The sequence below is a fragment of the Clinocottus analis genome, unplaced genomic scaffold (genome assembly GCF_023055335.1).
Source record: "Clinocottus analis isolate CAN_PGR_092001 unplaced genomic scaffold, fCliAna1.0.p SCAF_23, whole genome shotgun sequence".
NCBI lineage: Eukaryota > Metazoa > Chordata > Actinopteri > Perciformes > Cottidae > Clinocottus > Clinocottus analis.
The window spans coordinates 5,868,849-5,940,937 of NW_027175965.1; the positions used below are offsets into that span (position 1 = coordinate 5,868,849).

At 41.7% G+C, this 72,089-nt stretch overlaps 4 protein-coding genes across 4 annotated transcripts; 1 reads left to right on the forward strand and 3 right to left on the reverse strand.

Annotated features, from left to right (window-relative positions):
* Window positions 1-2,225: 2,225 nt before the first annotated feature.
* LOC137793604 (transmembrane protein 125) lies at window positions 2,226-9,676 on the reverse strand. The gene is made up of 2 exons (XM_068589870.1): window positions 8,935-9,676; window positions 2,226-5,154 (listed from the first exon to the last, which is right to left on the reverse strand). The coding sequence occupies exon 2, from the start codon at window positions 4,706-4,708 to the stop codon at window positions 4,010-4,012; it is 699 nt and encodes a 232-aa protein (XP_068445971.1). The 5' UTR covers window positions 4,709-5,154; window positions 8,935-9,676; the 3' UTR covers window positions 2,226-4,009.
* Window positions 9,677-30,210: 20,534 nt separating this feature from the next.
* Window positions 30,211-33,685, forward strand: ebna1bp2 (EBNA1 binding protein 2). The gene is made up of 9 exons (XM_068589477.1): window positions 30,211-30,399; window positions 30,827-30,910; window positions 31,041-31,213; window positions 31,477-31,600; window positions 31,830-31,919; window positions 32,045-32,120; window positions 32,362-32,461; window positions 32,580-32,754; window positions 32,862-33,685. The coding sequence occupies exons 1-9, from the start codon at window positions 30,304-30,306 to the stop codon at window positions 32,907-32,909; spliced, it is 966 nt and encodes a 321-aa protein (XP_068445578.1). The 5' UTR covers window positions 30,211-30,303; the 3' UTR covers window positions 32,910-33,685.
* Window positions 33,686-33,689: 4 nt separating this feature from the next.
* cfap144 (cilia and flagella associated protein 144) lies at window positions 33,690-34,705 on the reverse strand. Its single transcript, XM_068589478.1, has 4 exons — window positions 34,487-34,705; window positions 34,297-34,356; window positions 33,960-34,063; window positions 33,690-33,821 (listed from the first exon to the last, which is right to left on the reverse strand). Exons 1-4 carry the CDS (start codon window positions 34,605-34,607, stop codon window positions 33,726-33,728), a joined length of 381 nt encoding a protein of 126 aa, XP_068445579.1. The 5' UTR covers window positions 34,608-34,705; the 3' UTR covers window positions 33,690-33,725.
* Window positions 34,706-61,847: 27,142 nt separating this feature from the next.
* On the reverse strand, window positions 61,848-65,665 carry dmrt2b (doublesex and mab-3 related transcription factor 2b). The gene is made up of 3 exons (XM_068589915.1): window positions 65,098-65,665; window positions 64,275-64,377; window positions 61,848-63,126 (listed from the first exon to the last, which is right to left on the reverse strand). The coding sequence occupies exons 1-3, from the start codon at window positions 65,470-65,472 to the stop codon at window positions 62,270-62,272; spliced, it is 1,335 nt and encodes a 444-aa protein (XP_068446016.1). The 5' UTR covers window positions 65,473-65,665; the 3' UTR covers window positions 61,848-62,269.
* Between the last annotated feature and the right edge of the window lie 6,424 nt (window positions 65,666-72,089).

The window sequence follows — 72,089 nt, forward strand, 5'->3', positions numbered from 1 at the left end:
TCCTGCTGCAGCAAAGCCTCTCTGGACTGACCACGCGCACACACTTTATAAAAATGGACAAAGCAGGCTCTTTCTGCTGAGGAGACTGAGGTCTGTTGGGGTGCAGGGGGCACTCCTAAAGACCTTTTGACTCTGTGGTGGCATCAGCCATTCTTTTACGGAGCGGTCTTCTGGTGCAGCAGCATCTCGGCGGCTGACAGGTGGAGACTGGACAGACTGGTGAGGAAGGCCAGCAGCGTGCCGGGGCGTCCTCTGGATACTGTGGAGGTGGTGGGGGACAGGAGGATGATGACTCTGGCCACACTGCAGGCTGATTCATCCCCCGGTGTCTGAGGGAGAGGTCCAAGTCCTTTCCCCCCGCTGCTGTCAGGCTGCACAAGAAGCTGAGCTCACACTAGCCCACGAATCACCTTTTGAACACTCGCGAATACTTTAATTCATCACCTGGTGCAATCCGTGCAATATCTAATACGTTTATGTACTTTTATACACATTTTTATTCCATCTGTATATTTAATATTCTTCTTACTGTTTAATTTTTTATTTTGTTTTATTACCATTCTACTGTTTATTTATATTTCTTGATTTTTTTTTCTTCTTTTTTTTACTTGTGAGCAATGCTGCTGTACGCCTGTAATTTCCCAATTGAGAGACTAATAAAGGATTATCTTATTTTATCTTATATCGATAGGAACATTAGTAGAATATTTACTTTTATCAGCCACGTAAAAAAACATCCAGTAGGCATCCAGTCTGTTTCATAATACGGGCAAAAAACAATATGTTGTGCATGTAAACAAAGTCATTTTGGTCAACACCAGCATTCAGCGGTCAACGGTTTATGCATTTACCAAGACTATATACCTTCAGCAGATTAATGACGGCCAAACTAAAACTGAGCTTTAACACGTGAAAGCAGAAATACCAAATGTGTCATATGTTTGTGATACGAGTAAAAATACATAAATTGTTTGTGTTTTCACTGCCTCTCCTCCCACTCAGTCCTTTCTCCTCAGTAGAGCTGCCTCCCCTCACCTCTTATTGCTGCCGTGCATGGACACACAACCTGCCATTGCTAACTGTGGGTCCAAAGACACATTTGTGTAATTAAATATTGCAGTTTTTCTGCGTGTGTTGTAAAAAAGCAGCATGAACCTTGCTTTTGTCTGAGAGAGAGAGAGAGAGAGAGAGAGGGGGGTGCTGGTCCATACCAGCCCCTACAGGCCTCTGCCTTGTGCATTGTGCCTTCAGTTTGCTGTCCGTCATCACTCCAACAATGTTTAACTGTGTGACCCCTTTTGTCTCAAGGCAATAGGCTGTGCATATGTGGAGACAGATAAAGAGGCGTGACTGACACACACACACACACACACACACACACACACACACACACACACACACATACACACACACACACTATGAGACACAATGCAGGACCTTTTCTGAGGCTCTTCTGTAAGGCGATGTGAGGATGTCAAAAGCTTTGGAAACATTTTACAAGCACAAATGACCTTCACTGTGCACAGATTTTCTTGATGGTGGTATATCTTTGCTTTGAAAGTGGACGTTTCAACAATTCTGCAAACAAATGACTCAATAATAACAATGCAGCATTGTCAGCATACTGTAAATTCACATCATTTAGTGAAAGATGATGAAGCATATTGACAACCCAGTTCAAACTTTGCAAGTGCATTGAAATTCTAGGACCGGCCTTGTGAATGTAATGGATTTACTTTCACAGACCGTTCCTGCAGCCAACAGATATTTCTCCTTTTCTGTTTGTTTTTTTTTCAGAATTAATATAATTATCTGAGCCAATAACACATCTGATGTATCAAAATTGCCAGGTCTACAATTGATACCCCCAACGACAGGCTCATGCGTCATATTTAGAGAGATGTGTACTGAGAGACTTAATCCTTATCAAAAGAATGTACAACCTTTCTTTTACAGAAGTGCTTTAGGGATGTAACTATATTGATGTTCCTCTCGCTAAAAACACACCAACTTAACTCAGTCAAAGTAATTGTGCTGCTGACTCATCCTCTTCCTCTTTCTGTAAACGTTGCCTCGGTTTCACATTTCACATTTTCTCAAAATGAGAAAACATTATCATGGGAGGGTTGCAACTATCATTCAATTAGCATTCTTGCTAGCTTGCTTAAAGCTAATGACTTTTGCATCAGAGCATATACGATCAAGCTGACGAACCATATCACCGTTTTAATCTCTTGTGGCAAATGTGTTAGCAAACACAGCACCGGCATAGATTCATTAGTTCAGTTTTATAAATCGTATTTATTTGATGTTCACTTAAAATCTGTCCCATAATGCACCAGGACTATCTCCAACATCACAAAAAAAAGCCTCACGTTGAGATCTTGAAAACCTGTAGCCTCCTGTAGCTCACACACATTAGCTCACTTGCTAGCTTATACAATATATACCATTGGACAAGGTCAGATTTTGACCTACTCACACTATAGCGTAGAAGTTCAGTCGGAAGACTCGTCATTTATTTCTCTTACATCTGCCAATCACAACTCACGCATGTTGATTTATTATTTACTTGCTGTCATTTTTCAGCGCTGTCAATCATGACATCAGCCAAAGACCGGAACACCAAAGACTCTGTCAAGACTTATTATCACATCTGTTAATGAATAAACTTTTTTTTTTCTTTATCTGATGGGTCTCTACGGATTGAAATACTCTTTGCCTTTCAAAAATGACAACTCCTTGAAGAAATAATGACACACTCTAGGAAGAACACCTAATTCCTTTCTTGAATGACTGCTGCCTGTGTGTGCTCACTGGAGCCGCCATGTGCATCTGCAACTCTTTTTAAAGTAGCAAGAATTTACAGTGACAAGTCCAAACTGTCTTTATGGACCTCATTTTCGATTTAAACATTCAGCAGACTCATTGGCATGTGGAGTTTGGTATATAAATGTAAGTCTAGTAGCTAATCATTGTGCTTTTTCCAATCATGTTGTCTTGTATCGTGTGTTCAGGTAAGCACATGTTACAGTGAAGCTTCAACCACGTCTGTCACAAACAACACAGTGCATGAATCATCACGATTTGAAAAAAAGATCTTTTTATGTATATTTTTGTTGTCTCATCTATCACTCGTTGACATTTTACATGTTAGCCTTTCAGATGGTGATCTTATCCGTATTGCCTGACAACAACTGAGCAGGTCGTGGTCAGCTGTGTGGCCCGAGGACACTTTCACAGGATACGTGTTATAACAGATCATAAATGTGTGACAGTCCAATTTGAAGATGATCCCTCGAATCGTTCTCGTGTTCAACTTTGATAACGCTTCGGTCTCGCTATCTGTGGCGTCTCACAACTTTTTGTATGAACACCATTTGTGTAGACGAGCTTTATACAATCCAAACAATCATTTTATTGTATGCTACGCTCAAACCACAGGCCTTTCTTTTCAATTTCAGCCGGCTGCACCAATCTGATAACGATACAATATTTCACTTCTGTTTGTAATCCAACACTTCTCCCTTTTCAATTCTGAATATCCTTCAATACCACTTCAGTGAGCTTTCACATGCAACAACATGTTGGCATTTGTCCAATGTGAATGGAAAGAGCCTGATAATAAATAAGATTTACAGAACTTAAATAAAAGGACATTCATGTGACCGAGAAATGCTGCATCTGAATTTATATCTGGTCAAATGTTGAGAACTAAATCTTAATTAAGACTATTTCCTTTTTCATTTTAAACAATGACATGTTCATTGCTCAACTCCTCAATCCTTTCATCCTGGCTGTGAAAGCGCTTTATGCAAGAAACAATTTCAAAACCAGATCATTTTGCCACACAGAGTCTAATCAGCTTGTGACAAAGCTGAAGCATGAATAGGATGAATCTTGTTTTCTTTAATACATTTGTTCTTGTAATATTTCAGCATAAAGCCTGCTATGATTTAGTGGAGGCTAAATGTTCTCACATGAAGCACAGTCTTAGAGTGGTTACATCTCATATGAGGTTAGCCAGACTGGAGGTCGTCTCTCTGCGACCCTGACGGTCCATGTGTCCAGAAACAGTGAAGATATTCAAAACCCGGTCCACCAACCTTCGGCCGTGCCTTGTCCTCTCGAGCAGGACGACCGCAACAGAGTACATTCCAACACCCACAACTGCAGTCCCCCCTCCAGCTAGCAAAACCACTCCAGAGATGTACATGTCATTAAGGGCTTGGCCAGGCTTTGGCATGTGGTTAGCCAGTGCCAGGCGTAGTAGAACCCCTCCACAAATCAACAACGACAGCCCTGTAATCAAAACCACGAGCAGGTCAGATAAACCGCCGCTTTTTAACATATTGATCCGCTGTCGGCTTCGAACGCAGTTCATGTCCTGCACAGCCGAGCTGAGCAGTTGTTTGAGCAGGACCCCTAAAGCCAGCAGGCAGAGGGTCGTGCCTACGCCCAGCCGCCATTCGCTTGAGACGCTGGTGGTGGTGGAGAGGAGGCCGACCCCGCCCAGCCCGCAGCCCAGGATCAGAAGTACAGCCACGCAGTAGCAGAGCAGAGACTTCCCAGGATCTCGGAACCACCACAGCTCCACATGTTCCTCCAGGATGCTGTGCTGAATCCGTCGTGGGTCCGCCGGACTACTTGGGCCCAGCTCGGGGCCTCCTTGACTTCTCAAGGGCGCAAAGTTATCCAGTTCAGGCATCCTGATGCCACTCCCGGCCTGCTGAATGAGGTCGCCAGAACCACCACAGAGAAGATAGAATCCCTCGAACAATCCTCTCAGTTCTTATTTCATTCACCAACAGCCACCAGGAATGCGTCAGGACCAGCAGAGAATGACACACGTTCTTCAGCTCTGTGTTTTATCCTGATAAAGGTGGCTTTAAATGTGTAGACAAAATAAATGTAATGCACCACACTTGACTGAGCTCAGTGTATTGTAGTTTTCGATCTGCCCTGGTCTGCATTCAGAGGTTCCACAACACCAGTTTAGGTCTCATAGTCCTGTGTGAATGAAAAGCCTTTCAGCTCACACTAAATGGGCACAGAAGTGGATCCAAATCCTCCTGACAGCTTCAACATCCAAGGCAAAGAATCCAATCATCCGCAGAATTTTCCAGTATGGTTTGGCCGGGCGGCAGCAGTCACCTGAGGAAGACAGATGTATCAGGGTTAGTGCACTGTGTGATTCCATTCCCCATATACACAGTTCACAGCTGTTTGATTTGCTCAATGGTGCCCGCTCTGCCACTGGTAGCTGTGCCTCTTTGCTAATTCATAAGTGATATACTTAAGTTAGGTTGATTAGCGCAGCACTACATAGAACATCTATTTACAGTTTACTATGAAATGTAACAGCAGGCTGTAATACATCTACTTAGTTACTGTATGACTGACCGTACAAATATTCAACAATAAATAACAGCACAAAAATGAATGCTGGTTTCCCATCCTTCATCCATAAACTCAGCATTACCCACAGTTTAAGGGTTGTTTAACTAGCCGGTTCCAGTCGCTGAGCTGAGTTACGTCAGGGTGCACAGAGACTGGTTTTACATAAGCACTAAAATGTGGACTTTAAACCCTCTGTGTTCGGACGATTCATGAAAAAAAAGGAATGCAGGTTAAACATCTGTTCTGAACAAGCCAGGTTAAAATCTTACTTCAAGAGCTAAACATCCTGCGTGTGCTAACGTCCAGTGGTTTAAGTTAACCTGTTGTGGTGAAGTGCATCCACAGGGTTTGCATGACTTGGTGTGGTTACAGGTGGGTGCTATCAGCATCCGTCTGACCTCAACCAACAGGGATGCTGAGCGTGGGGAGACATGCGAAAGACGTCACTGACACAGTACCATTCAGCTTGGCGTCAATGCACTCTTTCAAACTATTTTTTGTGTCTCTTTTCAGTATGTAAAATGGATATAAATCCATCACACCAAAGATGCACACACACACACAAACAAACACATGTCCACAGAGTGCCTCTGAAGATTCAAACATGCGGTTTTGACAGTGTAAACAAACAAAGTGTGCGCACACCGGCAACCTGTTCTATCTCTCATTACTGCTATGCTAATGAGTTGCAACTGCAGAGGTGGCGGAATAAAACAAGGATCAGCTGCTGGAAGAACAAACACTGCCCATCCACACACACACACACACACACACACACTTACACAGAATCAAACAGCTCATGCAAAATGTAAATTTGGGTTCTCTCATCTTCCCAAACACACACCCACACTCGCTCACCCAATGCATCCTCCCATTTGTATCTTAAGCCGAGTTCATCTTCTCTCTCTAATGTGTGCACGTTCTCTACTGAACTGTAATATTTGTTTGTATAAGTATCGGTTCAAGGCTCATTAGACATGCAAACCTTATTTTCGGATATATTCTTTTCTATTCCTCCTTGTCTCCTCCTTCCGCCTCACCTCAGCATATTTAATCTCTACTGTAGTTCGTAACCTCATCACGACCCCATAACACAATCATGTAAACATATACAGTACACCCACACACACACACACACACACACACACACACACACACACACACACACACACACACACACACACACATACAAACATCCTCAAGGTTATGGCTTTCGACAGCTTGTCTTTTCAAACCTGTCAGCGGCTTTATTTCTATTAAATTCAAGAGTGCGCGGCCCGGGCCCACGTGCACCAACACTGGCTGACAGGAGGTACAGCTTGTCCTCACCCACTGTGGATATTGCTAACACTGATCTACTAAATAAAATGAATATGTCAATCTGAACAAGCAGATCATTATCTCCCATTTAAACTAAAATATCGTGTTTTTCTTTCTTTCTTTTTCTGTTGTTGCTTTGGCCTCTACAGCAAGCAGTTAGAATGTGGTGACAACAACACATTTCCATCAGATTTAAGCAGCCTGTTTCGAAAAGACTATAAAGTAAAAGCAACATAACATTTCTTATTAGCATGGCGAGGTGTTGCCTTGTGCTGAGTCAGAGCGGTAACACCGTGACACAGGGAGACATGAGGCGCATATACAAGGTGTGAAATGAGGAGTGAGGTAATTACAGCAGAGAAGGAGGGGTGTTTATTGGCAACATGCTGTTCTGGAAGCTTTTCACATCCTGTATCTGATGGATGAGTTTGTGTGTGAGTGTGTGTGTGTGTGTGCAAGAGGGAATAGTTGTTAATGAATAGTAAAATGTGAAGTGCATGTGTGTGTTGGCATGTGTATTCATTCCCTTATGATGTGCTAGTCCATATTTCACACAGAAAGAAGAAAGACAGAGATGAAGGTGTGTGTGTGTGTGTGTGTGTGTGTGTGTGTGTGTGTGTGTGTGTGTGTGTGTGTGTGTGTGTGTGTGTGAGAGTCACTAATTAATCCCAGCTGGTTTGAGCTCAGTGTCACTGACAGGTAGCACCACAGAAATAGCACAGTAATTGAGGTGTGTGTCTGTGTTTTTTTGTGTTTGAGGTTGAGTTGCCAAAAGGTGTTAAGGTGACAAAAACACTGTATGTGATACTCTACCACCATCCACATCGTTGTCTTATTAAAGGTTTGAAAATACCAATACCCTTTATACTGATTATGAAAGATTCATTTCCCTTTCATTCACGATGGTGATGGAGTGGGAGGCGATGACATGCAACAAAGATCATGAGATGAAATCGAACCCTTAACGACATGAGTACATCTTACTCCATGTAGTGCTTCTCACTCACACACAAAACTGCTGGACTGTGTCTGCCTTTTCTTTTTTTTTTTATCACTTATATGACCTCTAGACTCATCCATGTAATAAATGCCTCATAAATATCTTCACAGCAGCACTGACAAACTGCTTTACAGTACAAAAACAGCTAAGGAGACACAAACAACTTTCACGACCCCTCGTGACTTAGTTTTTTCCGAGATATCGCAGCATTCTGGTCAACTGGAATTAAAGTCGCTGAAGGCCCCTTTACATTGTGGGATTTTCAGAGGAGAAACTGGTTGCGAATCCAAAATGGCAGCCCCAGAGAAATGTAAAAGATCACAAAAAAGAGGACTTAATAAGAAAGGGAGTTGGTGGTTTTCTGGCCAAGGTGGGAACCTTGTGGAGCTGTAACCGGCTCAGAGGGATGACACGCCTCTGCTCTCTTATATATTATTCTTAATTTACATCATAGCATGACAATTCCCCACCAATCATGACTTTTATACTGTGTGCCTTCTTATATCCATCTCCCACTAAACCTACATGCTGCTGCACACATCCTGCTGCACACAGGCGCCTTTAGTCCAGAGGAAACATTTCAGTCCGCTACACCTGTGCTTCCAAAAACCTCCTGTGCATCCGTCGATGAATCTTTACACCTCAGCTGTGAATTTTCACACAACTCCCACAATGCTCTTTGCATATCCATGAATACGGATCCACTGATATGCTACTGTTGCACAGGTTACTGTGTATGACTAAAAATAAAATAAAAAGGGGGAAAAACAGCATTACTTATGCTTTTTATGTTTTCTTTTGGGAATATAATTTGGGAGTTTTGGATTGACAACCCAGACTGCTGCTAAATCAAAAGGGAAAACTCCAATGCATTTGACAGTTACTCGCTTATGAAAAAACAGTAGTTACAGCACATTGCACTAAAGTATCTCACAGACGTTGTGTTTGAAACGGAGGCTCCTTCTGAAGAAAGGCCTCCTTCTTTTAATTGACAGGAACAACGTGTGTGCTGGTCCTGAGCCCTGCATTTAAACTAAAATGACTGACGACACGTATACGGTCCAAACATTCGCTGTGATGCCAACGTCCTGAGAAGAATGAGGAAAAATCCCAATTAATTCTCGTTTTGTTTCTGCCTCCTTTAGTTCTTCAGACTGCAAGGTCACCAGAGGAGCTGTGTTTATAGTAAATACACTTTACTGCACTCCAATTACCTGGGAAGCACTGGGACTCCGGTATTCCCCCCTCTGTTATGTTGGCCTGCTGAAATCATTCCACTGGCCTTTAGTGTCTCATTTTATTGCTGATGCGTGCTTTCTTTTTCAAATGTATTGTCTGCCGTCATACGCTAATCCGAATGACGGTCAGCAGAACAGGTTAGAAGACGGCAAACGACGTCCAGCTTTAGATGAGTTGCCAAAATCTTGCTTCTCGTCAGGGAGAATGAAAGTGAAAACGCCTTGACACAAAGTCAATGGCGGGACGAGTCGGCAGAGGTGTAACGCACAAGGTTACAGCCGAGATGAAGGTATGCAGACGCTCTGACTGGAGTCCCACACGCGTCTCCTCGTCGCTCTCGTGGAAATCCTTCTTCGGCTTTATTCAAGCAGAACAAATCCAGTAAAAAGTGTCACAAGGAAAAGAACGTGTGTGGTTCAGAGTGAAACTCAAGCAACAATGTAGACTGAGGAGGAGGCTTTCCTTCACTGTTTTTTAGATGAGTCTTGTGGTTTCCTGTTTTTTTTTAATTATGTTTGCTATATTTAGAAATTTGCCAATGTTCACATCTTCTCTCCACACGAACATAGAGCAGGTTATCTCGGCCAAATAATCAAAACAACAGTATGTCAGGCACAATTTGGGGGCTTTTTGAAATGCCCGCTGTGAGCCTAAGGGAAGTCCACGGGAGCCTGGATGATATGTTGCCGTGGTGACGAAGCAATGCGCTCGTCCTCTCTTCTTCCTTTCTCCCCCCGCACACACACCACACCCTCCCCCCCCCCTGTCCTCAAGTCAGGCGTTGATCCTGTTGGCGTCCCCGCGGGCCAGGAGAGGGGTCAGGGTTGGCTCCATCTGTCTATGTGATGGGCATTGCCAAGCGCCACGGGGGCTGGAGGCGGAGGAAAGAAGACTGGTGCGGAGTGGGAGGGTAACGGATGTCTCTGAGCTGTCATCTGGGACTCGGAATGGGGCGAAGACTGAGGCTGAAGCTGGGAGCTGGAGAGAAGGAAGGGGGCTGAGGGAGTGTGATAGGGAGAAGGGGTTTCGAGGCGAGGGAGAGGCTTGGGGCCACGGATAGTGCTGATACTTCACTCCTGTTCTTGGGTTTGGAGATGGGGCTGGCAAAGAGAAATTATGCTGAATGGGATCCTTTTTTTCCCAGACTTCTCTTCTCAACAGTCACAATGGACAGCAAGAGGCACCCGCTGAGGCTCCCTCTGTCCGGAAACAGTGAGAAGACAATGGCCGAGTCAGTGTCACTGTCCTCGCTCTGTCAGGGATCACAAGGGGAAACCTAAGAGAAAGAGAGAGAGAAAGACCTTTTCATCAGCTGCACATTCTGTACTGTAAACTCACCGATGGCCACTATGAGGTTGACTTTTTGTTTTTGTTTTCGAGAGATAATTGACGATTGATGGATTATGATCCTGTTGGTTGTCCTCCGACTGACTTTATTAAGTGCCATCATCGAGTGACAATTATTTTTGTAACACTTTATGAGCAAATTCAAACTAATGTCCTCCGTTGTACTTTGTGATTGGTGGCAACAAGCGGATGATAGCATGCTAACAAGCTGAACTAAAATGGTGAACAGGATCAGCGTTATACCTGCACCAGCATTGTCACTGTGAGCATGTTGGCATGCTGCACACTAGCTTGGCTGTACATTTCTAATCCTAACGGTCGTTGACATTTCTGAAGACCCCTCCTGTTTCAATTCTCCCTCTGACTTCTGGTTCCTCTCAGATGGTTTAATTCCACCCTTTCTGAGCGAGCTCATTTCTCAGTTTATGGCACAGCATCACTCCAGACGGTAGGACTAGTCAGGACTTGCCCCCCCTACTGACATCTTATCCACACAGAAACAGGCCCACGCTCACCTCTATCTGTCCCCCCCCCCAAACCTTCCTTATCTCAGCAGCCTTTTACACCTTCTTTACTTTGTTCTACCGCTCTCCTCTCCTCCTCTGCCTCGCTGCCAATTCTCCTTTATCCGCTAACTTATTATCTCTACGCTGTCTGCTCTGGCATTTTGGTGTCGGAGAGAGAGATGTGTGTATGTAGGGTCAGGGGGGATTACTGGTCTTTGCCACAGATCCCCCTCTGGCTCCAGGTAATTCTGCCTGAGTCAAAGCCGCTGTGGCATCCAAGCACACACATACACAGTGCGCTGCACCTGTTTTCATGCTGTAGTATTTATAAGGTTTTCTCAGAGAAACTGTGGCGTCATTACGCTCCTCATCCCCTCTTGTGTCTACTCCCCATCATTCCCAGCAATATAAATCTGCATATTCATCTACCTATAAAGATATTCAGACTTGTTAAACACAAAACACAAACTGTTTATAAGAAGGACAACTCTCAAACTGAGCAACGATGTGGTCGGGACCCGTCAATCACAAAGCAGCCCCGCCTTCCACCGCTTTATTGTCTATTTTACTCCAGGTGGAAGCACAAAAGGCCATGCAGTATGTAGAAAACCATGTTTATACCATTTTAATGGAGGTGATAAATAAAGAAGAGTAATTTTCTTTTACTTTTTGTTTTGTTTTTTGCAGCCAGAGAAGTCGTCCCTGTACTGCCAAATAATAAGACAAATAATACTTTAACTTTATAGCTATGTACTCAAAGACGCTTAATAGAAAGAAAGTATTTCTGCATTGACTTCACTTTTCAGACCCGGAGGTTGCCGCCTGCTGCCAACACAAACACACATTAACAATATAGACCGAGATAATCAAAACATTATTCATGAAAGTATGCAGAACGCATTTTCAATAGATTCTCTAATATGACAGTTCCCCTTTTTTTTTAAACTGATCTTCCTCATTTCTGTAGTGGTGCACACTGCTGTTGACGAAAGTGTAGCCCAGCCCAGTCTATTCCAGATTAGCATGCAGGCTTTGAGTCACATTCGGCCTCTTTACAATGGCAGGAGCCAAATGAGGCTGTTCTGTGCTGAGCCCAACTCAAAATGGCTTGAATTTCTGCTCCGGTCAAATAATCTCCATTACCAAACTACGGCAAAGAAATGCTGAATTTTTTTTCTTTAGGAAGTTGGAGGAAATGAACTGAATGGTGTGCATTACGGCTTTCCCTGCAACGGAGGAGTGACCGTTGACTATGAAAAAAAGAACAGGAAAACCTGTGAGCGGCCAGTTGTTCTCGTTTGTCGTGCACAGCTGCAATATTAAAACACTAATCAAATCACCAATTAGCATGCTGGTCCCCTTCTGCTTCACTCCTGCTGACGATGCCGTCTTTTTTTTTTTCTTCAGTCTTGTTTTTTTTTTAGCCCGCGTGGGTTCAGAGGTGATATTCAGCATATTCTAATTCGATATTGGCTGTCTATGGATAATGATTGTAATGAATGAGATGGCTGGCTCAATGTCTGGCTGGCTTTCTTATTTGTTGACTGCATGAAGTGTGCGTCTCTTTACTGCAGCAAAGTAGTGGTTTGGTACTTTTAACCACACGGATTGCCCTGAAATACGAGCATTCAGGTTCCTTGTAGAATGAAGCCTGCCGACTTTGAGGATCTCGCTTCAATCTTTTCTCTCGAGCGCTAACATGACATTTGTGGTGGTAATGGAAAAATGTATTAAAAAAATTCTTAATTGAATGGATTGCCACGAATTTGTATTATTTATGTTACTTTAAAAGATCATTTGCCATCATTTTGGTGAACTTTTGGGAAGGAGAAGATCCTCTCATGTCCGTACCATGTCTGCCTGCAGCTGTTTAGCATGACGACAGGAAACAAGGGGAACAGCTCGGCTCAGTCCATAAGGTGACCGAATCTGCCTGCCAGCACATCTAAAGCTCACCAATTAACACTTTGGGTGCAGAATAAATTCCCTGTTTTACAGGGGGTTTATGTGCCAGGTTATTACTTGACCTAGACCCGTAATGTCTGGGTTGCCTAGCAACTAGTCTTGGCTAAGGGTCCAGCCAAATACCTGCAAATCTCTCTTTGTGATTAGTAGCTAATTAGCAAACGTTAGGATGCTCGCAAACTAAACTATGTTGGTCACATCTATGGTCAAACACGGCCATCTTCACATGTTAAACATCAGCATTGCATTGTCCGCGCATGCTAGCATGCTAATGTTAGCAGTTAGCGCATTACCGCTTCGCAAAGAGTGTCTTGTCTTGAAGCATTTCAGCTTGAAGCACTCCGAGAGAGAAAAGCAGCTCTTCTCCACATGGACATGTCGAGGCCAATGTCCGTCTTCACCAACCGTCATTGTATTGTATTGAATCGGTTTCATTTAATTGATTATTGTATAGGTGGATACATTGTATGCCGAGGGACAGAGGTGCACAATCGGTGCACAGCTGCTATTAAAAACACACTACATGCCTGCCTCTGTATCTGCTGACTGAAACAAAACGCCTCTCGGGATATTTAAGATTCTGTCCTACTGTCTACTCCACTCTTTGTCTGGCTGCCGTGTCACACACACACTCGCACACAAACACACACACACACACCTCACCGGTACAGAGCTCTCATATAACTCCTTCACTTTGCACCGTCACACACACACTCTCCCCAATTCACTTTGTTTTCCTCCTCCTGTTCTTTTATCCAGCGCTCTGTGTTTCCAGGCTCTTTTCTAATGAGGTCTATCACATGTTGTTTTTAGCCCGGCTTGTTTTTAAGGGTTCAATCTGGAATGGAGTATATTTGGGGGAGAGAGTGACAGCGTATAAGCCACTTCAGATGCCCTGCCATGATCTATTATTGGTCTTTAGATTAGTTACAACATATCAATATGAGCAAATTGGCACAGGAGGTCAAGCGTGGAGGGTGTATTGATCCCCTTCAATGGCAATAACTTAAATAGAGCATTGACACCACGTCCTCTCTTTGTGGGTTATGTGTATAGTGGTGTATGCCATTTGATGTTCAACGGTACACACTTTATATCTGCGAGTCATCCTGCTGGTGCAAAGGTTAGGGTGTGACACAATGTCAACATGTTTTACTTCCGTGTTTTTAATGTTGGTACAATTGTCGACTCATTCGTTGGGGAAAGTCCAGAACACAGAAATGTTAATTTGCTGCGGGGGGGGGTAAAGTTTCACCCATAGCCCGGATAGTATGACTATGTCCTAATTAAGAATAGATGTGTTTGGAGGTTAATGCTTCTGAATATACATTAGTGTCTGCTAATGCACTCATTAATTATGGTTTATTGTTCAGTTGCAGGTTAGAACAGTGATTGGTGAATAAAATATGGATTTTGTGACAATTTTATCAATCTCTTTTGGAGACTTCCAGCAAGTCCTCACAAGCAAAGGAGATTGTATTCATCTCAAAACTTTACATGAATTTGAAAGATGTGTGAAGTTTGACGTGGTAAGATGTTGATAAAAAAAAAAAAGTAAAGTAACAAGAACAACAATAACACAACATGGCAAAATAAATACAACTAAATCAATCAATTGCAGATTTAAAAGATAGAAAAACATCAAATGAACCAACGTTGTTATCCTTTGCCTTTGATTAAAAAAGACAAGAAAAAAGAGACTGTAACGACAACACATACTGTGCTCTAGATAAACACATGTATGGTTTTGGTCAACTTAAGTTGGGTTATAATGCCAAACATTAGAAGATTATAATTCCGAATAGCAAAAAATGTCATAATGTATATTATTGTCGTTTTTCTTCGCACTTAAAATGTTACCCAAAGATAAGTTTAAAACGAAAATAAAGAAAACTAATGGATGAAATGAGAAGATGTTTGATTAGAAAAAGTTGTACCCGGGCAGTTCCGGTCTTTCTGCATCTTACCTGCGCACAGCTGCTCACACTCGATCTCTTCAATCGCGCCGATCAATTTCCTTTCAAATCCTAATTTCCCAGCCTGTGTCCCTCCGCGGTTGCAAAGTCCCGGTTCCCACCAGTCGTCGCATGCCTGCGTGCCTTCAGATCAAAGTGTCCAGACGCATATTCATGCGATGGCAAAGCAGATGAGGGTGCTCCGCTTTCCTGCCTCCGCTCCTCTGAAGCCTCTCGGCGTCTCTCTGTCTCTCCACCGGACGGACTCTCCCGGCGCGTAACGCAGGTGTGGCCGCGCGCGGCGACACGGGACGTCGATGGGAGGGAACAGAGAGTCGGTGGTTCGACCTCCGCGCCGCCGAGGGTCTCCGTGGGGAACCGCAGCACATGACACGCCGGGGTGTGACAGCTCTTATAAATAAAAGCCACACTGTGATGGTGATATCAGCCGATGAGCTGCAGGCGTTGTCTGTTTTTTTTTGTTTTGTTTTTTTAATTTATTGAGGTTTAACCCATCCAGTCTCTCTGAGGAGGACACACATATCATCATAACGCCTATCGGTATTGATTAATTGATGATTTTTTGAATAATGCCATAATTGGTTTCTGCTATTTGTCACTTCACAGGCAAACTTTATTTTGGATTTTAAGATTGGAAGTTTTTTCTTGACCTTGAAAACATCATGAGCTGTTCTGGAGTTCTGGATTATAGCATGATCATCTTCAGCAGACGGAGTTTGTCCTGTTAACATGACATTGTTAAAGATGTAAAATATAAATTTCCTCATGACTCGAAGCGTCTTCAAACCTTTGTGTTTCCAAAACTGACCAGCCCTTTAAGAAATACAGATACAAGACTCAAATTCATCATTAATGGCAACTTTATTCCAGATCCAACCAAGCTGTTTGACATTATGGGCTTCTTTTTATGATAATTTTGTAGAAATGTTCGCCACTTTGCTTCGCAAGCCCATTTTTGGATATTAATGGACACGAGTTGCAGAATGTATATAGCTGCAATTCATTTGATTTGAATGTGGATCTCTTTAAGTTCATTTAAAACACTTCTTCGTCCAGACTTGCACAAACCCGTGTTAAGTGTTTTAAATGGTTTGAGCAGACATGCATATATTTACAGAGAGAGAGAGAGAGAGAGAGAGAGAGAGAGAGAGAGAGAGAGAGAGAATGGCCCTCCCCCCCTCAGCAGCCTCCTCCTCCACCACCTCTTCAGGTTCGATATTTTCATGCTCACCATGGGCCGCGATCCAAAATTAGATCAAGTGCTTCATTCACAGTTTGTCACTCGCACGTTGTGGTGCGACCACAGAACGGCATGTGCAAACAGAACGGTTTTATTTATTTATAGACCAAAGCTTACAAGAAGTGATCGGTGTCGTTGTGTTGGATATTGTGTACGTGCAGCGTGAATGTGGGATTGTAAGATGGAGGCCATAACTCTGTTTTTAGTCGTTCGATATAAATAATGAACAGATCACTTTGTGGACTGCATATAGTATGTAAACCATTTCTACTTTAGAGAAGAAATGCCTTCACAGTTCATTGTTGGTTCTCATAAATAGCCTCCCTGTGGCGTAACACATTGATCATGGCATCGCTGACACAATGGCTGTTATTGATTCATTTGGTTTGGCTGTACCAAGAGCACCTCACATCTATTTGCCTGCCCAGTTTATGCATCCGTCTAAACCCGTAAAGTAGATACAGATATGTTTTTATTTTTCCCAAAGTGAAAAGGAGCCAGGCTCCAACATGATGAAGGGTATCAGTCCCATAGATAGCAAATGATGTGTTTAGATCTACTATATGAGTGCAGTATTTTAATTTAATCCTCTAGCAACCTACTTTTCCTTTATACATAATTCTCTCTCTTTGATGCTGTGGACAATGTTTCATTTGTAAAAAAAAACAAACAACAACAACAACTGTTAAATAAAACATTTGAAAGAACACCCATAGGCTAAAGGTTTATCCTGTCTGACAGCGAGGGCGGTTTTGTGACTTTTGCGAAAAGCTCATCCTACACAGCGTGTCCAGTGAGGTGGTGGAAAGCGACAGCTCCACCGGGTGCTCTATACTTCTACAGAACTGCTTGTTGAATGATAGAACATCTTAAGTCACTCACAGCTTTCCTCCATCAGGAGGAACAATCTGACATCCACACCCACCGCTGGTGATGTGACATAGTTTAGGGGTTTACCTCACAAGCTTCCTTTTTTTTTAATTCTTGCACACACTATACACTCCATTTTTGTTTGTGCAACACTTCTGTTTTCCAGATGAAAGTGCCTGAAAATGTGCGTCTTCCTCCTCTCTACGACGGCAAGGAGTCAGCTTATCGATGTGGCCTCGAGCAGCCGCTTCAAACACGGTTGCCTTCTGATGTGGTCGGCAAAAAGACATTCTTCAAACCAGTTATTTAACAACAAAAAAAATGCCTGTAGTGTCCCAGTCTGTGTTTCAGATAACACTTCATTGGCTGTGATTAAATGTCTGGTTTTGAGAAAGTATTGGAGAGCAGCTTCCTCTGAATTAGCAGCCGAGCATGGAGGTTGTGTGAACTTGTGGAGTTTTCAGGCAAGCTGAGCAAAACCTGTACTATATTTGAAATGCGTTGTTGTAACAAAAACATTGTCAGATGCACCTTATTCCTTTCAGTCGGGCTTGAGAGTCAACAGATGAAGAGGCACATTCCAAAAACCATATATATGTGAACTCATTCTCCAGCGCGGCTGAAAGGAATGAGCCGCAGCAGTGTTTCTGTCAATCCAGCCAGCAAACTCAACCCAGGGAGGTGCAAGAGACGCGGTGACGGACAAGAAAACAAACACAGTCTGTCATTTGGTAACATTAGCAGCTGACATTTGTTTATTTTTCTCTTTTTCTACATATTTTCATGGTTGAATTATGTGGACCCCTACAGAACTAGTCAACAATGAATGAATTTAAAGTGGCTGCCATCAATTGGCCCCAAAGAGGGAAGCTGAAACCTCAGCGGGAAGTAAAAGGTTTATACTGATGTATTCTCACAGCAGTATATATTATTCAAAGTGAAAATTATTTGCAAAAAAAGGTCATGTTTTCTTTATAATAATTCACACACAGCGAGCAGCGGACTACACACAAGCATCCTCAATTCGGCGCATTACATAAATGATTGCGTGTTACATTTTAGTCCAGTTCACTCGTTCATTCTGTGAACACATCATGTCAAGACACATCATTTTGTGTGTGTGTGTGTGTGTGTGTGTGTGTCCCTGCTGATTTGATTCATGAAAACCTAAAAAAAAAAGACCTTCATTCAAATATTGTCTCTATTTTTTGAATATATCCTTGATCATTAATAAAGCAGAGGGATGTTTAATAAGAAAGATATTTGAAGCACGAGGATTTTTTTTTTTTTTTAAATGGTACAACAACTGATTCATTTATCAAGAATAACTTTTCACTGTCACGTTGCCAAGAGGCTGACATTCTGTAATTCTCCACTTGTTTTTCATCATGTTCTTCTTCAGAGCCACCATGTTTCTCTCCAGGTGCTCCCTGTGGCAGCAAAACTCCATCTGTGTTTCATATACGTCTCATCCATCTGGGAGAAAAGGGGGATGATCACGTGAATAGATGTACTGCAATCTGTTTCTAGTGGTGACACGGCTGTGAGAAAACATACATCGTCTCCTATGTAAGGGGGGAAAATGATGACGTTGCCGATGTAGATGGTAATCTTGAACTTCAGGGAAGTTGAAAGAATGTCCTGCGCTGGAGGGTCATTTGGTTTATATGAACTTTGTTTAGGTGATAGATGGGAGAGGAAAAATTGGGAAATGACCTATGTTGCCACTGATGTATGGGAGCGGTTAGCGATGCTCTCCGGAACAAACACAGTCACTTCGACAACTCTTCATTTCACACGCGGATGCACAGATTCACGCCGACACACCTTCACACGCACCGTACCATTTTTGTGTTACACAAACAGACAGACAATGCGCTCACCTGCAGGAGCAGTGAGCTGCGGCGAAGAGCCCCGAGAGCTTCCTGTGGTTCAGCGTCTCGCTCGAGGAAACTTCAACCAGCAAACTGCAGGAGCCGGGGGTCCAAACCTGCAGACAACGGATGACCCGCTCTATCCACCGAGCCCACGTAGCCTGCCGCTTTGATATTAATATGTATTCATCACTCGAATGTTTCTTTCCTTCTATTGTATTCGTTTCCTTCTTTTGTTTTAATTTCCTCTGTGCGGGCTGTAAAGCACCTTGGATCAACGGTGTTGTGTGTCAAGTCATTTTGTTGAGTTGATTAAGTTACAATACAGATAGTTTTGTTTCATTTGGACTTGAGAAAAACTTTAAAGTGTCCAACACAATGACTCCACTGTCTGAAACTGTGAAGTAATGCACCTGGCAAAGGAGTTTTCATATGTGAATGCATTGTATCTCTTGAGCTCTTCTTCTTGTTCTTCAACTTTTTCTTTAGGCCTATTTGGATCAACCTTGAAAAGCACCAGCTCCCTCTTCTTTTACAATGAATAATCACTCCTCTCATGGAAGCAGGAATCAGCTTTAAACATATCCATCCTTTGAAAATTCGCGTGTGTTTTTGGTTCTCCTTCGACAACGATCATAATGCTTTGATATGCCATGAAAGAGAATGAAGATCACTTCCATTTACCAACACGGCTCTCGGCACGTCCAAATCCAGTGATGTGATCAAATGAGACCTAGTTGAAATGTAAGCAGGGTGTTCAAATGTATTATAATTAGAAAGGGCGACAAACCAATGTGACAACAGAGCATGTGAACAGCAGCTGCTGCACTCAAAGCAAATCTTTATTCATGAATATGCAGTGAATGTACTCTCTCTAACACACACCGACACAGCAACAGAAACGCTTCCTTTTCCTATTCAAAACAGAAAGTCAAATGAATTGTTTCAACCAATTAGTTTTCAGATACGGAGCCTCACTGTTAGTCTAATCTTTCAGTTCTTCAGCATCTGTGACATTTAAAACATAAAAAAACAACAACTGATCAATGACGTATACAGCTGTGCTAATGAAATATGGACTTGCTCTTTGCAGGGAGCGCAAATGGCAGACTATCATACGTTCTGCTAAGACTGACAGCAGTGAGCTGTGTTACTGAGTATCTGACTGCTTCAAAGCCTGTGACTGATGAATAGGTAAAGTTTTGGGACAATATTAATGAACTGTATTGAACAAGGAGACTGAACGAGTCTCATTGCTCAAAGAGTTTGATCAAAGTGACGTCCTGATGCCAGAATCAATTTGAACCCTTTCTGTCTTCATTTTCCCTCTCTCCCTTTTTTCTAATGATTTCCCTGAACTCAGATATCCTTTCTGTTTTTGGAATATATTCTGTCACTTGTGTTTATACTATTTCTCTTAAGTTTTGGCTTGCAAAGCTTCATACATATAGAGGAAGATAGGATATACATGAGTTTGCAATACATCTGAACTTGGTAAAGTGCAGCAAAAATAACACAAATTGTGCATTTGTGGGTCGAGGCGCTAATTGACATTCTGGCCCCAGAACAAGGTGAGTGTTTCCCACCAATCTGTCCCTTTTCTGAATTAATTTATAATGAAAATGTATTCATTAATGTCAAGGAAAACACTAATAAATACAATGAAGCAGAGCTTTCATTCATTTTGAAATGTTTCATTCATCCATATCCTAAAATAGATCTCTTTTTCATGTCATACATGTCAACACACACACTGCTTTTATTGTCCCTCCTCTTTTGTGTCTTTTATTTGGGAAAGTATTTAAATGTGCATGTGGCACTTATTCGCCACGATGATATTCTAATACATGTTCATCAATGCGTATTAGCTCATCTGTGTTTCAGCAAGATTTCTGCTCATGTTCAAGGCTTTCTGTACAATCAAAACATATCCCACAAGTATGTAGATTACGCTGTGGTATTTAAGAAAAAAAAGTTGTAATTTTACAAAATAAAGGTGTTATTTGGTGAGAATAAAGTCGCAATGAAATCATTTGTGTTAGACCTGCCGTATAGTCTGCTGTGTATGAAGTTATTCAGACTGGGAACTCTTTCTGCATGAGACAAGGTTTAGTGAAACAGTGACAGAGCTACCGGTAAGAGGAAAGAAGCTACGCTGCAGACAACACTTTTTACAAGTCAAAATAACTGAAGCACACTGACAAGCTCTCGTCTCCTCTGTGTCTGGCACCAAGTATAAAATTTGCATATTTTTGTCTCGAAACTGTATTGCACTTTCAGTTAATGACAGCATAACGGAACATTTTTTTGGTTGCTACAATTTTACTCATCTGAAAATGTATGAAACTGGAGATGTGCTCGCCTACGTATGCCCTTGTCTATCCGTATGTCTTTGTATTTGGGTCCTGATTGAGTGTGATCATTTACGACCCAGACTGCAGCTCAGTCACCTTGCCTGCTGTGATGCATGAGACTGTGGCTCATTCAGCACAAACAAGGAGGAGATTGTATATAGTATTTAGATAGGCTTGGGCAAATATAATTGATGCGGAGATGAACCGATGAGATGGAATGAGATAGTTCTTTCCAGTCATTTTAACATGAAATGACAACTTGCATTTCAAGCAGCTTCATCTGACAGACAATAGGTAGAAAATGCCACCATGATTACCATAATGTTTGATTACTAATCTTCGTCGAGGCAAAAGGCAAACACAAAGTAAATCATCATCAGACACTCGTCAACCTCCAACTGTCTCTCTGTGCATTAGACATGTATATTATGGCAATTCATAGACACCGTCACAGCACTTTTAGAGGTGTACATGCAGGTGTCCAGGTAAGAACTCATAAACTTTAATGAAAACGTCTCATCTGTCTCAGGGATATATAGTCTGGAAGTGTCTCTCCAGAGACCGTCTGATATTTTGCTGTTCAGCCTTCATCTTGTCAGTTTTCACATTTCAATCCTGTCCTTCGTCAGGCTGCTGAACTGCAGCGTGGACAAAGCTCACGTCAGCATGATTCAGCCCTTTATGTATGGCCTTACAAAACATATGATTTCAGGTCAAAGTAAGACCAGTGGCTCTCAAAAAGGGCTCACTCAAACTGCTGGGCTGAAAATAACATAATTTCCCCATCATTTCATTCACTTAATTTCATCAAAATGTGATACTAACCTTTTCCGCCAACTCGTATTTTAGGTCATATGTCTAGAACAAAGCTATTTTGGGAGTGCATTGATGTAAGCAGCAGTCATGGTGTCCATGGTAAGATATCTTCATTAGCGCCACAGCTGGCACTGCAGCCTGACATTTATCTGGAACTGATAATTACTGATATAAATTTAACAAGTAGATTCATGTTAATTTACACTGAGCTACGTGTCTAAGTTTTCACGTCTCAGAGGACCAAATGCAACCCGCCTCAAGTAAAAGGATGTGAAATATGATTTCATTTTTCTCTCTGGCATGTTTTGTAGCTGCATATTTTCTTGTGTGCTCATTTTTACAATAAATACACCATACATAAGCCTTTTTTTCCAAAAGCACCAACATGTTCACAGGGTTTATTCAGCAACTTTGGCAACAGAATCGGGAAGATTCATCATTCTGTCTGCTTGTTTGGCGGAAAGGTCTCATCATATTTATTTAATTGTAAATTATATTGACGAAACTCTTTGTAAAAGGTTAGACGGACAGAAAAAGAGAAAACTCTACATTATTGACCAAAATCAAGCAACAATGGATCACTTGAAAGCTCATTTACAGTTTCAAATGTTGCCAAAATTAGATTGATAGACAGTTGGACTTAAGCGCCCCTGAGTAAATGTATAGCTAAATTACTATGATCGCAATCACGAATGCAATGATTATTTTTCGCTAAACTTCTACGTGAGTGTCGTTTCAAATGGCCCGCACACCCACACAGCTGTGTTCAATCAGGCTGCTTAATTACACCTCTGCTCAGGTTGAAGATGGGAGGAGTCCTGATGAAGATGTCACTCAAACACAGTCCTGGGAAGAAGTCTAATCAGGCAGCACAAGTGAAAACACCTGTGTGAGTGTGTCGCGGCCTCAATAGTCCAAGAAAAATGACAACAATCCCTTTTGTTCATATTCACATAAGCACAGCAATCGTATATAGCAAGTGGGAACAATTTGCGAACTGCGTAAAAACAATGTTAGTTAGTAATAGTGTAATTAGTGAGTGGTTCGTACTCGTTTAGTTCAGATTATACACAGAAAACATCTGATTATGTCTAAACTTAATTAGATGCACCATATCAGTAGGAGTATGTAACTCAACAGATAATCTGAAAGTGGTTTAATTTGTCAACTGTATGAAATACAGATGGAGATTTTACCGCTATGTACAAGCACTGCATTTGTGATCCAACGTTAAAGCTGGAAACTTGAAGATTTATTTGAGATGCAGCTTAGCAATGTATGTCAAGTTGCTCTAGTCATGAATCTGAAATAAAAAAAAAAATATTAATGAATGAATGATCTTGGGTAATGTTGAAACAATTTCCGTTCAAATGCATTGAAGTGAGAGGTCCAAGAAATTATTAGCATTATTTAGCCTCCTTCTCGACAAGCTCCATGGTACCAATGCATGCATTAGGTTGTCTAGTATCATATGGTACCAGTATCTTCACCCTCGCTTGAAAATGTTGCCGGGTTAAAAAAGCTAAATTAACTATTAAATGAAAGTTTCTTATAGGCCACAACAGCACAATGATAGACAATACATATTGTCAGAGGGTATAGTTTATAATTAGACAAAAAAATACAGATAATATGCAGCAGCCTTTATCGATAACATGAAAGAATAATGTGAAGCCATACTGTGAAACAGCAGCAGAAGGAGTAAGACGTTGTAAGGAGGCACAAAAGGATAGAAAAACTGATTTGCAGAGTTGGAATCAGAATATGGGGAGACAAGAGATAAATGAGAGAACAATGAGTCAGTGAGGAAGGCAATTATTTGGGGGTGATGAACACACTGAAGGGAGGAGAGTGGGATGGGAGAGGACCACAGAGGGGAAGAGAGAGAATGAAAACAAAGGGAAAAAAAGATAGAGAGACGGACAGATGCAAAGAAAGGTGGGAGCGACAAGAGGGAAAGGGTGTTGCCATGAGAGGAAAATATAATCGAAAAAATATACTGTATATTTAGTTCTAATCTGCAATAAACACAACATACACACACACATACACATATACAGATGGTAGAAATGCCAAATGAAGGAGGATGAAATGGGAGAAAAAATAAAACACACACACAGCCCAGAATTTGTGCAGCGCAGCGGGGCGTCAAAAACACGTGTGTATTGAATTTGCCACCAGAACATGCGTTTAAAATCCTGAAAAATCCACATGAATGAAAAGCAATCAATTAGCTGTTGTGAGAGAGTTAGCCGAGCACAGAAGCCCTAAGTATGGCCAGATGGACTAACTGGCTGGCTGGCAGGAAGTAACAGACTGTACGCTTCTCTTTGATTGGCTCTAATTATGATCCACTGCCGTGCCGCCCAGAGAACCGCTGACATGGTGATGTGTGTTGGACGTGCCGACGACCGCACACACACACACACACACGTCTGTGGTGAATCCAGATTTTTTTTTTGGGAGGGAAAACAGGACAGGCTAAGGTGATTCAAAAGACTTTGTGTTGACGAGAAGACTTTCCATGTGCCAACAGGACTATCTGCTCTAGAATATTTGTTCTGTACGCTGCTGTGGTTTCTCATTGTAAAACAGCTAACGTTTTCAGATGCACAATTTTCCTAAGCTGAACAATTACGACAGCTTCTTCCCAGGCTGGCTTTGTGTTGCTGTGTTCAAGCGTGGTCTATAAACTACTGTGGAAAAAATAGTCTATCGACTGGAGATTCAAAAGTTCTTCTTCGACCTTGAAAACAGCAGTAGAAGAATGTAAATATTAGTTACGTCACTTCCGTGGTTATTTTAACCCAAACAATCTTCTTTTTCTGCACTTAACTAAACTAAACGTCTTGTTGTACGTATTTCACGACATATTCTTAAACAGTGCGGTGTATATACTTCCTGGTCTATGACTATATAGATTACTTCAACATTGATTTTGATGTCAACAAACTACAGCGCATTCATTTTTGTATGAGAAGAGCCAGCTTCTTTTTTTAGCCTCCATTCTCCTCATCTCTCCTTCTTCATATCATGTCGCTCTCTTCCTTTCTTTCCTCCACTTCTTCATACAAGGAATCTCCCCTTGCCTTTTGTAATGTAAATTAACCGTATTAATCTCCTTTTAGATGAAACAAATGCAATGTGAAACACTTAAACGTCTTTGAGCATTTATTAAACAGAAACTTGGAATAATTCAATTGAATGGGCAGAGCTCTTCACCACAGATGGTTCGGAGGTCTGACCCAGAAAAATAATTCAATGTGAGTTTTATACATCGGCCATGGTGCCTGTCTGGAACATGTTGTTTGGCCCTTGAGAGGCAAGAGTGAGAGGCACAGAGGAGAAAACAAAACAAAAGGAAACCCAAACAATAAAGAGATACATTTGGTTCTTGTCCCACTCGGATGACGCCGATCAGACGATGAACTGAACTCAGAGTTCAGTGAAACACATTTAAGAATAAAGCACTTATTATAAATTTCCACCACAGCCTTCTCTTTTCATCCAACCTTTAATCAGATCAATTCATTATTTCATTCCCAGGGATATAATAAGGTGATTATGCATGGGCCCCATGCTGCCCCTCCCCACACTTGGACTTTCTCTCACACACACTGCCCCTTTAGCGCTGATGGAAGTTGACGTTGCATTTCCCCTCAAAATTCAGTGGATGTCCTCCGTCGGAGAAAGCTGGCAACCTGGCGCTCCCCCCATTAATTTGTCTCTTCACTTCTATTCAGTGTCAGGATAGAGGACGCAGAAGGGAGAGGAGGAAGAGGAGGAGAGAGGAAAGCAGGGAAGGAAGGCGCCTCTAAACGTTTAATTAAAGTCCACCAGGAGACCTCTTACGATAAAATCTCAAAAGCTCCCCACAAATATGAATTTAAACAGGAATGACTTCCGTTGCTTCAGCTCATATGATATGATTCTTTACCCACATGCAATGCCTTCAGGGAATACACCAAGTTTTGGAAGACAACCAAGTAATTGCTTCAATCTCATGTGTTTGTTTACTGCTCCTTCATCATTTTCATTTGAATAAACCACAGAACACATCGTGAAAAGACAGTCTTGTTGTGTGGGCAAGTTGTTTGCAACTCACTAGCTTTTGTCAGCTTTTACCAACGCCTTTTCGTTAAATTTTACCATTATTGATTTAAGGATCTCTTATCACGTCCACCTTCAGACGAGGAGGACACCTCGTGCATACAATGAGAAGACACCCAGAACCTCTCACAGGCCTTTCATACCAAACAGCACTATGCTAATTGTTTAATTAAAGTAACCTTTAAATGCAGTTTATAATTGAAATGGGAGGAAGTAGGTCACATCTTTGCTTTTTCAGTTGTCCTTCCAATCTATCAAACAACGGGAGTCCTTCACACTGGGAAATCTTCAGGAAAAATCCATCTCAAGAGGAGAGGAGAGGAGAGGAGAGGGGAGGAATAGTGTTGAAATACAACAAAAGGCACAAACACTTTCCTTTTTACAAGTCTTGGGTGCTGGTTTTTAATAAGAAGAGTTTTTCCATCTGTAGCCTTAGACTATATTTTCTATAAAGCACCAACAGATTTTCAGCCAGGGAATCTGTAAAGGGAGGAAGCAAAAAAAAAGGATACAATCTGGAAAACCGCTGATAAATTTTAAAAAAAATGCTGTCTCTTGTGATTTAAGTCAATGCATAAATTACTTTTTAGATAAGAAGTATACAAAGCATGTGTTTTGACTAATGACTTACCATCCTGCCCTCCATGCAGTTTGTCTAATTACCAGTCAGACGGGAGGAAGACATTGGGATGCATGCCCATACCGGGACTACTTGCCCTTACTTTGACGGTGGCTCTTCGGACACGATTTCCACAAAGCACTTAATTATTGGGCAATCCTTCACCTGATGGTATATCTTGAATTATGAAGCCTTTTGACACCTCGCCAAGGTATATTATGTGGTCACTATGAGGATACTTGGAAATGGGATTTGGTGCTTCAATGACTCAGTATCTTTGCACAGATGCGCTCGGTACGTCCTCACTCCAATCCAAATGTATTTACTGGCTTAATGGAAGGTTTGAGAATAACACGATAGCATTTCAGATTTTTAGTCCAGCATTTTGCTCTGATTCTGAACAAGCCATAAAAGCTTAAGTGTTTTTTTTATACATAAGCCACTTGAGTCTTAATGCAATGCCTAATTACCTCTGACCTTTGAACAAGGAGACGGCGCTTTTCTATTCTGTTGCTTTGCAGAACGTATAGAGAGAGAACAACCAATACCATACAAGAACCTGGTTGGTAATCACTCTGAAATATAGCCTTTCACAGATAATATTCAAATAATTTCCCATAAACAACTGATAACAGGCCTTGTGTGCCATTTGTATTCATCATTGTGCTTGGCAGAGGTGGACATTGGATGCTCAATGGCTCTGTCAGGTCGATGACAGCGCATTATGAGAGGGAATGAACATCCACTTGAGATTGGACAGATGAGTACAAATTATTATTATTAGTATTCGTTTATTCCAGAATATTGTTAATCACACATTGCCAAAGCTCCTCAGGCAGATTGAGTGTCATAGGAGCTAAACCACTGCCCCAACATTCATGACTATGTTCTTTTTGTACCAACCGTCTGCAGCCAGGAATAACTCTAAGAGAGAGAGGAGCCTGGCAGAGTGAATCCAACTTCTTTTCAATCTGCTGTCAGGAAGCAGCCTTTCGCGCTGAGATGAAAAGTGACAGAGAAAAGTGGACTCAATGGGCTGCATTACTGTCTGGCTCAAGTGATTATGGTGACAGAAATGAAAATTATGGTATTTTTTTCCCTCTGAAGACATCTTAGAGTGGGGATCTGACCACGCAGAGAATGGAGGAATTAAGTGTGGTGAAGTACAAATCGTAAATATTGATTGCCATCAGAATAGAGAGAAAGTCACTCTCAGGGGGATCAGTCAGTTTCTGCTTTGAGGACCGGGAGGATAAGCCACTGAAAGAGACTGATGACATCTCAAATAGTGAAACTCATCAGAGAGGTTCTTCAGTGATGAAGTGAAGTTTATCCTGCATCTGTTTGGTATTAGTGTTTAAGTTGAATGAAATGTGCACGTTTCAATGCCAAACTAAATGTCTCTGACATAAAAAGAGATGAAATGATACGTTTGTGTTTGGTAGTTAGGCAAACCCTGTATGTTATAATCGCTGACTGTTAATCTTTAGAAAATAAAAGTATTTCTCAGTATTAGGTCTGTCATATCCAATGAATGTCAGTGTAACCAATAAAAGCCACTGTCCTTTGTGAAAATTCCATGGGGAACACCTTCTTTCAGAGCTCTGTCATGGTGCACTTAAAGCAGAATTGAGCCTGTCATTACGAAGACAGCTGCACACCTTCTTTCAGGTCAAGGTGCTCCTGTCCTATCCAGAACACCACCATCAAAGAGAGGATGACCCAAACTGTCAATAACACTGATATAGTAGCGGCTGAGTGTGGAGCAGAAAGGATTTATTGAAAATAATAATACAACACATTTATTTGCACTGTACAGCATCTTTTGAAGTTGGTTCATTCAGGAACTCTAGATGGTGTGTCCTGTTCTCTACTTGCATACATTCTGACAAATAGTAAGAATACCATAAAACACTAGTAAGCACAATAAACTTTACATAAGGCTAAATTGAAGACCAGATCGCAAACATCTATTATATTTTTGTCAGTCTCACATGCATTTTGACAGGGTCTTTGTTTATTTGAAAACCATAAATGTGTTTCATTGGACTGCTGCCAAGACAAACATTGTAAACAAATTGAACAATGTAAATTGTGTAATTATTTTTATGACACCAACTGCAGCGGACTTCCTGTTATAATCAGTGATGATCTGTCAATAAATGGTTCAAATGAGGTCCTGCAGATGCTTTGCATGCTGGGCTTTAAACCTGTTCTCTGGCATTGCAGATAAGATAACAGACACAGATAACCTAAATGACCTCTGAGACACAGCATTGCTGTGCATTTTTGATCCCGTGTCACATGATATTTCTTTCAATAAATGTCAGAACATATTGGTTGTACTAGCGGCAATAATCAATGATAAGGATTTGCAATATGTCTGGTGGATTGATGGACACTATCATGGTTGATCACTTTTAATACAGCCCTTCACAGAATTGAGATCCTAACTCAACCACTTAATTTCATGGTCACTGGCGCACGCAAAGAATTAGCATTCAGCATGTGTCTCTGACTGCAGATCCTCCACACTCTTCTTCGATTTAAGTACAAAAAATGAATACAACCGTCCGTATATGCAACATAAAAATGAATGATTTTAATACTTTTTTTTCTAGCGACAGAGTATTGGTAATCGTGAGCAAGGATAAAGTCGGTTGTATCCTATAACTATGTTTGATGAGATAATCAATTAGCAGCCACTGATTAAACACAGAATATACGGAAAATAAACCCTGTGGAATCTGTTCTGTCTCTGTGTTCAAATGAACAAAGGTAGAGGATTACAAAAATTGGTTTTAGTCATTAGCCTCTCCTGTCTTGATCGCTCATACAGTGACAGTTGGCCAGCACTGCAGACATGTGTCAAAGTGACAGAAATCGACTTGAGAAGAGAGCTTTGGAAAAGTGATGTTGAAAGTTTCTTTCTTGATGAGGTGCCAAGTGTAACTGATGAGGCCTCATTTACACAATTCGACTAAAACAGTTTTAAAGTGGATTCATTTAAATATCTGTCTGACATCTATCTATCTATCTATCTATCTATCTATCTATCTATGTATCTATCTATCTATCTATCTATCTATCTGTCTATCTGTCTATCTGTCTGTCTGTCTGTCTGTCTGTCTGTCTGTCTGTCTATTTAAATCATGCCAATAACCTTTATTGTCATGATTATTAATGTAGGTTTAACTATTGATGCAGCTGCATTATTATTGACTAATAGTGGATATAGTGGACCATAAATATTACTATATTTTAAGCTTAGGCTATATAATATGCATACGTGACTGCATACATTATTATTTTCACTACACTATACTATACTTCCCTAAAAGTTAGTTCCAAAGTTTTAAAAAAAATTGGATTTTTTTTTGTATACAATATGAGTTTTATGTGTGAAATAAGTGTCAGAGACTAAGTAAAACAATTGACGCCACCACTTGTCCTCTATCAGACTTCTTTCCCGCAGGATGGAGGAACCTTTGACTTCAAACCTCGTTTCCGCCGGCGGACTGTTGGCACAACACTGAACATCGCGGCGGCTTCCGTCACTTCCTCCCCACGTGAAAAGCGCAGTACATGTGAGCAGCAGCAGCGCTCACGTTAATTTACAGCAGGTTTCTTCACGTTTACGGGCCACTAGATCACATATTGTCATCTTATGATAATCGACAGCAGGACTATGGAGTCAGATGACGAGGAGTCGCTGCTCGGACAAGAGTCCGAGGATGAGAACAGTGAATTATCAGACGATGAGGTGAGCGAGCTGTTGACATGCTAACATTAGCGAGCTAAAGCTAACAGTCGTGAAACCACTGTGCCGGATAGTTGTTGATACAAAGTTGGAGATGAGACGAACTTTACACTTGTTTACAGTAACGTAAAGTGAAGGCACGGGGACCGGGTATTTTGTTTAATATGCACATAACCATGTACTTAAGACATAGTTGTTAAACTCTTACGGTAAGCTTTTCCACATTTCCTGTGCCAAACTGCAGAGGTCTTTCATTTTTCTTTAAACGGATTTAGTGTGCATATTGTTTTCTTAAGTTCAACAGATTTGTTTTGTTTTATTCTATTGCATATATTTAATGCGTATGTTTCTTAAATTGTACAGCCGTGCCTTCACGTTGGCAGTAAAACAAGATAAGAGAACATACCTTAACGCATTTTGTTTTCTTTAGCTCCAAGAAGCCTTTGCAAAAGGGTTGTTGAAACCGGGGATGAACGTTTTGGTGGACCAACCCAAAAAGTTTGTCAACAATGTGGTGAGTATTTACAATAACAAGTTCAACCCTGAAATGTTAATATTCCTGTCAAGATTTTTTCTATTTCTATGAGTTGTTAGTTGTGGCATTAATGCGCTCTCTGGTGTGTTTTGCCTGTGTTGGGATGCAGGAGGGGTTGAAGCATTGCCTCGCTGACCTCCGTAAAGACCTCCCCTGGGTGGAGAGGTTAGATATGACCAACCTGCCGGCTGAGGACGTTCTTTTCAAAGCTCAAGGGAAACCACCAACTATGAAAGATGGAGATGTCAATGCAGATGATGATTTCCAGAGAGAGATGTTTTTGTGAGTGACCGTTACGTGATGAACTACATTTGTGTCCAAACTCTTGGCTGGCACTATTATTGATATGTTCACATCACTGTGGACTGAATAATTTAGTGGCTTTTAGACTTATCTGTGCTTTTATTTATACTACGTATTGTGTTTTTGCCATTAATCAAAAATAATTACTGGTGCATATGTCAATGTTGTGTGATACTTGATAACTCTGCCAGAGAGTGCATGTTTTTCCAATTTATGATACGTCGGTGTTTGTTCATTCATAGCTATCGTCAAGCTCAAGCCACAGTTCTAGATGCATTGCCTCTCCTGAGCAAGCATGGCATAGCCACCAAGAGGCCAGACGATTACTTCGCAGAGATGGCAAAGTCCGATCAGCAGATGCAGAAGGTGAGCTAGTTATTGATTGTTACACTTAAAATACACTTTTATATTGTGACAATTAATAGCAAAGCTGCAAGACCAGAAGCTTTTTCAAACCTGGAATAAATAATATAACTAACATGTAGCCTGACATGTACCATAACACCGCCACTGTCATGTTCTAATTATCGTAAGTACGTTAGACTTTAATCTAAATATTGGCACAAACAAAGATATTTTCTGTTCCTCTGTCCAGATCAGGACGAAGCTGATCTCAAAGCAGTTGATACTGGAGAAGTCGGAGAAGGCCAAGAAACTGCGTGAGCAAAGGAAGTTTGGCAAAAAGGTTGGTCTTCATTTAAGAATATCATTAACTTTTGACTTGACACTACTTTGCCAGACGCTAATACAGTAGATACCAAATTTTCTGTTCTGATGTTTAGAATAACTTGATTCTGTAATGTGTGCTAGGTCCAAGTAGAAGTAATTCAGAAGAGGCAGAAAGAGAAGAAGGCTATGATGACTGCTGTAAAGAAATACCAGAAAGGTGAGTGTTTTGGAATTGTTTTTTTATTCATATGTTTCACTTTATGCTTGAAAAGTAAAAAAATATTCGTAAAATTTAGTCCATTAAGGAAAAAAAAAAACTCTGTAAAATGTTGATTGTTATTAAATCATATCCAGTTAACATAAATTAACTGGATATGATTTTCCTCAAAGTATTAACCTCTGAGAATTTTTTTCCCCGATTGAGATTTAACTTTTCTGTTCACCCTCCTCACTCAAAGGAATGACAGACAAGCTGGATTTCCTTGATGGAGACAAGACGAAGGGTAAAGACTCTTCTCAGGGCCCCCAGGCCTCCAAGAAAACGGCGGCAAAGAAGGGGTAAGGTTTTATATGTCAGCTGTTTACTTTCCAATCCTTAATAAATATCAAGCGTAATGGCTTTGAACTCATTGTGTCATTTTCACAAAAAGCTAAACACTTTATGTCATTTTAATAGCCCCAATTCAAAGAAGAAATATAAGGACCAGAGGTTTGGCTTCGGAGGCAAGAAGAGTGGAAAGAAGTGGAACACCAAGGAGAGCCACAATGACGTGTCCAGTTTCCGTGCTAAAGTGGCTAATGCAAAGGGAGGGAAGGGAGGGAAGAAAGGCGCCAAAGGAGGAAACCAAAATGTGAGTATCACACACGCCTAAAACGCTGCTGACCGGTCTAATACATATCGAAACGTTGACAAAGGAAATTATGGAGAAGCTAAACATGTTTCCACTCTTTCTTTCAGAAACGTCCCGGCAAGTCTGTGCGCAAGAAGATGAAGTCTCGTTCGTAAGAACCGACTGAGGCTAGCTGGACTTTGACCTTGTTTCTAAGCAGGATTTGCCCGCTCCTCAAGTCTCTCCTCCAGGTGACGTTTAGGAGAACAGGGGCTTTTCTTCTTAACCTTTTGTATAGTATGTATTGAGTAAAATGTGTCTGGATCAATGTGAAGGACCCTTCAGATCACACCCAGAGAGAGAGAGAGAGACATCATGCGATATTGCCAAGGAGCCATTTGAAGGACCTGCCTGGTGGGAGAAGGTCTACTTTTGCAAAAAAAATGTCAAATCCAAGAGTGGATGACATAGGTGTACCCACATCCACACAATTGTTTTCCAAAGAGAGGATTTGAATGTTCAGAGTATCTTTTCTTCTTTATTAGTTGTTAGATGAATTTGTATTGTCTGTTGAAATAATTCATTTTCCATATGCCTATTTTATTCAGTGGTGTTAAAGCCACTTTCTGTGAGTACTCAATGTCTACACCGGTCTTCTGGCTGTGTACACTGAATGCCCTTAAACTTTGGTAAATTCAGTTTTATTTTTTCTAACTGCTCCTTGACTCATTGATTCTCTCCCATGTGCCATGGCATTTTATAATATTGAGCAGCTGTTAGTTTTGCCCTTTCTCCTATTCATTAATATGATTAGTATGTCATAGGCACATGTGCTTTGTATAGACTTGGGCAAATGTTTTACTTTTGCGAGCTAAAATGAGAATGCTAAAGAGCAGCTTCTGGAGATGACATCTGTACTTTTGTATAATAAATAAATACAGCTGAACAAAGATTGCTTGCCGTTTGGAATTTTACATTATTTCTGTCTCGCTCTAGTTCGATGCATTCAGATCAGCTTCTTTGTATTTGGTGACGTCTGTGGCCATTCGGTGGAAATGGAATCTGCTGTCGTGGCGGTCTGAGGGGATCTGGGAGGAAAATGAATAGAATAAACTAATGTAATTGAATTCAGGTCCTTCAGTTAAAGCGCAGGCTCTACGCTCACAGTGCCAACCTGATGTACTGCAGTTATGTTTAATGAACTGTCAAAGCAGTGCTTTCCTCACCAGTGGAGTTGACACCCATCCTATCTCCTGACTCTCCGTCTGTGGCATTGCATATTTCATGTTGGGTACCAGGTGCGCCTTATGGAAGGCCTTGATGAAGTCGGCTGGAACAAAGGAAAATGTGTGTGTTCTCAAACATTCATCATTTATATAACCGCTTCATTGTGTTTGAGACCTCACAGGTCTGGTTGTAATTCTATCTAAGTCTTGGCCAGAGAAGAAGAGTTAAATCCCTGTTCTCCCCATAGAATACATGTCGAGCAAAATGTCCCCACTGTGAGATTAATAAAGGATTACAAAACATAGAAAAATATCAATAACTTGTATGTCAACTTACAGTTCTCTTCAATCACTTCTTTTGGTTTCCTGGACATGGGTTTGTCTGTCACGACATGCACTAACGTGTGGAAGACACACATGGTGAGAAAAACGTCACGTACACAGTGAAAATACCAAAGTAACCACAGCAAATATGACTGAGGGTCAAAGTTGAAGTACACGTTGTGCAGAACCGTGGTCGTACTGACGTTTCCGGTGTGGGTTGATGCCGAACTCCGTGTGCAGCTTCTGGTATCGATGCTCTTTCCGGATCGTCTCAATGTGGATTGAATTTTGATGAACCACATCCAGTTTCTCCTTTTCTGCCATGTTAAAAACAAACTACGGCTGGTACCGAGAGATGGCAAAGGGTAGAGGCATTTTGATAACGTGGTGGGTGAGAATAAATGATATTACCTAGCAACTGTAAACACTGCCTCGTGCTGCAGTAACGTGACTCGGACACGCGGTGGCGGTGCGCGCACACGTTTGCTCTGTGATGGAGGAGAAGTACTTTTACTGGTAAAACTTTTAATAATAAATAAAGTTTGTATAAAGTGTTAGCTTTGTAAATTATGAATGAAGTATACTTAACTAATGCATCATAACGCTTCATACTTTATTATATAGGTTACTGTCGAATCCACTATAATTCAGAGGCAAATACTTTTTTACTGTATTTGATTACTTTAATTAGGCAAAATTGCAGATTAAGATGAATAATAAAACATGTAATCAACAAAACTTTCACATATCAAGTTAAAAATGTAAGTTTTAATTAGAGGGCATAGTGCTTAGTCCTTTTTAAACATGTTTTGTATTTTTTTGGTTTGCAGTTTATGTTTATTGTTCACTTTATGAAAATATTTTTTTTTTAAAGAATCTTTTAATCTGATGCAACTTTATTGAAACTACCCAGCAGTAAGTAAAGTAATTAAAATGATCTGATCACTCATATTCTAAATATGTAATCCTAATATAAGCTATTATTTTTATTCTCAATACTAATACATGAAGATCATCGTAATTTATGTCTTGTATTTGTAGTACTTTAGACTGTAGTAGTTCTAACATGCTAACCTCTTTCTGCAATTGTTTTACATTTACGGTGTTTGATTCTATAAACTTCAAATCAATTTAATGTCGTATTGCTGTTCTTATAATAGTTGGAATATCACACTAAATATTCCAACTATGTAACTCTGCTCATCAGGAAATATGTTCTGGTTTACAAACAGATATTAGCAATACATGCAGTGTTCAATCAAGAATCTCTGCACAATGTTAACTTAAATTATCCTTGTGTGACTATACATTGGATTTTTCTATGGTCTAGTCTTTCAGAGCTTTTCCACCTACTTTCTGAAACCATTTGTTCATCCCAATAAACACAATTCTCCCTTCAAAAGACTGCTGTTATGTGCCATGTTGTAAATGTTTGCCTCGAGCAAACACACTACAAAATGTCGTGAAAGAGCGCCCAATGAAAGAATGCGTCCAGACTGTGAGAAGCCAGCACGAGCACAATGGGATTTTCTTTTTTGTTGCTTGCATATGTTCTCATAGGGCGACTGATAACAGTGGAGGCATTTTATTTAAGCTCACTCGGGAGGCCCGTCATCACACGTCTGCACAAACGCACGCCACACACTTTCACTGCATGTGCACGAACCCTTGCGAGTGCACGTGTGTCTGCCGGCTTCGCAGCTTTGAGGCACTTCACACGAACAAGAAACAAACTTTTAAGAAAGTAACAGGACCTTTCCCGAGATGACCAGTGACCTTGTAACGGTGCATTGTGTGTAGAAAACATGGAGTGGCATTTGTTCCCATTGACTTGCAGTACACTTGACTTCCCCTGCTCTCTGCGCTGTCACGGATCACACCAAAATAACAGTATTTTCACATCTTGTAAATAGTACTTATGGTTGGGTGGTTGCTGTTGGGTGCACTGATATACTTTCACGGCTACAGTTACAATCCCGGGCTGCCTGCTGACTTCTCACCACTTGTCTACTCACATTTCATTTCCCTTTTACTTGGTTTCCCTTCCTTCTCTTCCTCCAGCTTCACACTGTCCCATCTGCTCTTCTGGAAATAAATGCCTTTGTTTGCACGCGCTGCTGTTCCTATCTTTGTGTGCTTGTGTGACGCTTGTGTGTATGTGCTTCTTCTCACAGTAACAGACAGCTTAATAAAGGTTCAGCTCTGGGTTCCCATCTCGTAACCTGATTCAAGCTTTATTGGCTCTGCGTGAAAGATATTGTGGAAACAGGTACCAACCTAAACACTGGAAAAGGGAGGGGGGGGGGGGGCTTTCAGTGATTTCAGTGTGGGCGGGTGACAGGTCCCCTGCGGTGTTTGTGTATGTGTGCGAGAAAGAGTGAGCAATATGCGTTACCGGAGGATGGGTACGCTTGTGGTGTCAACCTTTGTTCCCCGGCTCCTGTCACCGCGTCGGACCAACTCATCATCAAGGCAGCGTTTGAGTTCCCGAGGCTTGAAATAGTCAAAGGCCAGTTTGTGAGTTTGTTGAAAATCCAGTGCACCCACATGCCAGGAACACATGGTGTGTGCGTGAGTTGATCGAATATGGCACAGTTTCAGCGAACTATTTCCCATTCTCCCTCTCCAACATGTATACTTAATGAGGAGCCATTTGTCTGTCAAGTAATGTGTGTTAACAGCGAGGCTCGGGCCTCCATCTTCCCCTGAGTGTTGGAAGGAAGCTTTTGGGTTGGTTTTAATGTGGCTGAGGAGAATCATTACTGACTGACTAGTGTGAGGTGGAGTGCAGTGAAAGCATTATCCTGTAAAGATGTGTGGACATTAACTGGCATTCCATTTTTTCTTTTTGTGCAGCTCGAAAATATTTTAAATCATGGCTTCAAAACTCTTTTACGGCCTCTGAATGTTGATATTCATTTACAATTCTGGTTTAAGTCATGGATGGCCTGCTTTCTACACTATCCATATATTATTTTCTTTCTTTACCTTCCCTTATTTCATCATTGTAATAAATTGTTTCTATTTGGTAAAACAAATGTGTTCTTTTTCTGTTGGTCTATTAAATGTGACACTTTGCATTGCAGATTTGTTAGCATAAAGCAGTGTACATGTGTACGATGTCAAGCAAACATTTCAAATCAGGATCTGGCCACTAAAATCGCCGACAGTAGAGATGAACTGTATAGTAAAAGGGAGCGATAGCAGACACAGCCCATGCGTGCGTTTCAAAAACATAAATCAATTCTCCAAGTAGAAAAAAGTGACACATTCTCAATACAACCCAACTGTTTTATTTTAAGAGCTTATGCGTGGGATTTGGGAACTGACTTGTGTGAGTGGCCTGCCGCATTACTCACGCTCTGAAGAGATGGTTGGCTGAACCTGTCAGCAATTATATTTTAATTCAACATTAGTCTGCACAAATATTAACTGCTTTGATGGTGTGCCAACTTTTCTTCTACTTGTTGTATTTGTACTAATTGTTGATTCCATTGTTTTTTAAAGGAGAACTCAGTTGTAACCTAATAAATGTTTCATGTCAAATCACATCAGAGTTGCAGGATTTATGTATGACCCAAAACATCACCAAGATATGACGAGCGCTGTCTTTTTCGTACAAGCTCCCTGAAAATTTCCCGAAGCTGAATTTGAATGCAGGAGTGTCAACTTGCTTTTTTTTCTTCTGTGCGTGCTGGATGGATACAATTTGGGGGGAAATGAAAGGGAAGAAGGTCTGAACTACACCATACAGATTGAAAAAAAAAAAAAAATCATAGCTTTAATCCACACATCTCACATTCCCACATCAAATCTGAGAGAAAGAGGTCTTTGAACAGAAAGAAAGAATGACACAAGCAGCATGAGTGTGAGTGCCTTTACTCCATTGTTTCCTCGCAGATCCCTCGCTCTCTTCCTAGCTAACGCAATGCATGAGCATCAGCCTCTGACCTTTCCGAACACGACGTTGTTTTAATTACCAAGTGCCCTCCATTACCTGCTAATTAAAACACTGTCATGTATTATTCAGCCATTTTCTCCACCGTTGCTCTAACATGAAACAAATGAGAAGTGCATGCTCCCCCCCCCCCATCACACTCCTTCTAATCCACTCTAACATGTGAATCAAGGCTAATGAAAGCTGCTGATATTTTCCTAAGTGGTGGAAATGTTTGCAGAGGTTTTTCACCTTAATGAAATCTCTCTGTATTTACATTTTGTTTAATTCGGGGAGCGTGCTGACCTTTGCTTGGAGTGTCTGTGACTTAGATTCAAAGGAAGCTGTCCCATTTTCAATCAAGCACCACTTAATAAAAATGTAAATGGATTTTCTGTTGCACAAATGCAGTCTGGAATGGAATTTGAAATGGCTGCTTTTATTGAAAATGCACCAGTATGACCAGTGATAAACAAATGATGGGGGAGTATATAACCTTCAGAATGAAGATAAGCACAACATGGTATATATTCATACAAGCAATGTCTTCAATGTGGTAAATGTTTTCATTATTTATTTTTCATGATATTGCATGGACCCTTATTGAATGAAAAAAAAAGTTTCTCAGCTGACAATAAAGATTTAAAGAACGTATAGTGAGCACGTTACTCCGTACCGAGATCCCCGGTGACGACCGTGAGAAAGTGGTTTTGTGGTTTGGCTCCGGACCCCCGAGTCTGCTCCGTCTGTGGCTGCCAGTCAACCAGAACACTAATCTAACAGCAGATACGATCCCACCCATCTCAGCCCTTTGTCTCCTCATGTACTGCGATAATAATTTATTTCAGCTTTTCATCAGATTTTCTTTTTGACCCCAGTCGAGGGACTGTGAGTGTTTACTTATCTGATTATGGATTTTTATCTTCCTCTTTTTTAAACAACTCATATTTGTAGTAGCAGGGCACCTTTACACACACACACACACACACACACACACACACACACACTCCCCTCCGCTGTGTGACTGTTCTATCTGTTCACCGTGCGAAGGAGACAACAGGTGATAGCAGCGCCACATGTGCGGGTACTTGTGCAAACACATGCACACTCGTGCGTTCCCGTTTGTTTTGATAGTGTTGTGGGTGTCTGGGGCTCCCTGGAGACATCATGGTCGTGGGAAAGCTGACTTTCCATCAGATGCCAGCTCTGTGTCACCATTGCTCTTGTCTGTAATCTCCTGTTTTGTCTCACCGAAGGAGACTTTCTCAGGTAGCGCAGCAGAGATTACTGTATTATAGATTAGGATAGACTTCACAGCAGATGGCTGTACCACAATGTCAGGTCCTCCAACTATATGTTTAAGTAATGGAAATTATGGGAGAAAAAGCTAGGATTGTAATTTGCAATGCGAGTTGTTTTGTGTACTGTAGAAATACATGAAGATTTGGTCAGGTCAGGGCTCTGGGATATTAAATCGTCCATCCGTCTTTCCAGTGTACATGGATATACGAAAGGGAAACATTTTTGAATGTGAGAGATTATTTCCACGCTCTCACTCACATCCCATTGATTTACTGAAGAAATAGTATTTTCGCTCTCGGCAGGTGTGTGTGTTGTTACTGGATAGATGTGTTTGTTGAAATTGCGGCGCGAACATGCTCTCAGACACGCGCTCATTTTTTCTTTACATTTTAGCCATGTATACACACACTCCCTCTGACACGTCGTCTACCCGCTCCCCCTCCAGAATCGTCAGAGTATCTGGTGAATACACACAAAAGAATTTATCGTGGCATTGACATGTTTTGAGCCTGATTGACAGCACACTATTCTTTTACACATGGCATTCGATCTTTTTGAAACACAAGCAAATACAACTTTAAGTATAAGCACGGCAATCGGTATTCAGTGCCACCATCAACAAGTTCAAGAGTTCTTCACGGGCACGTATTGAACGTTAGACAAATGAATTAAATAAAACACCAACATCGGGTCAGTCATTTTTGATTGATTTTGTGTTCATGCTTATGTTGATTTCCAGAAGAATAAACTCGAAAAAAAAAAAGAAAAAAAAAGCTAAAATCTCAATGAGTAGAAAAATGGATTCATGTAAATCCAATTAAATATTGATGTATTGTTTGAAATGTTCTCTTTCTTATAATATTATATTGAGTTATCTGAAACAAGCATGTCTGCGTCAGCCCCAATAAATTCCAAACTCCATTTACCTGAAAAGAAATGACCCTAATAGCCTCTCAAGCGGCGTCCATCCTCAAGTTTCTTCCACAGGTTTGGTGCAAGTGTGTGACTGTCTTCTCTGTTTGGTTTCCTCGAGCCAACGTGACCCACTCATCTGCCGGCTTAACCTGGTTTACAGGCTGCGTATTGTTGTTGGCCAGTTTTCAGTCCTACTTTGCCAAATAGCCACATTGCCAAGCAGATGTAGCATAGTAACCATTCATATTACCTGCACCGGATTTTCTCGTATCAGTTGTTTTGCCTCACTACCTGTTTCTGCCATCAGTTTGTTTAACCTGCTCTCCTGCCTCGGCACCTTTGGTTTGAGTTACTTTTCAAGTGTCTAAACTGCTTATCGCCATATTTACTATGTCAATATCTGCTTCAAAACATCCTGTCTGTCTAATTAAAGTTCCCGCAAGTATCTTAAAGAGGATTTAACACTCAAAGCCAAGTCATATCACTTTGTTGTCAGCTTTTTAGATTGTTGTTTTTGAGGTTGTGTGGGAGAATACAGGAGATATGAAGTCTCTAAAGCCTTGTATTATTCTAGCTTCATAAAAGGCTGGTTTCGAAAGTATGGAAAAATCCTCCATACTGTTTTCGCAAAATAATGGCATTTAGGACACAACCCTGGTGTCATAATAATGGTTATAAGTTAAAAAAAATTGTTGAGAAACGATCAAAATATGACTCAGAATTGTTAGAATCAAAATGCTGTTCAATGGTGTCCTGCGTTCTCAAACTTGCCATCCCTAACCTTGAAATGATCAGCGCTGTGCGACTTTGTGAGGTTTTACAGCCTCGCTGGTTTGCATCATTAACCCTCCGTAGCTGTGGGGCTAATAACACAAACCCAAGTGTCCACGGCTCAGATCTCCTGAATAGGAAGATTGTTGGGACAGAGCAATGAGGTTATCGCTCATGTCAAATTCCTCTCCAAAGTGGTCACTTTGTTTGGGGAAAAGATCTGGCTTTGTCACGGCTTGGCACATATTCATTCCCCCTCGAGTGGAAGGAGCTCAAGACAGCGGAACAAGACCTCAAAAGTTAGCTTTGCTGCAGTGTGGAAATCCTTGTAACTTCAAAATAACATTTCATTTCATTAATGCTGGAATTTCCCATTCTCCGTGTGCTCAGTCTTGTGGTTCTTTGGCCCACAAGACACATTTGTATCCATTCATAATCCACTGCATGATTCATCCGTGCCATCAATCAGGAAACAGACATTTTGTACAAATCCTGGGAAGCTGGCTGTTTGGAGATGTGATATTTTCATCTTGGAGTGATTTGAGACGCTGAAAGTGAAGAGGGCCACTTAATCACTCCCAACATGGACTCAGTGAGAGACTCCAAACCAGCCGTGACACGCTGGGGTGATAAATACGCCAAGCCATCAATTAGGAAACCTAAAACAGATGGCACATAACTTGGCAGGCAGTTTAAGGTTCAAGGTGTAGTTGGTCATCACTGGACATGAGTGCAGGTATAATGAGGTGTGATGATAGCTGGAGTCACAGTAAGGGCAGATTATGTTTCCACGCGCTACTTTTGGCCGTTTCAAATGTATCAGAAATATGAGATGTCAATGCATGTTGCAAAACAAAATTCATGTCCTGGAAAAAAAAAGAAATCCCGTCAATGCAACTTTACTGAAAATCTTGAGACAAGCTCCGCTTTATTAATTGTTGAGTGTGAAAATACGTGAAAATAGTTCCTCTCTTTGAAAGATTACTACACACCTGCGCTTGGAACAGTGCCATTTTTTAAGGTTGAGGAATAAGAAATAAATTGCTGCTCCAGCCTTCTCCCTCTTTTTCCTGTTGACAGTCCAGCTAAATGTCAAATCTGTCAACAGCTACCACTTTACCCCAAGCGACAAAAGAAGGGTCGGGTTGCTGTTGTGGTTCAGTGTTTGCTAGGAACTAGGAGAGAGGGCTTGACACATGAGAGGATGGATTCTGAAGTTGTATTTCACTCAAGTGCAACATTTGTATTTAACCTTAACAAACGTTTAACCCACTGTGACTTCGTGGAGTTTAAAGCTCTTGCTAATGCGCCTCTTTACGTCAGCTTTTTCTTTCCAGTTTTGCTTTTTTTTTTTTTTTAAACTCAACATCCAGTCAATTTTTATACAAAAAAGCAGGCACTTTCAAATGAACCCGGTATGACCCTCCCAATGAAGGGAAAGTTGGAAGACTTTGAAAGTGCCTGTTTTTATGTATAAAATAACCCCTTTTTAAACTTAGAGGAAGTTTTGCGTTTTATTCCATTTAACTCAAAGGTGCCTTGTGGCAAATGTTAACATCCATTGAGTTTCTCTTCAAATTGCAGAAGAAACTCGTTGGATACATTTCCTTCCACATAAAACATTTGCAAAGCCAATTGTTTTTTAAAACCTGTATTGTTTACATTGGCTGGCAAGTTGTTCTTCCATACCTCTTCTGCTATAATACATTTACTGCCATGTTACTGCCACCAACTGTGTATCAGTAGAATGATGTGACAGCATCACCGGGCATGCGTGTCACATTGCCAACATGCTGATACACCCGTGTGTGTATGTACAAGACATGGAGGTGATTAAGTTTGAATTAAGAACAAAAGCCTCTGTCTATGTAAGCCTGTTCAGAGGAAGGCCTGCTTCTTTATTATTTAAGGCCGTTGCTACAAGGTTGTTGGAAATCAATTGAAAGATGAAGCAAGAATAGCAAACGAAAGGTTTAAGGTGAAGAAGTACACATGAAGTTAAAACGGAAAAGCTTTGTACATATTTTCCACACTGGTGATTCAGTGTTTGGAAAATTGTTTTTGTGCTAATTCAGGATACGTTCGAGCAGGAGAAATGTTCTAATGGTCGCTGTTGAGATACACAAATGACAGGCGCTGTCAGATCCCTGTTGGACTAATCGTCGTCCGCGGCTTACCGAGAAGATGTACGATCAGGCGTCCACTGAAAGACGTTCAGGTACGGTGTCATCACCTTGAGTTTTCTGCCATTACATCAGCGGCTAAAGATGGTTGTGACTCTGATGTAACTCCTCTCATTTTCTCAATTTTCCACTCCTTTTCATCTCTCAGCATCACCATCTATCTCTATCATCGTTTCTCTCAGTTTTCCGGCAATATGTGTCTCAAAAAACATGTCAACCAGAAAACCTTGAGGCTGATTGAGAGACGAGAAAAGAAAGTAAGTAAAGAGTTTCTTCTCCGGACTTCAATTAGACAATTTATCAATAGGTGTTCGGGGAAAGAGGGGAACCACATACGCTTTTTGAATGGGTCGTGCCTGGAGGAGAGCAGATAGAGATTAATGAGCTTATTAAATCCGAACGGACCCTCAGACAGACAGCTCATTAAAACTGTAGTGTTTGGAGCCCTTCCCAATGCAGGTCAGCGCTGCGGCAGCCTATTGAAATCGAGCTTGTCCATCATAAAGTACCAGAGGACATTCAAGAAGATTCCCAAAAAAGATTCCAATTGTTTTTTCTGCTGTCAGTCCACGAAGAAGACTTTAAATGGACATATTTGTCAAATGTTTTTGTATTGTCAAGGTAATGCTATATCAATAAAAGTGAAAGATGACCCAATAACTTCTCAGAGAGAGAGAGAGAGAGAGACGTTAGACTTCTTTTTGAAGCATTCAATACAAATACATGAAAAGAGTTAAACAGTTTAGTGAGTCACGCAACCTCAGATGTGTGTCCATTGTCAACAATATATGATCCACAGGCATACAATGTTTCTATGCATTTTGTTTTTGTGGATTTTTTCTTTTACTTTAGCTTCTTCGACTCCTGAAATGTATAGTTTGTTTGTTGCTTTTCAAAACTTGTTTTCTCAACCGCCCCCCACCCCTACCCACCCCTACACACACACACACACACACACACACACACACACAGCCATTGGAGTTGTCTGAGTGATCGATGGAGAGCTCTGCTCTTTAGCTCAACATCTGGGTCGGCCATTGCTCCATTTCTATCAAATTCACACGCCCCCCCAGATTGATGCAGAAGCCCTTCCCACATGACTCCTGGCTCTTAAAAAGCTGGCTCCACTGCAAAGAGAGGACAAGTTGTCTCATCTTCAGCCAGAGATCCTTCAATAAATGTTAGGAGAAAAAGAGTTAAGCTGACAACTGCTGTGTACTTGTGTTGTGTAATGTGTGGGAACAGCATTTAAGGTGTGTTTGTGTGTCTGCGTCTACGTGTGTAAAGTGAAAAGAGAGGTGGAGCACCATTCTGTTGGTTTGAGTGTTCCCCTGTGCTCTCCCACGGCGGCTAAACTGCTGACTGGCACTTTCCAGCACAGAGATGGAGAGAATGCACATTCTAAAGCTTCACACACCACACATACACACACACACACACACACACTTACTGTACACACACACACACCCACACACGCACACACACACACACGCGCCTGGGGGGCTTACATGGCTTAACATGGAGGGCTGGTCGTCTGCCAGCAGCTGCTGCCAACAACTTATCATCACACTCTTAACCTGGCAGTGTCTTGACTGTCCATCTTTTTACAGCTCTCCTGTTAAAACGTGTGTGTGCGTGTGTGTGTCTGTGCGTGCGTGCGTGTGTGTGTGTGTGTTTATGTGTGTACAGGTGTTAATGTGTATGTCTCTAATATGGTAATGTGTCAGAAAATAAAAAAAATAAGGTGCTGGCAAAGTAAACATGTGTCCGCCCAGCCGCAGAGCGGTGATGGCTGTTTGGGCCCAGAGGGCCTCATTCCAGCCACATTATGTCTCATAAAAGGCTTCTTCATCTTTAGCTGAGTACATGGGTTCCCCACATCATGTCTTGTCAGTGATGTATTACTTTTCCATAAGTACTTCTTGTATTTTGATCCCTTGAATATGGAGAATGTAAAAGTTTAGGTTAAAACTGAAGTCAAATTAATGTGAACAGTCATTCGTTGTGGCATTATTGTTAATTAATCAATTAGTCAATGGATACAACATGTTTAGCAGATGTTTTGAGAAAGCAAATGGAAGAATTTGCTTTGTTTTCTCTGTGCTGCCTTATGTTAAACATACTATTTGTGGTCTTGGACAACAGGATTAACCACCAGAGAGCTCTAGGAACTTGTGATGGGTACTTTATTCATGGCCTTAATAATAATTATATTACTGAGACATGAGTCTAAATTCCTTCGGACCTTCCTCCCCGAAGAAACGTTCGACTCCCTTGAAACCATCGACTTTGAAGATATTGATTGAATCAATATGTTTTCAAATCTCCGGAATCAGATATTTAATAATGTAGAGTTATTATAGAATATTAGCTCAGGTCATTAAAACCTAACCAGACCCGGTTTCCAATGATGGCTTCTCAGATTAGTCTGTTTGGAAAAGGGACTTAAACAGAATACATGGCAGGTTATTGGATGAACAATCTGTCAATCAAACTCTTGCCCAAGTGAGTCGGGAGAAGAGTAAAAACATATTGTTCCACTGAGAAAAGCCTTTCGTCACACAAATTGCTCTTCTTTGCTCTTAATTTCTGTTAGAACTGATGCCGTCGCTGTCCGCAGAATCCATACTCATCAGGAGCCGCTATTGTTGTTATGAACAATAAGACGCCTCTTGGTGCCGTCTCAGGACCTGACCCATGTCCGTAAGCTGCCAGTAGCTCCTGTCAGGGTGCTGAGGCATCGGTGCACCGGCCTGCCACTCAAACAGATTCCTGAAGCCTGACAAGGTTCATTTTAGTGTCATATGTGATCCCGCGATTCCCGTCTGAGATTGAAGAAGTCCTGCCGGTTCATCCTTCTGTCTGTCACTCCACACCAACCAAACAGCAAGATCTGGTTACAGCCGACACCAGCAACCTGCACCTCACACACACACACACACACACACACACACACACGCACACACACGCACACACACGCACACAAGCACACACTCTCTCTCAGCTAGAGAGGCCTCCTTTGTTCAGGCATGTGCTGCCACGACTAGACACTTAACACAGCAAAGACATGCAGACACAATGTGTGTGTGCTGTAGAGAGAGAGAGAGAGAGAGAGAGAGAGAGAGAGAGAGAGAGAGAGAGAGAGAGAGAGAGAGAGAGAGAGAGCTGCTGAGGCACAGTAGCTGGTGACTTGCCAAAAAAAATACAGCTTCTGTGTGGTGAAATGAATGAAAGATAATGAATTCCAGGTGGAGGGCGGATAAAGTGCATCTAGGAGTTCAGGTGATGCAACGCACACTGAAAGCCATATTGCAGGATCACAATTCTTAGGCAATACTGCACACTCACACACACACACATGCATCTGCCGTCATGTCTCCTGACGGTTGTGTTCCATCAATTACTTTGATTATTTAACCAAACCAACCAACTTTGTGCACGCAACCACTAACACGTTGCCGTAGAATGCAGTAGAGGCAGCTGTTATGTTTCCTCCAAAGCATGTTTCGCAAACCAAATTGAAAACAGGAAGGTTTTGTGCAGCTCACAGTATATCCAGGTACAGAAATAAGTGCAGTCAGCATCACATTGAGACGATCCATGTCCCCAAACAACTAAATGTTCAGGAAATAGAAGTCAAGGTGCATCAAAGACTTCGGTTCTTCAAGTAGACAGACATGTATTCAGCTGTAGTTGAACACATTCTCAGTGGTTGGCCTGCGTATTGCATTTTATTATCAAGCTGGCTCATTATTTTTATCTGATCCATCTCAAGGAAAGCAAATAAGCAAATCTAACCTTTTCGGAGGCAAAACACACACATGCCCACGCACTCTTTGAAGCTGTTAATGTTACTGGATTTCAAAACTTCTTATGAGCCGATTTGAAATCTCATTAGCACACTTTGTCTCTTACATGACCTTTTAAAGTTTCCTCTTTTTTTAAGTTGGCGTTTTTTTAACGTCTAGTGCCAAAGTTGCATTGAAAACTCTCATTAGCCGGGTCGCATCTTGCGAACAGTTCTGTGACAGCTTGCTGGGTCTGTGTCCTCAGAGAGAACATGTTGGCGTGAACCTCTCCGGAGATCGGATCCCCTTTGGATCGGTGTGACTGTGCAGAGATGTTGGGATGGATGGGAGCTCACAGGACGTTTGTCACGTCATACATAGAGCCCATATGCATATATACAAGTCACACATATACATTCATTGTTTAAAGGTATTTTCTGGGTGTCTGTAAAACCAAAATCAAACCCAACATAACTCGGCCATGAATGCAATGTGAGTACGATGTGCACCTTGGCTACAAATACACACATAAAGAGGGTTTCGTTAGAGCTGATCTTCTGGAGTGTGTTAAAGCAAACAACACAATGAATTGGTTTATACAAGAGTATATTCAATTTGTTTTCAATAAAAATAGTAATTCAAAATGTGTCTCTCTGGTGATGTGTATTGGAGTATATTGTATTATTTACATTGTGGTCGTGTTGGTTTTTTTTGTCTGCGTTGATTTTCAGCAGCAGCAATGAGTCCAGAGCAAAACTCCTCTTGAAACAACAACGTAAAAAGAAAAAGAAAATGTATTTATTAGCGCGGCTCACTGACACATTTCAGCAAAAATGCCTTTCACCAGGGAGCTGTTGTCTCCATCTTCTGGCTTTTTTTATTATTTGTATTGTCAGTGTCCTAATTTGTCCTGTAAGGATTAGGATTATCATCCATTCCCTCCTGGCTGCTGTGACGCACTCCCCAATGACAGATGTCGAAAGCTCAGTCTCATATCTCTGTTTCTCTCTCTCTCTCTCTCTCTCTCTCTCTCTCTCTCTCTCTCTCTCTCTCCCTCTTTCACACAAACACACACACACACACACACACATAAAACTTGCACCTGTATATGATTATTTACTTGCAGTAACTCATACATGGAGACAAGCTTTGTTCTCATTTCCTCTTGTTCTCTCTATCACACACACACACACACACACACACACACACACACACACACACACACCCACACTACGCTGTGTGCTGACGAGCCTGCTTACCTACTGTAGAGTGATTAGTTATGTGGGTTGTGTTTGGACTAAACGACAGTAGGTGGTGAAACCAAACGACCCTTTACCAAGAGAGCAGGATTGTTAATTACAGTCATTATACGTGTCACCCAAAAAGCACACATTCACAACCAAACATGTGCACACGCAGTCACTGTGCCTCACAGTCCGACACCGTGGTGCAACTAAATAAATGGGCACCTGTTGACACAGCTGAACATGCACAGCGGGAGGAACACTAACTTGACTCTCTGTCGAAGTCACTGAGGTAAATCTGTGTGCCTGAAAAGCAAACTCACATTCATGCATCAGTGCTGAGGAGCAGCTTGTGGCTGCAGTGCTTTCACTCTGACAAATGTCTTTCTTCATCAGACTCAAAAACATCCCCTCGCCCCTCTGTAGGCACTGAGGCGTCCATGGAAAAAAGACTCATTTAAAGTTTTAAAATACTCAAGATTCTCTTTTTTTCCTCCTTGTTTCTTTTGTTTTGACCATATTTTTTTGTGCTCCATGGGCTGTAACTATTTATATGTCCCTCATCTTCCACAGAAACTTTGACCGAATCGCCACATCACTGTGAGCCTGCAGACAGATATATCCCAGATTGAGACACAAAGGCTGGATAGTATCAGGCTTGTATATACAAAACAAACAGGTACCAGGCAACAAACAACATGAAATGTCTTTGAAGCAGAGAGACTTACATTGTGCAGACATTTCAGATTAATCTAATCGTGAGTGTCTCTTTTGCTTCTTTTGCTCCGTATTGATATCATAAACTCAGCTTAAAGGTCCTCTGGCTTCATACTCTTTGACAAAACAAGCAAGCCTGACAATTTACAAAAGAAGGAAACTAGTTTAAATAGTTAAATGAACTATGAGCAAACCTCAATTCGCAATAAATTATATGTGGAGGATTGCCTTCATTCTCCAATTGAAATGCATTTGCGTTACACAAATGGCAGTTTCACTCTGAATCGAGAGCAGTGACGTGTCTGAGACTGTGGAATGATGGTCAGATTGTGGGATGACGGAGGGGATGGAGTAGGAGGAGAGGTGGAGGCGTCAGGTCTGACACGCAGTCTGACAATCTGCAGCCTCACTGTCTCCATTCTCTTTAGTTCAATCTGTCTGTCTGCCATGTCTGTTTCTATCTGCCGACGCAATGTCTGCCTCCTCGGTTTCTATCCTTCTCTCGACTTGATTTTGTTTATACACTTTTTTTTGTGCAGAATATCTGTTCTATTTGTAAGCAGATTCTATTTTTTTAAAGGTTCTTTGAGGAATTCGACTGATACTAAAGAACTATTTAAAGATAGTATATGAGCCTGTTATGTCAGTGATGCATATGACTCAAAGAAAATATATATATATAATCAAAACAAATGTCAAATAGAGATCTTATGAAAGAACAAATACGCATTTACAGCTGATTCCGTTCATTTAAGATTTTCTGAAATGAGAAAAAAAAATATTATTTTAAAGGAGATCCAGTTCAAAAACATTACTCAACATATCGTTTCATACCGTTTTGGTGCAATTCAACCTCAAGTCTCGCTGGTCTCCTTTAAGCATGACTTGTTAACGTCACTCCTATTTGTGTCACTCATCCATCCACAAACCATAACACTCCCTCATATTCTGAGAGGAAAGTAGCCCCATTTGTCAGCACCGTCACCGCTGTGTTTTCTCATTTGTCTGTCAGCTATTCGGCTCAGTGACTTAACAGCAACCTAATTCCCGCCATTCCTTCATCCTCTGTTCACTCTCACTCCGGTGTGGGAGACTCGCTATAGGGCAGTGATGTAGTGCTCGGGAACCTAACTACTGCTAATGGAAACTCGCAGAAGAGCTTTTCCTTCCCTGTATGATGATTGATAAATGATAGTCGGGGGGGCCTCCAAACCTTCACTGCCCCGGCTGTAATAACTGCTTATGTAGCGAGGAGAGACACACGACTAAATCCTTCCACTGGCCCGTCGCTCCGTCTGCTGTTTCGCCGTCGTTTTTTTGTCTCTTTCCTTTTGCCTGTAACAGTGAGGCCACTGTCCACAAATATGCTCCTAATCTGCAGGCGACTTAGGCTTTTCTGTTCGACGTCGGGTCTTTTTCTGGCCGACACATCAGTTTGATGGATTGTTCGAAAATAGCGGTGACCACACGCTGCAATTTTAGGCCAATTTAGGCCACCTTAAATTTACATCAGTTTCAATTGGATGGAGACTGACTCCATTCAATTGCACTTGAAGCAGCAGTCCACTTTGGGAGAGAGCTTGTCATTTTTGGATTGCATAACCCCAAATGTGGTTTTTGACGGGTCGAGAAATATAACAGGTTTTCTCAAGCATGCGCCACAGTAGTGTTGGGTTTTGTGCCCAGATTTTAGAAAACACTTGTACTTATTTACTCAACCCTATGATAAAATTCAGAATCAGAATCAGAATTGTTTAATTGCCAAATAAGTTTGTACAAAACGTACAAATGTGTCCTGGCGGAAGGTGCATCATATCAACAACACCAAAGAACATTTAACTATACAAAGTGAAAGTATAAAAATGTAGATACAAACAAGTAAGTAATGAGTAAATAAGGAAGGATGCAGTACATATGCAGTCAATAATTAAATAACATTACATTAATTACATTCATAAAACACTAAACTATATATTTGTAATCATATATTATGTTGTAAATTTAAACCAAACATTACATTACTTGTTGAAGCAACAAACAATAGGTAAAATAAAACATGTTGCTCTGCCCCTCGACTACTCCTGACGCGTACTTCCTCAAACTATGATTAGAATTGTGTTTGTCACTTCAGGTGGTGCATTCAAAAGCTTCATTAAAGCTCTGAACGATTTTAGGTGGAGCGAATAGAGAGTGTATGATTAATTAATGACGCTGTGACTGAAAGGTCACACCAAACCGTTTCATGCAAGTCGTAGTTGTTCTGCTCCCTAAAAGCGGTCGGAGTTCATGGAGCAGCTCATGTTCACCTCGTAATGACTACATCAGTGTAATATAATCATGTTTAATTCAATATGATGTTCTTAAGTTGTTGTTAATCATCTCTTTGAGTTCTTGTCTTCTTCGCTGTCCCCCATTTATAATATTATTTGTCCTTGGCTTATTTTGATCTTGAGCCATAACGGCTGCGGCACGGTATATGATCCGACTCATACACCCGTTTTTAATTCCCCCGCGTGTTTCACAAAGAAAGACAACACCCTACAATGTAGATATGACCCAGCGACTGCTACAAGTGTGTGTGATTTAATCTGCACGTGTCCTCCTCGCTGTCAACAAGCACAGTTGGCATCATCTGCTGGGATCCAGCTCATGCGAGGTTATAAGGCAAGAGTGCCACAAGCTGTTCAAAGGAGCATACCTCCATCTTGAATATCAAACATTTGGCAGAGGGACTATGCAAGTAACCCAATCACCAGTACACATTAAAAGCTGACCCCACTAGTAACATTGCTAATCTTTAAAAAAAAAAAAATAAGGGAAATGCTGATTATCCTGAGCTCATATAAAGGCCAAATTAACTGATCGTTAGTAGAACAGATTTTTTTCTTTTAGTGGGGGTTTCCTTTAGAAACTGACTGATTGTGATCTGCTGCTGTTATGTATTTCATGCAAAGAAACCATCAGAATGAAATATTAACAAACTTTGCAAACTGAGCATTTAGGCTGGAAAAGAACAAATGGCCTATTTATTGTTAATTAAGTTAGCCTATAAAAATGTAAAAAATAAAATAATTGAAGAAGCAGTCTTAACGTTGACATTTGAATTATTATTATCAATAACTTAAAGAAACATCATGTGTAATAGTCGACCTTCCACCTCCTCTTCTCTCCTCTCTCTCTCTCTCTCTCTCTCTCTCTCTCTCTCTCTCTCTCTCTCTCTCTCTCTTCTCTCTCTCTCTCTCTCTCTCTAACTCCTCGTTTCTGTCATTGTTTGTCTTCAGACCGATAGTCAAATTATTTTGAAAAAAGAAAGATGTCATCTTTTCCAAAACTCACATATTTCTATATGTTTTATTGCCTAGCCTTTCTAAAAATATTCACTGCTGTCGAATAGCATCATGGAATATGACAACAGATTAAAAACTACAAAACCAAATGGCATACAGTCCGGCACTTTGTTCGTTCCCCTCTGGCTAAGACAATTTGAGACACTCGTAATTAACTTGTGTGTTTTGTTTTACATTTTACTTCATACTTGTACTACAATACATTTATTCGATAACTTGCTACATGCAGTAGTTGTGAAACTTTATAAATGTGAGACCTTTAAATACACAATCTGAATACTTTCTCCACATTCCAGTAGCGGTGATAGCAAATGACCTGATTGGTCAAATTCACAGCAACAAGTACCCTCATGGCCTCGTATTTATTCTGTACGAGTAGGGATATATTAATGCATCTCAACAGCACAATTCAAGTTCGGGAAATTTTGAGTCAGTTCGACTGAATGCAACTTTCGTGTGGCAATTAGTTGCTCTAGCGTTAACTTCAGACCATTTTCTGATGGTTTGCATTTAATACCATGTACTTTTAGCTCACAAACTGTATATGCCTCCAACAAAAAATACTTTGGAAATTGTTCTTCCATTTCCAGTGGAACGCTCTTGACCGTTTTGTGCTTCAGGGATTTCCTGTCTCTTCAATAGCACGAGCAGCACCTCAGTCTGAGATCATTTGCACTCATACAGCTTTGGGCACATGCTTTTGCACCTTCAGTAACACAGATCTCAGTTGACCTTCCTCAGGCTGTTTCCTATGCTTCCCTCCAGCTAATGCTTTGTCATCTGAAGCTATGATATTATGTGAATTAGGCTGTGGCGGAGATTGCCTTGTGGTGGCAATTCATCACCTGTTTGGCAGATGTGACTGCATGAGCGACTGAGCGAGCGGTTACTTGTATGACGTGCGGAGCAAGCGTCTGGTGTAGGGGGTTAATTGAGGGCGATTAAGGTGATTAATAGCTTTGTTTGAAGTGTAAACACAAGACAGACTAGCTTATGTTACAGAGCAAATATTTTGTGGAAAAAAAAATCCATCAGTGGCAAAAGTGCAGAGCGGCTGGAGAAAGTGGCAGTCAAGTGTGGGAGTGTGTAGCATATTTAGGCTCTCAGCAATAAGCAAAAATATGTTTGTGTGTGTGTGTGTGTGTGTGTTTGTGTGGAAGGAAGTAGAGACATAGACTTGTGTGTGATTATTGAGGGGGAAAAGAGTAATATTGACATGGAGCTAGCTCGTTAAAAAGAGCTTCTGTTTCCATGCTGCTCCATTCTTATTATTGTCCTACAGAGAAGTTGTGTGTGTGTGTGTGTGTGTGTGTGTGTGTGTGTGTGTGTGTGTGTGTGTGTGTGTGTGTGTGTGTGTCTGAGAAGGACTTAAAAACAAGACAGCCAAAGTCACGCTCACACGTCCGTGCTCAATGCTAACGTGCTCAAACACACTTGAACTGTGGCTGTTGAAATCCACGATGTCTCCTCCACAGATGCCGCGCTCTCCTTGGTTCACTCCCGCTGTGAACATCATGTTACTCTGAAACAAAAAAACAAAAGCAATTTTGGATCCACAATTTTTTCCTCGGCAAACAAAACTTCGGGCAGGCAGTGAGCCGTAGAAACAAAACCGATTTTGTTTCCTGGATACATTTTTAGCAAGAGTTCCTGATTTAAATGGAGGTTTCGTCTTATTTTATATCTGTTTAATAGTCTGTATTAAAAGCTTTTGTTGTGAAACACTTTAACTTCTCAATATGAATAAATAGCCTTTAAAATAATCACCCCCCTCAAGTGATCCTGATTTTTTTGTTTCACAACATTGAATCAAAGTTTTCCTTTTTTTTTTTTTTACTCCAATTACAAAATGATGTACATTAATTACAAATAAAATATGTAATTAAAATAACCAAAGTATTTAATATATAAGTCACATCATTAGCTTGTTGGACATCACCAGTGTAAAGTCAAGGTGGTCCAATTGATTGGAGTGAATACATCCTGTCACTCTGTCGTGTCAGTGCATGAGTGTCTGGAGGTCCAACCTTGCAATAAGTTAGTATCAGGCCTAAATCTACGCCATCAAAAATAAAACATGATAAAGAAATTGAAAAAGACAGATAAATGAAATCAAAGTAAGTTCAATATTTGATCACAGAGTTTAAAATATGATGAAAGTAGTATTAAAAAGGAAAGTCTGTCTGTTAGTTTAGGGTACATGTAGTACAAATATTACTTCTGCATTCACGTTGTGGCCTCAGTTGTGCTAACAAGACAAAAATACCCAGCGGGCACTTATTTACTTGACATATATTTTTGGGTTCGTTTGCGACTGTAGTGTGGAACATCCTATCTGGCTCCTGCTTTAATTTTCAATTAAAAGTCAGCTGCAAGATTTATGGGAGTGCACTTTGTACTTTACGTCTTTGAACTGCGTCTCCCTACGCTGAACCCTATTTGGAAGAGCTGTTCGTGAAGCGTCATGATTCATAGCATCATGCAGGTTGAAAGTGGGCGGCCTGCCAGAGCAGAGCGAGATTCAAATTGGATAGCCTTAAACAACAGTTGAGTGTGGTTAAGAGTGTAAGAAACAGTCTCTGCCTGCTCCTCGTCAGCCCAGTCGCCACATGGACATGTAGGTTCAGCTTGGGCCCACATGTACTAGTGCATATCCCTGGTCAAGCCTTCAGGAGTACTAATGGGATGTAAATTGAATAAATTTAAATGGTGCTGCACGTACATTTTTAGCATGATGATTGTAGCTCAGTTAGCAGTTCCATTTCAGCACTGAAACACTTGGGAAACAAGTAAAAGTGTCAGGAAATGTTCCCGTCTTCAGGACTTAATCTTTCATCCACTCAACTTTCTGCTCGTGCGTTGCATTTGAGGAGTCGAAAATGTTTTACATGAATGTTTCCCCCCACCGCCCCGAGAGATCTTCCAGAATAAAATGAGCTATATTTGGCTCGGAGGGGAACGATTTAGACAGGATTGGGATCCGTCGAGGTCGTCTGTCAAAAGCAGGACACGTGTCCGGGTTCGTGGAAGTGTTTCATTTTAAAACAGAAAACTTCTCGTGAGTAGAGAGGGAGTCGAGCAGGAAGACAGACACAGCGACAGGCTTTGCCTCATCACCCATCTATTGCACCGCCAGTCACAACACCAACCTGAAATAGACGCTTTGTACCCCATAAATGGCTTTGACATATGCTCTGCTGGAACCCGAGATGTATAATGACATCTTTTTACTGACACTATTTATATTGTAAATGCTATTACACTAAATTGTACAACAGCCATTTCATCCCTCTGTGTTTTTAATCTCTTAGTTTTGGCCGAGGGGTTTGTCTGTGAGCTTGAACTTGACTAGTAAAATACTATAAAACATGCTGCTGATCTTGGCAGATTGGATCACAGTTATCGTGAGCTACAGGGTTCCTGCTATCACGCCATCTCAACTTGCCCACACGTTTTCCTTGAATGCTCGCGACTCCCTCCCAGCACTCGGCCTATACCAGCTGTTATTCTAAAAGGTCCGTGAGCCAGACATCAAAACATGGTTTTATATGTCATCTAACTCCACTATCCTCTCTTGGTTAGGCCTCAGAGATAATCAATCACTTGAAAGAAGGTGCCAATATGTTAGCATACGGGGGGTGTACAGATCAGAACATGAATAACATCAATGTGGATCAGATTGCGAGAATGCGGTCAAGGGAATTGTTTGAGTTTGGGTTCCAGTATTTTCTATAGAATAAAATCCACACCAAGCTGGGTAAATACTGCTTTAATGGCCGGGCAGCTGTTTTTGCAATTATGTTATTACTGCCACCCTTGGTCTATAAAGTTCCTGAACTTGCCCAACATTTGCTGGTTTAAACTTATAAAGGTGAGCGCGCTATGTCCGGGATACAGAGCTGTAAAGGTCACGCATTCACTGCAGCGAGGGTATGGGAATGATGGGTACTGATGAGAGAGAGAGAGAGAGAGAGAGAGAGAGAGAGAGAGAGAGAGAGAGAGAGAGAGAGAGAGAGAGAGAGAGAGAGAGACATACTGTTTTTTGACATACTGTTTGACATACTGCTATGGCACAATAAGGGTTTCTTACCTGAAAGATACAGCTGTCCCTTTTTTTTTTTTAAAGTAATACAGCTAGAAAATATGTAATTCATTTAACAGGATGCCAAGGTTGCTATGAAGTGTTGTGTCACATCTTCTTTTCTGGAGAGAGAGACATCTAGCGAGAGAGGAAGTACGGTCGTGCGGTCTGCTCTTGGTCTCTAATATTGCAGAGGTAGTTCTTCGGAGGCCAAGCAGCGCCATGTGACGGTAACTGGATCGCCACACAGCTGCAGCCGCGGGCAGCATCGGTAGTCCCCAAGGCTGCTGGAATAGCGACATGCGAGCACACAAATACTGTACACGCACGCGCCAGCGTGCGGAAAAACCTGAATAGTAACAGGATGGGGATAAGTGGGGAGGTGCGGGAGAGAACTCTACCCTGCCTGTTTCAAAGATGTTTTTAAAGCTGGGAAATTTCTAGTCCAACTGCGGCAGGCCGGGTTACACACAGGGCCGTCTTTTTAAAGGCGAGCGCTGGTGTGTTTGTTCTTCTGTTAAATGGAGGGTGGCGGTGGTTGGACTGGAAACCAACTACAGTCAATTAGGAACGTCTGTTAGAGGGCAGACCAGACACTTGTTCTCTATTAAAGCCTTTATATTTTTCCCTTAGTGCTGATAGACACAGCTGTGAACGCATGGAACGAGCCAGACAAAATTGCTACTTACAAAGAGATGAAACTTCAGACTGATTTGTTTGGTACGGAGCAAACAGGCCCAAGAAAATATAGATGAATTACCACGTTTGTTTAACAGAGACGTAATTCAATAAGAAGAATAACATCCTCATTTCATTGCCCCTGACATATGTAGATTTACAATCAAGTGAGCGAGCCCTCTCATGGATGTAGTAATTGTGACGTGATCAAAGAAGGAAGTCAGGTGACATAATACTATAATACAGATGTTGTTTATGGATTAGATTCATACCGGACATTATTTGTTTTTGCTGCAGCAGCTCATTTTACTCCGGACAGTTTATCGGGACTTTTATATTTGACTTTCATTATGTAACAGATGCGACTTTAAATGTAGCAAGACAAGTACATACGTCAGATATAGAAATTATTCTCAAAAAAAGTACTCAAAAACAACTTTATTGCAGTTTACAATAAGTGTAATTAGTTACTTACAACCCTGCTTGTTAGTTTAATCTGTACAAGATGGATGTTATTACATTAAGGCTGGAAGCTCAGCTAAAGTAATCGACTGCATCTGTAGCTTTGTATATACCGTGCAGACATGAGAGTGGTGTTAATCTTCTCATCTAATTCTTGGCAAGAAATGTCAATATCCTCCCTTAACTATGATAAAGTTCCACAAGCTTAAACAAACCTAATCAATGTCACTCTATTGTACAGGATATGAGGCAGAAATGCAATGATTATCCAGGGAAGTGTTTATCGTATTGTATGTATTGTGCTTTTGTTTTATCTGTTGTTTTAGTGAAACCATCATCCTTGACTTTACAGCACAGCCTGGCCTGCACAGACGGGTTTAAGGTTGTCTGGGGATGTGATCTATTTGTGTCTGTCCATATGAGTCATTACAGCTGAGAGTTTAAACACCGCGGACACTTATCACACTTATCTTCACGATGTATTCCAGACTTTAAAGACAGACACAGATTAGTTTACTGAAGGTCAAACATCTCTCAGATATCACTGTCAAATTCAGTTCAAACTTGATGGACGATTCTTGCCGCTGGTGTTTAAATAAATGAAGCCCGGGGGTCAGGGGAAGGTACATTTTTAACTGACTTTATATATGTGCCCAAGTTCTGCCTGAGAGACAATGTTTACTTTCATATACGTATCCTCTCTTTTATTTTGATAGGTCGATGTGTCACATCAAAATGAGTGCATCGAATGAATGCATGCATCCACAAATCAAAGCAAAAGTCTCAAACACACACACAGCTGTAGTGTAACATTACACCAGTGGCTACCAAACACCATGAGCATACAGGGCTGTTGCAGGGCAGGGTGGGACGGGAGAAGCCAAGGTGCGTGGTAAGTTGGCAGAAAGATCAAACTCCCTCCTCTGAACCCTCATACTCAACGTCGCACTTTGTTGAAATAAACAGAAGGAAGGAATACTGCCTGGAGTGTATTGAAAATGTTCATCAGCACACCGAAGTTAGCAGCTGTATAAATATAATATCCTAACAAATTAAGCTGTGCAGGAAATACAGATATTTGCTCTTTGGGAAAGTAAATCTCAAGTTGTCTTGGCTGAGTGGAAAAAGTTAATTAATGTTGCCCGTAGAGTTTCTTACAACACTGAAACGACTCACAGTGAACAATTTATATAAACATATCGAAAATATAAACAATAAATATTTCACTGCCAATTATATGAATAATGTATTTATATGAATTTGATTTTAATACTAAAAATCAAGTTTTGTATTTATTGTGTAATGAGTTGTGGAGTAACTACAAAAGTAAAAAATAAATCCAGCACCTCAACAGTTCTTAGTATATCTTACATAAAGTTACTCTGAAAGACACAACACGTGTAATTTTCCACCCATTACATATATTTTAAAAACGAACTTCCGTCTTCACAGGAAACTACTTAAGTGTAGGAAAATATCTTGCTAACGGTGAATTAGCAAACTCATTAGCTCATCTTGGTCACGAAAGAAAAAATAAGTTATTCAAAAGATAGATTTGGTTTTGACTCCTGTTTCAAAATTGTCTGCAAACAATAACTCTTTTGTGGGGAAGTTTTTACTTCAACAGAGGAGGTTAACGACAAGTGAATGTAGCTAATGGGATAACGTTAGCTTCCTCCATTTTGGAAGTCTGGCTATTTGTCTCCTCAAAGGTCAACGCTGTCTAGACCAATTGCTGTGAATAGTGATTACATACACAGCAATCACCAGTATAATATATCAATATTGTCTTGTGCTTGCCCTAATGTAACTAAAATCATATCAATAAAACAAATGCAGCTGGTTTATGAGACAGGACTTCTATGGCAACTTGTCTTTTGTTCAGACGCAGCCATTTTGAGCGGACCAACTAGATAATCATTAAAAAAAAAAGGTGTTCTACCAATTCAAATCTAGTGTGTCAGTTACAGACTCCTCATCAAACTGGAGAGTTCTTCGCATTATCCCAACACCCCGTAATAACGCTATTAAGTTCAGACAGCAGCCCTCTCAGAAGTGCCGACTGGAATAACCTTGCCACACCAAGACATATGCTTTAGTCCACTATCATTTCTACCTGAAATTAGGCGAGCAGGCAGTGTGATCAAAGGCTTTCCACTGAACCCTGATACTAAATGTTGCTGAAGATCTGTCCAAGGGGAAAGTAAAGACTGACACGAAGATCATACCAAACAACTACAGAGGTCTGGCTGCCTCACTCAGGTCTTAAAAGGAGGCCGGAGGCCCGGGAAAAAAAACGCACTTGCATGAGAATTTACCTTCCCTGCACGTCTACCTTTGCACACAACTTGTGTCAACACCACAAGGTGGTAAAGGACATGAAGGCAATGGGAAAACAAAGATCATTTTGATAGTAGGGTGATGGCTTCATGCTCGGTCAGAACAGGCTCCAGTGCTTGGTTATCGGTGGAGAGGCAAGAACCTTCTAGATTAAATGACAGGGTGAACAAAAAGAGTTTTAAGTGACATGGGCGAGCTCTTTGTCGCGTCTCCCCCTCCCGTCGGCTCTCTTCAGATCTTTTCTTCACTTTTTCCCATCTTTCCAGTCCTTGCTGTAGTTGATGGAGTCTGTGTGAGGAAAATATGAAGATCACAGTCACAGGAAAAAAAAAAGGCCAAAGCAAAGCTTTTCTACCCTGAACCTCAGCGAGTGAAATCAATCCTGCTGAAATGGAAATGAGGCACAACGGGAGCATGAGGAGTGGGAGCGCCATGGTGGGCGACAAAAGGCAGAGGGTTCGGGAGGGAGGAGACGGGTTTGTGCTGTTACACCTCCAAAAACATGTCTCAACCTGTTGAAACTGCTTTGTCAGCATACTGGCCTGAGTCAAGTAACCCCCCACTCTCATGTCCTCTTTCTCCGTCCGTCCTTTCATTGAGCTACAAAGGAAAATGTTGGCGATTACGGATCGATTCAAACCTTTCAAAACAGCGCAGGACAATAACGCTAATCTTTCTGTCCCTGGAACAGTCCGACCAAGAACAGTGGAACGTGAGTGGCATTTTAGAGCGGCGGCGGGATCTATTAAGCCACCGCACATCTCATCTAAGAACGATCCAGAATGAAACATGGGGGGGAACTGGATAGATGAGCTTCTCCACGTTCCCTTTGCCGGGGGTGAAATTGGTTCATTTCATGTGTGTTATTCGTCACAGAATTCATTAAATCCCTCTGTGACTGACGCACATCTTTTCATCATCGTAGGGGAAATGGCAATTTGCGAGGAAGACGTTTTAATATTGTTAAATCACTGCAGACGGTAAACAATAATAAAAATAAATTAACAGTGGAACATTTTCTGTGCTTTCAGACTCACGGCATTATTTTCTTTTGTGCCAATGTGTCTGTCTCTCTGTGGAAATGCAGAGAGACAGGCATTCTGATATGCTGCTGCAGATATGAGCAAACAAAGACACGGAGCAGCGCTATCGCCTCTGTGTTGACGCCACGAGGTCCAGAGTTGTCAAAAGAATCTGACCTCCATCTCCGTGAGATTACATTGCAGGAAAAGTGGAAAATGGATACAGATCAAATGTGTGCTCAGACAAACTCGGTTGGCGTCGGGCTCGGCATACGATAAAGAACAATGTCGCCCAGGCAACGCAGGCACCTTCATATTCCACCCTTTGGGGAATATTTTCCATCTTTGCTGCTTTTGTCGGATGGTGATATGAACCTGTGTGTCGTATGAGGATTTCATTTAAAGTTGTACCATTGAAATGTTAACTGTAAAGATTACCAATAAGTAATGAATCCATATTTCTCACTTGCTTTTTTTTTTTTTTTTGCCGTCAGCCCTTCCTGTGCTTTTACAGATGCTTTTTGGGAATCTACACGGGAAACCACCTGCTTTACCTCATGATTCTCCCTTTAGTGCTGGTTTTTTTTTAATGAGCGAAGAGGGATTTCTAAGCACCTGGTTTGTTTTGACACGCAGCGCTCGAGAGCAGCGCACAGATCAGCCAACCACAGCTACACTTTGATTTAAAGATCAATGCAGGAAAGTAAGAAATGGGCACGAGTTCAAACACTTCACTTGTTTTTTTATCAACTTTGTATTATGGATGTACTGTATATTTCTTCTTGCATGGAAGGAGAACATAATATGATTGATGTGAGAGGGGTCAAAGCTGAACGGTTGGGTATATTTTTACCACACTGCTGACAGAGTATAAAAAAACCTCTACAATATTTAAAGCATATTTTTGTACAAAATATGCTCAATGTAGGCATACAAAATCTAGTAATCACGTACATAAATGTTTCAATATTATATCATATTTGAAATAGAACTAAACACATGTTTATAAAAAGTAAGAGAACAAAAAATATTCAAAGTTCTGGAAACTGTGCATAAATATTTGACTGAACGTCAAGCAGGCCATGTAAATAAAAGTGTATCAAAGCCTCTTTACACAACTAGCAATGTTTTGTCTGTATTCGCTCAAGAGTGATTCTTAGTCTCCGCACAAACAAAGTTCGCTGCTTTCCATTTGCCCGTCAGGCCCTCAGCAGAGCCTCCACAGAGAAAGGTAATGGCTTCACAGCGGGGCTCCTGGCTGAGCTGCCGTGAGGGCCCTTGACCGAGTCGACGCGAGGACCTGCCTGATCGGCAGAAGTGTCAGCGCACCGGCTCTTAGCAGTCAGAGGTCTGGGATCAAAAGTCCGACTGGGAGCTGCAGTGACGTCCGGCCCGCCCACGATACCCCGATCCGATCCAAAAATAGAGCGTGCGACTGTCGAAGAGCCATTACAGTCGATTATTTCTGTTGCCTTTGAGGCGGGTTTGACGTGGTCGAGACCTGACAAGCTGCTGCCATGATGTCTGAGTATCGGTCCTAATGGAAGAGGCGTCAGCTCCGGCCTGACTTTCTTCTCACGGCCCTGGCAGCTACTCAGACCCTCCTCGTCCCTCCGGCTTCGCTCTTCGCTCTGGCATAAGAAGTCGGCGTGGTCACCTTCGGCGGACGACCTGCTCTTCAGGTGGAAGAACTGGTAGAACTGGAAGTCACACTCATACAGAGGCTTGTATTTATACACGGGCACATAAGTGGACGCCACCGCGGCGGTGGGTTCCTTGTCGAGGAAACAGCAGTGGATGCTCGGAGAGACGGGCAGGGGCGCAGGGTGCAGCAAGGGCACGAGGCCAGAGGAGGGGAAGGAAAGGTTGCCGTGCAGCTCCCTCTGTCTCAGCTCCCGCTCCAGCATCACGTTCTCCAGCTCCTTGTCCGCGAAGGCTCGCCTCTTCCTCATCCGGCTGCTGATGGGGGGACAAGTGAAGTGCGTTTGGTCGCTCGGCGTCTGCTTCGGCCAGCACGAGGCGTCCTCCTCCATGAGCGGCGCCGCTGGTTTGAGCCCTGCACAGAGAGCAAAGCAGACACACACACACACACACACACACACACACACTGCTAGTTTCTGTGTTCATTTATTGAATGGATTTGTGATTCATGTGTTTTATTCCAACCAATGAATTGCCATGTTTATGTTTGAGCACTTTGTTCTTTATTATTTTAATTATGCACTTGGTTAGCGGTGTCATTTTTGTTTTACTGAGAGCACCGAGAGGCTGAGAGGGCGATAAAGAAGATAAAAGCCTCCAGCAGGATTTGACTGCAAGTCAGCAGGTATTAATGTACACTGTGTATTACTGTAATGGCTTGTTGTTGGGAAATAGTGATGGCATGTGATCAGGTGGCTTAGATAAATTAAGTGTGTGTAATGCAGGGTAATGACATCCAAGAAGAAGAACCGGTAGTTTGGAGCCCAATTAGGGCTTGAAAATGCAGTCGCATTAAGAGCATTGTGTACAAAATGTGTGTTAAGGAGCATGCACTTGTGTGAAGGTATCGGTGTCTACTTGAGGAGACTGAAATCAGTTTGTTCATTGTTGGGACTAATGTCTGTCGAAGGACAAGAAGCTGGAATCCACAAAGCAAAACATTTATCTTGGGTTCAGACTTGGTAGGACAACAGGTTGTGGTTGGAAACGGACGGGTTGCGGCTCATGTTGAGGTGAACTTCAGGGAATCAATGTCCTAACAAATCATTAAAAAATGAGCTGGATTGTGGAGGGTTTTTGTAAGAGAATTGCTCTGCACATCACAATCTTTGTTGGCCAAGTATGTGTGTACATGTCAAAGGAACTTGTTTACATCATCTCGACTGATCTTAGAAATAGTGGCTATAGAGCCATGGACAACAAAGCGGGACAAGTAAAGGTTAAGAATCAATCTCACCTGATCAAATGAACTAATATATTCTGTGATATCAGCAAGCAGTGACTCCCTTCCACCAATAACAGATGACAAACAAGTCTGATCAAGTTGTGATGTTAGCCTTAATTCTATCAAACGTAACACATTCAAACAAAAGAAGCTGAATGCTGTTCTTGACTTTAAGGCTTTTGTCTAATTTGCTGGAGAGAGAAAAAAACTGCTTCATACGACAGCCTTGGAGAGAGGAAGTCATTTAATGAGAGAGGACATGTTAATTAAAACGTTACCCTGCAGGATGCTCTTAGCCAGTCTGCTCGGCTCGGCTGCTCTCGCACAACGCTGATACGCAGTCCTCCGCGATGGACCGGCACACCTGGCCCCCCTCTTACCCTGCAGGAACATGGGAACAGGAATTAGACACTTGGACATAATCATACTGTACTGAGAGCGTGCCCGAAAGGTAGTTCACGTGAATTAATACATTATAGAGGCAAGTAGATCTCTTTGTGGTTGTAACATTTAAGAATGGGAGTTATTTACCATTTACTATGTACACCAGAAGATGCAGCTATAAAGATAAATGCAAGTCATGTTATGGTAAGTTGGGGTTGCTTCACTTTTTTTTCTGTTCGGCCGCCCTTAAGCTCCAAGTTTAAACTTTTCAAAGGGCCGCACAGTTCTTGTTAAAGATAGTTAAATCTCAACGAGAATTTCTAATTCAATGACAATTGACAGCTCACTCTGTCTTACAGAAAGGAACTAACCCAATTGAAATGTTCCAAATCTCACAAAAATATTATTCTATTGTAGAATTTTCTGTCGAAATATCGAACCTCTTTTATGTCAAATATGTATCTGCGATTTCTCCTCGGAAAATGACATCCAGCCAAAGAACAGTATGCAGTGGTAAATAACAATTGCTATATTTTCTGACCTTTGGTCTCGAGTCAGTCCACCCTCAATCGCGTTTTAAACTCACGCGCATGGGCTCATTTCGACATCACTGTCTGCCTGTTAATGTGCGGTTCGCCGCCTCACAGTGGATAATCATGTACCGGAGGTCACGGTTTTAGCCATCTGTTTGTCCTCCGCCACTTCTCCATCACTGACCTGCCCTTGTGCCCTCCTCACCTCCGCAGCCTGCTGCCTCCTCAGAGCGACCTGCGCGGCCATGACGCGCTGCCGCTCCACCACCAGCAGGCAGCAGGCGCAGCGACAGTCCCTCCAGCGGCAGAAGCGTTTGTGGCCCTTCAGACACGACACGACGCCGTGGTTTCGACAGCGGGCGCATTTGGGGCTCCGGGTCATCTTGCGCGGCTTCGGCTGATGGCGCTCGGGATCCGGGGCCACTTTATCCTGGCCCGCGTCCCCGCGGCAGCCACGCTGCCCGACGCGACCGTCAGGACTCGTCACGTCTTCCGATTTTAGTACGTCAAGTTCCGCTGTGGTCTCCGGCTGCAGGCCTCCGTCCGGCTGAGAGGACATCTATGACTTATAACTGCGGAATCCCACTTTGAATCCGTGGTGGGGCTAAGGCTGAGCGGACTGTTATCCAAACGGATGCAAGGACCAATACGGGATGACTTTGCTGAATCAGAAAGGTATTATTAGTATTAGAAATACATGAATTGTCTGGCAAAGTGTCAGAAGAGCTGATGAATCACAATGAATGCTGTTGTTTTACGCATAGAACAACCGGCTTGGACGACAACATGTGTTCAAAATTGAAATGAATCAGCTTCCATCAGTCGTATGAGTAAAACGACGCGTTCAGAGAGTGATCCGGGGCTTCAGGGAGGCTGTGCGTCGCGCTCCAGCCTGCTGCTGCGCACATGACAGGGGTTCCAGGGTGGAAACTTTGCAGCCTGCCGCCAGCCGTTTGAAATGTTAAGCCTCTTCTCAGCTGCTCCCTCTGACGCTGTTTCCAAGAACCAGCGGATAGTAGACCGGGCCACAATGCCGAGCTCCTGGCGCGGGACCGGGAGCAAAGATTTGAGGGGAACAAGTTTGAAGCAAAAGCAACTCCCTCTCCCTATAAGCCACCGTGCATCCTATACCTGGCCTGCCCTGCCCACCTGCGAGGTTAGCGCTCATATTTCAAGAGATTTGGGATCTTGCCCGACCCACATCTCCAAGTCATTATACTTATTATTATTGTAATATTATAGTAATAATATGTACAGAGAGAGAGAGAGTAAGAGAGAGAGAGAACATGTGTCCGCAAGGGCGAATGTATATATGTGAGCGCGCTGTGTTTTACAGGACTGATACAATATGAACTAATTACGCACGCGCCTTGGGGAGAATAGCCTTGTGGGCGAATGAGAGACAGACAGACAGAGAGAGAGAGAGGGGAAATTACATTTTTCATATTACCTGGTCGTCACACTCATATTTATTCATTATAGTGTTAAATAATTCAATGACGCAATGTCTCTCTTGGTGTTTTAGTGCCAGCATTAGTTGAAATACATACATATTCCCATCTAAAGTGTGTATTGGACGCATGTTTTAACACCAGTTTACGAAGAGTGCATTGTTCAAATGCTCATCTTTTTTGAAAATTGCTGTCAGAAAAGTCACTGATGTGATGCAACCGATGTAATTCATTGTTATTATGTGTATGATTCATACAAACTGCTATATGTGTACTATTATTTGTGCACACTGGAGTGTTTTATGTATTCAGTGAAGTCCATTGGATGTTGATATGATGCACTCACCTCCTCATCATACACTTAAAGAGCCTAGTGCTGTGTATAAAAAGAGCTGATGAGTCAAAATACAATGCTGTGGTATGAAAAGTGTGCTCCCTGCTGGTTCAAGTCTGCAATTACACCCAGGGTAGTTCTTCCAGGATACAGGCTTACTCACAATGTATTCAAATGAATCTGATTTCCACAAATGTGACCCAACGCTGAACATTGCTTTCCATAACCAAACTAGTTATCACTGACCACTAACCCTAAACCCTCTAACCGAGTTCAGATAACGATGTCCCGCTCCATGCCTCAGGTGAAACAGGCCTCAATGTGTAATACTTTATGTACTAAAACAGGTGAAACATGTGCTTTTTGAACCCTGTATTACTTCAGAGAGAAATGATCTCAAAGAGCCTGAGATTAAATGTAACATGTGCAAAGTATCAAATTTAAAATGGCCTTTTATATCTCCAGCATTCACATTCTGTTATTGTGAGTTCATCTGTAAAAATAAATAAATAAAAATAGATGCCTAAAACACCATGAAGGTCAAGATATTGTGCCGAGCAACATTCATTCCACGCGTACATCTAAAAGTACAACGGTACTGAGGTAACAAGCGTAACCCTTTATATGAAGAGCTCTCTTCAAAAGTAAAGCATATATTATGTATTATTTTCGCACAGCAGGCTTCGGGGCTCAGATGACAAAGGCCCAGTCACTTCTGGTCATGATCCTGGACTGAGCCACGGCCAGAAGCGCCCTGCCAGGAGATGTCTGCTGTCAGCTCGTAAAAGGTTCAAAGATCAAATATCAAAGATGGAGGCCGCAGCCAGAGCCAACTGAGCCTCAGAATATGATCACCAAAGTGACGCAACCAACGGATATAGTGTAGCTATATAGTGATGATCTGACACTTTGTCCTTTTTCAATAATCTGAGTGCAGATTTGTAATCTGGAGGTCTGATACAATACGGATATTAGGGGGGAAAAAGTTGTACTATTGTAAATCTTTGTAAAGATTTAGTTTTTTCCGACTGGAAATATCGTAGAATCTCTGGTCAAGAGTGACTTCTGCAGCTGGAGGCAATACAAATGAATGGAATATGTACGTTATGAACCAGATACAGTGGTATATGCTTCTTATCGCCGTCAAACAGAATTATGCAGTGTCTGGAGAGCAGTGGTGTCGATGGAGCGAACTTGCGGTTCAACTGGTGGCGGCATCCCTGCAGTTTTCTGGAGCGCTCCAACTAACCTTCAAAGGGAATTTGGAGAAGGTACGGAGACGCGTTACTCGTGGTGAAACTCCTCCTCGTCAGGTGAAACGCAGCAGCCGCGCTGACCCCCATATGAGGAAGCAGGGAAGGCAGTATCAAAGGAAGCGTTCCCCGAGGCTCCAGGACTCGGGAGGGTTGGTAATAACCAAAGGCCTTTCACACCGAGCTCAGAAATCTTCTCACAAATGAAAAAAAAAAAAATGAACACATGGTTTCTTGTACGCAGTATGAACCATTCACCAAGAAGATGAAGTGCGTCTCACCCTTCTTCAAAAGCTAGAAAAAAAGGAACGTTGCAAGTAAAAATGTTTAATGCAATGTAGGCTACATCTTAGAATTGAATCATTTCCATTTGACAAACACTGTACATTAATAATCATCTTTAAGCCTGAATTTTCTCTGTACTAAACCATCTTTGACTTTGTTCTGCTTCACTTTATCAAAGTCAACAGAGAGAATGTTCACATATTGTGACATCATTTGGGTTACAGTTTAGACCTTAGAGCTGCATCATTTCAAAGAAATAATCATAATGTTGTCTTTGTGTCAGCTTCATTTATTCTTAACCAGTAACATATAGAGAGAGATTTACACATCTGAACTAAATCACACATGTGTATCTTTTATTATAACGCCCACATTATTCAAATAGCCCTAGTGGTTGCAGAGATGCACCCTTTTTAGTTTAGGTATGCAATATTCGAGGACGGGGCCTAAAAATAGGACGTTTTTTAAAAGGTTAAAGCTGCTCTATCGTGTTACAAACCAATATTAAAGCTTTGACTTTAAGTAAAATGGCTGTGCGTGGTACTTTACGCTGAAACTAAAACAAAAGAAGACTGTCTTTATGTCTAAATGTGAGCAACTATGTTCAGTAAAAGGGGATGTTGTTACAATAGGATTACATATCAAAATGTATGACAAAAACACACATTTTTTTACACAATCATTTGCACATATGCTCCCTTTTTTTTTTACAGAGGTCTTCCAACGTGATGCTGCAGCTACCGATGCTACAGAGAGGCAGCAGTCATTACTTGCACGAGTGTGTGTCAGAAAAACACCAACACAGGTTGCTAAAGGCTTTTAATAAGCAAACCACAAAATGTTTTTTTTTTTTATTTTCGCTTGAGAAGCGTCTACAGATGGATGAATGAGTACTCGGTATGTAATGAGTGGGACATGCATCATGTGGTGGAGCATGTCCATGGAAAACAAGTACCTGTAAGTAACTCCCTTATTAATACCGCCTGCGGTGGAGTGCATCTCTCAAAGCCGGTTGACTCGCAGACAAATTGACGGTCATCAGCAGTGACACGGTGCTCTGGCATTCCCGGCACACGTCCGCCTCCCCTCCCCTCCACTGTGTTGTGTACCGTCCTGCGGTTGCCCTGAGAGTTGTGTCCATCGACTTCGCTTTGCGTGGCAGAGATGGAGTTTGACATGCTGCCCGGCTCCCACTACCCCGACCTGCCAGCGCGTCCTCCGCCATCTGCCTCGCCCTCTCCGACTGACGCCCTCAATCGACTCGCGAGGGAAGTCAAACAAAACACAGACGGCAGACGACCCCCGGAAGTTACACTCAAGGACGAGAAAGGCGCCGCCGCAACTTTTGCGTTTTAATGGGCTGAAGTTTAGAGAAGGAAAACAGAGGAGCTGGTAGACAGGGAGCGGTTTTTTTCTGAGCTGAATGTTAATTCACTTCAAAGAGAGAAATGTAAAAAAAAAAAAAAAAAGGCACTCGCCGGTGTTTCGCGGCGCCTTTACACAAAGGCTTTTGCACCTTTATCCACCTACTTTCCAAAGAGCAGGAGACACCTCGGCAGTTATCAGCGTACGGCAGAGGCCATTAAGCTGACAGTTTTTCCAAGGGAGGTTTAACCTGCACCTTAGAGAGTATTTGAGTCTGTCAAGCCTGTTAAGACGGGGCAAACGCTTGCTTAGATAAATGCTCTTCCAACCTCATCACATGAGACACAATCACGCTGTTTTGGTAAATCATTTTAATATGCAACAACGCACAGCATTTGTCTGTTTCTGTATGCAACAACACAAACAGCCTAAGGACCGGTTACATGAACCAGAGTGGGGATTCTGTTGATGCTATAAAATCCTCTACTTTAAAGCGACTAAGAGGCCCTTTCAACTGGTAAAGCCGTCTCAATGTAAGACGGTGGTTTTGTTTTTCGTGAAATAAAGCTCGGGTTTGGGTGTCAGCAGAAGGTCGACACTGCACTCAGAACGTTTGAGCATCTTCAGGGTCAAACGAGAGCTGGTGACCGGACAATGAAGGGATGTTGAGCTTTATCCATGTTCCTGATTCATCTTTGTCAGATATATTATTCAATTCAAATCAGTTTATCTTGTACAGCCCTTTGTCACAAATTACAAACTTGTCTCGCGGGGCTTTACAATCTGTACAGAGACGACATCCCTGTCCCGGGATCACACATCGAAGATGAAGATGTGATGTTCAGAACATGCTTCCATTGGCTGTGGTTGGGTATGTTGCGTTAATGTCCAGACAGGCACTCGTCAGTCAGCATAGCTGTGGGAATGCTCCAGCTTTGTTTGGTAATTAGTGTTGTGTGGCAACGCAGTCGCACAGAGAAAATGAACGAGAAGAGAGAATGGGAGAGAAGCAGAGGAAGAATAGACTCAGCATGAGTCATGTACGAAGCCATACTGGGTGGGTCTGTGGCTTTAGCTGTGACCATAGAGCTCCATTTGCGTCTGCGTGATGTGATGCTTGATGACCTGAAGAGAAATCCTCCAGGAGCCAGAAGTTGCCCCCTCACGGTCCATTTGAGCCAACACTTTGTGCTGTTGGCTTCAGCATCTCAGCATAAGTCCCTTTATTCTCCCTTTGTTCTCTCTTTGTTCTCATGTGTCTGTTCATTTTTGTTTTACTTCATTGTTTTCCTTTTCTTTTTTCGAAGCCACCAATTGTATCTATGTAATTGTTGTGATAAATACATATCAATGTGTCCATCAATGCTTCATTGTCCGATTCAAGAGAGAAAACATTGAGACAGATGCCGTGAGCTTAATATTTCTTTAGCAGGGTTCTTTTCATTCACACTTAAGTGCAAAAAACGAATAAATAAATAAAAGAAAACAAACTAAAATGCATACAATGTAGAAGGAGAGTCAGTAAACAAGCAGTCTGATCGTAAAACATATTTACTTAGATGAATATTGATTGTCCTTTACAGAATGTTTCACATCTTCACACGAGATCACATGTCGGCTGATTTTTGGAAGCAGAATGATCAATTGAAAATGTGATTAGTTATGTCTTTTCTTTTTTGAATCTTTAATAATGAGTTTGACGAAGCAAAGCGAGCAGAAATCAAACCAAACTGGGGATCCAACGATAGAGGGGATGTTATGTTTTTTTGATTTTGGACTTGTTTTCATAAAAATGACCCTGACTAGTTTGTAGAACAGTCATGCAGCAGAGAGAGCGTTTAGCATCTCCCTTCAGAGCGCGACACAAATCTGATTGCGTGACTCAATCAACATGAATCACGGTGTGTGCCGTCACAGATTGTGTACTCGACTGCACCGCCGAGTAAATGAATGAGATGTGACAAGTTTGTCATGATCTCATGAACATAGATGAAGATCAACGAGGCGGTGTCACATAAGCGGACCCGGAGGAAAATATTCGGTTTAAAACTCCCCCCCAAAAAAAAAGACATTGTCCCAAAAAAACCAAAACCGATGCATTTGTGATTCTCTGTAAGGTGACTTTCCCGACGCAAACAAAGCTCCCGATGGCCCATCAATGATCGGGGGGACGTGCCGCCTCACACAAACTCAACAGACCTTGATCAATGTTCTATTTAACACGTCTGGTTTCAGGCCAAATCAATGCAGGTGCTCCCTGACCTGCACACAGTCTGTTGTGTCTGCTGAATGAATTTAACCCTTCTGTTGCAATTATATCTCCGCATGATCCTGAAGTCTGCTCAGGGAGCACCCTGAAAGTCTTTGTGTGTCTGTGTTGACTATTGATTTAGTCTGTTTTCTGGCTCAGGTTAATGAGCGCTCTTAAATAATGCAGACGCAGCAGCGCCGCGTCGACAGCATCTCATGCCCGCCCTCCTCCTATGAA

Coding starts and splice junctions, on each gene's coding strand:
- LOC137793604 (XM_068589870.1), bottom strand. CDS start 4,708: ATGCCTGAACTGGATAACTTTGCGCCCTTGAGAAGTCAAGGAGGCCCC.
- ebna1bp2 (XM_068589477.1), top strand. CDS start 30,304: ATGATAATCGACAGCAGGACTATGGAGTCAGATGACGAGGAGTCGCTG. Junction 31,214..31,476: donor TTCCAGAGAGAGATGTTTTT/GTGAGTGACCGT, acceptor GTTCATTCATAG/CTATCGTCAAGCTCAAGCCA. Junction 32,121..32,361: donor TGTAAAGAAATACCAGAAAG/GTGAGTGTTTTG, acceptor CCTCACTCAAAG/GAATGACAGACAAGCTGGAT.
- cfap144 (XM_068589478.1), bottom strand. CDS start 34,607: ATGGCAGAAAAGGAGAAACTGGATGTGGTTCATCAAAATTCAATCCAC. Junction 34,357..34,486: donor CATCAACCCACACCGGAAAC/GTCAGTACGACC, acceptor TCCACACGTTAG/TGCATGTCGTGACAGACAAA. Junction 34,064..34,296: donor AGAAGTGATTGAAGAGAACT/GTAAGTTGACAT, acceptor CCTTTGTTCCAG/CCGACTTCATCAAGGCCTTC.
- dmrt2b (XM_068589915.1), bottom strand. CDS start 65,472: ATGTCCTCTCAGCCGGACGGAGGCCTGCAGCCGGAGACCACAGCGGAA. Junction 64,378..65,097: donor TGAGGAGGGCACAAGGGCAG/GTCAGTGATGGA, acceptor ATGTTCCTGCAG/GGTAAGAGGGGGGCCAGGTG. Junction 63,127..64,274: donor GGCTAAGAGCATCCTGCAGG/GTAACGTTTTAA, acceptor CTCTCTGTGCAG/GGCTCAAACCAGCGGCGCCG.